Source organism: Vicia villosa, unplaced genomic scaffold (genome assembly GCF_029867415.1).
Source record: "Vicia villosa cultivar HV-30 ecotype Madison, WI unplaced genomic scaffold, Vvil1.0 ctg.002157F_1_1, whole genome shotgun sequence".
NCBI classification, from domain to species: domain Eukaryota; kingdom Viridiplantae; phylum Streptophyta; class Magnoliopsida; order Fabales; family Fabaceae; genus Vicia; species Vicia villosa.
This window is the reverse complement of record NW_026705855.1, coordinates 98,364-170,452: the sequence shown is the minus strand read 5'-3', so window position 1 is coordinate 170,452 and position 72,089 is coordinate 98,364. Positions and strand designations below refer to the sequence as shown.

The 72,089-nt window shown below is 34.7% G+C and overlaps 4 protein-coding genes and 1 long non-coding RNA gene across 8 annotated transcripts in view; 2 read left to right on the top strand and 3 right to left on the bottom strand.

Annotated features, from left to right (window-relative positions):
• LOC131638058 (uncharacterized) overlaps window positions 1-275 on the bottom strand; it is a 440-nt gene extending 165 nt beyond the window's left edge. Inside the window, exons 1-2 of the mRNA XM_058908621.1 lie at window positions 177-275; window positions 1-90 (exon numbers count right to left, since the gene is read on the bottom strand). The exon at window positions 1-90 is cut by the window's left edge and continues 165 nt beyond it. Of these exons, the coding sequence (XP_058764604.1) occupies window positions 1-90; window positions 177-275 (189 nt within the window). The remainder of the gene's footprint in view (window positions 91-176) is intronic.
• Window positions 276-12,475: 12,200 nt separating this feature from the next.
• LOC131638061 (uncharacterized) lies at window positions 12,476-13,951 on the bottom strand. The gene is made up of 3 exons (XR_009294580.1): window positions 13,706-13,951; window positions 13,172-13,229; window positions 12,476-12,558 (listed from the first exon to the last, which is right to left on the bottom strand). It is a non-coding gene; the product is annotated as an uncharacterized LOC131638061 (long non-coding RNA).
• An 11,546-nt stretch (window positions 13,952-25,497) lies between these two features.
• Window positions 25,498-30,421, bottom strand: LOC131638053 (protein SLOW GREEN 1, chloroplastic-like). 3 transcript variants are annotated; one of them, XR_009294578.1, is made up of 3 exons: window positions 29,210-30,421; window positions 27,970-28,104; window positions 26,186-26,837 (listed from the first exon to the last, which is right to left on the bottom strand). XR_009294578.1 is itself a non-coding variant. In XM_058908615.1 (2 exons), the coding sequence occupies exon 1, from the start codon at window positions 30,364-30,366 to the stop codon at window positions 29,242-29,244; it is 1,125 nt and encodes a 374-aa protein (XP_058764598.1). In that variant the 5' UTR covers window positions 30,367-30,421; the 3' UTR covers window positions 25,498-28,104; window positions 29,210-29,241. The 3 variants fall into 3 exon arrangements, 2 of the variants coding, with proteins under 2 accessions (XP_058764598.1, XP_058764599.1); XM_058908615.1 differs by having other exon boundaries at window positions 25,498-28,104; XM_058908616.1 differs by lacking the exons at window positions 26,186-26,837; window positions 27,970-28,104 and adding an exon at window positions 28,147-28,417.
• A 16,156-nt stretch (window positions 30,422-46,577) lies between these two features.
• On the top strand, window positions 46,578-53,437 carry LOC131638063 (kinesin-like protein KIN-5B). 2 transcript variants are annotated; one of them, XM_058908624.1, is made up of 24 exons: window positions 46,578-46,833; window positions 46,974-47,162; window positions 47,376-47,505; window positions 47,632-47,787; window positions 47,895-48,235; window positions 48,314-48,452; window positions 48,907-49,004; window positions 49,097-49,253; window positions 49,349-49,418; window positions 49,506-49,582; window positions 49,857-49,910; window positions 49,996-50,076; window positions 50,149-50,260; window positions 50,343-50,429; window positions 50,645-50,820; window positions 50,913-51,074; window positions 51,222-51,329; window positions 51,436-51,594; window positions 51,681-51,764; window positions 51,875-52,080; window positions 52,262-52,363; window positions 52,446-52,555; window positions 52,664-52,815; window positions 52,924-53,437. In XM_058908624.1, the coding sequence occupies exons 2-24, from the start codon at window positions 46,984-46,986 to the stop codon at window positions 53,110-53,112; spliced, it is 3,129 nt and encodes a 1,042-aa protein (XP_058764607.1). In that variant the 5' UTR covers window positions 46,578-46,833; window positions 46,974-46,983; the 3' UTR covers window positions 53,113-53,437. The 2 variants fall into 2 exon arrangements, with proteins under 2 accessions (XP_058764607.1, XP_058764608.1); XM_058908625.1 differs by having other exon boundaries at window positions 46,946-47,162.
• A 2,397-nt stretch (window positions 53,438-55,834) lies between these two features.
• LOC131638054 (zinc finger protein ZAT18-like) lies at window positions 55,835-56,582 on the top strand. The gene has a single exon (XM_058908617.1). The coding sequence runs from the start codon at window positions 55,958-55,960 to the stop codon at window positions 56,483-56,485; it is 528 nt and encodes a 175-aa protein (XP_058764600.1). The 5' UTR covers window positions 55,835-55,957; the 3' UTR covers window positions 56,486-56,582.
• Window positions 56,583-72,089: the final 15,507 nt, after the last annotated feature.

Below are 72,089 nucleotides of genomic sequence, written 5' to 3'. Positions count from 1 at the left end.
CATTGTTGCACCGTCTTCAACGGCCTCTTTCACTTGTCTAGCAGTCATAGCCAGATCGTCGGCATTAATAGCCTCAGGAAACAACACCGTCTTTGAAAAATAGTTGATATGAATGCGGTTGAATTCCAACCATTCATTCCCAGGATTACATCATGTTGTTTCAACAGAAGACATACTAAGTCCATTCTGAATTCCCTTCCAAAAATATTGACCGAAAAATTCAAGCAAGCAGACAAAGTAGTTACTGAATCTGACGCAGGAGTGTCAATAACCATACTTCCATTTATGTCAGATATTTCTAAATTCAATCTCTTAGCACAATCCAAAGAAATAAAAGAGTGAGTCTCTCCAGTATCTATAGTTGCAACTAAAGGTGTGCCATGAATGAAACACATACCTTTAATCAAACGATCTTCAGGAGTGGTTTCCGACCCAGTCAAGGTAAAAACCTTTCCTCCAGATTGGTTCTTCTTTTGCTTAGTACACTATGGGCTAATGTGACCTTCTTCACCACAGTTGTAGCAAGTTACAACTTTCTTCTTACAATCAGCATAATATGACCCACTTTATTACACTTGAAGCATTTCTTTTGATCAAGCTTGCATTCATTCTTACGGTGTCCAATCTCGCCATAGTTGTAGCATCTGACAAAAGCATTGGAGTCTCCCCCACTAGGCTTCTTCCAATCAACAACTTTACCTCTACCATATAGGTTACCTCTATCCATATGCTTCTTATCTTTTCTGTCAACCAACTTGCGAGAGTGAGATGACTTCATCTTGATATTATCTTCCTCAAATATCCTACTACAATCAACCAAATCAGCAAACCGTCGAATCTTCTGATATTTGATACCTTGCTAGATTTCATCATGTAGGCCATTCTCGAATTTGATGCATTTCGAAAATTCACTAGCCTCATCATTGTTGAAATGAGTGTAATACTTTGCCAATTTTACATACTTGGCAGCGTACTCTGGAACTGTCATAGTGCCTTGCTTCAGCTCCATAAACTCAATCTCCTTCCTTCCCCGAACATCCTCAGAAAAGTATTTCCTCAAAAATTCCCTCTTAAACACGTCCCAAGTGATTTCTATTCCATCAGTCTCTAGCTTTATCTTGGTAGCAATCCACCAGTCGTCAGCTTCTTCAGATAACATGTGAGTACCATACCTCACCTTCAAGTTCTCAGCACAATCAATCACTCTAAAAATCCTCTCGATTTCCTTCAGCCAATTCTGAGCACCTTAAGGTTCGTGAGTGCCTTTGAACAACGGAGCGTTGTTCCTTTAAAATTCTGCCAACTGTCGATTCGTACCAATCCCAGCACCATTGGCATTTCCTCCCATGACGCCAGCAATCATCCCCAAAGCCTCAACAATTGCATCATCGTTTCTTCCATTTCTTCCAGCCATTGCTCTTCTTAAATCATAAACAATTTCGCCAGAACAAAAGTATCAACAGGGTTAACTCGCACTAGTTGCATACACAGGGGAGACCGACACTAAGACTCTGTTCATAACAACCGACTATCCTCTAATACCACTATTGTAACACACTTCTAAACCCTACGGCAATTAAATAAATAATTCAGAGTAACATGAAACAAGGGTGCCACAATTCAATTTAAAAACAAAATAACGCACGTCATTGTCATGCATTCACTAAGGAACAATTCATCATAAATCATAAAATAATCTCATGTCAATACAGCGGAAATTCATCATTCGGATGAGTATAACATCTTTGATACTACATCCCACAATAAACCAAAACGATAAAAATATATTTATTAAGACATGAACTCTAGGCTAGTGTTCCCCAATGTTACAATTATCAGAGCATGACACTGACGCTACACTAAACAACGTGGCATATGAGTTATCCTCACCAAAGCCAGAAGCAGCTGCTCCTCAATCTGAAAATATCAATAATAAGGGTGAGTCTCATTCAAATTAACAAATGTTATTGGATTATAAACAACAACACATCATAGCGGCATTACTCACTCAATTTCATCATATTCCGATTATCAGAAAAACATCCATCAATTACACAAACACCAACAAAATACATCGTTCAAACAACGCATCATACTCATCAATCAAGTCACAACAAATCATGCATATGTAATGAACTGACACTATGCATATGGTACCAATCATCATCAATGGGATTAACCCACCGACCGATCCAACATCGTCAAGATACGGCCCTGCCAACACAAGTTCCATACAATGGGAACTATGCCCTTCACTGATCCAAACATCATCCGGATACAGCCCTAAACAAATGACTATGAATGAATGCAACACATAACATACTTAAAAACCTCTTTGATCTGATGCACAACATCGATTCATTTCTTACCATCGTCATCATCATCAAGCATGTTTATGTATTTCAGCATCATTCATCAACACAAATTGTCATATAAACAACACAACACGTCTCACAACTAAGTTTCTCAAACATAGCATGTATTGGCAATCTCATCATATATAAGCACAACACATCATTCGTCAAAAACCAAGTCATGGTAAAAAATAATTTCGAGCTATACTCATTTCATCATTTCTATCATAAAGAATATATCACGGGCTTTATCCTGTTCAAAACGGTACTCAAAACGGACCAACAGTCCAAAAGTTATGTATTCTTTAATTTTCCCAAAATTCTCATCAGCACGCGGCGCCAACCTACCTTTGCGACGCGTCCTTGAAAAACGACGCCTTCGCGGCGCCAAATGATGTTCTCAAGGAGAACTAAAAAAGTTTTGTCGCCTTCACGGTGCAAACGGGAAAACACAGAATACCCCCACTGCAGAAATAACATACGAGTTTTTGACCCTAACCCCCCAACATTGACCAACTCGATTTCAATTGACAAGATTTCATATACAGCAACACAACACATATTATAATACACATATAGCATATAATATGCATCAACTAACATCATAACAATACCAAAATCCTATAATTCATCAAAATGGGCAATTATCATTAAGACATCCCAAAATCCCAAATCTATCGTATGACTCAATTGATACAAATCATACACCGATTTAAGTACTATCATTCTATAACCCGGTAATAGATGTTAATCCGATAAGTCCCCCTTACCTTAGCCAAAAACTCTGGGATGGTCTATTCCTCTTTGTTCTTTTTCACGTATCAGCTTCCCAGTCTATCTTCTCCTTTGCTCTTCTTTTCACGTTCTTTTTCCTTTCTCCCAATTTCATTATTTTTGTTAAAATAGATTCCAATTAGTAAAAAGGGCCTTACTAACATAACACCCCCTTCCCTACTAATGCCACACATGGTCCAATGGCCTACACCAACTCTTTTCAAATAATTTTCAAAAAGCCAAATAATTCTAATTATTAATTTAAATACCAAATAAATTAAATATTAAATTTATAGGGTGTTACATCAACCGCACAACGCACGGGGCAACATTCTAGTTTAATAAAATTGAAATAAAATGAATATCCTATTCCTTTACATTTTTGTTGAGTATGATGTAGACATTCAGTTTTCTGTGAGTCAGATGCATTTGTAGCCAGCACAGGAACTCCATTAGTAACCACTTCTAGGGTTTCATGAAAGCCAAACATAAATTGCATCTGTTTTCTCCATCGAATCCAATTTTTACCGTCAAGCATTGGAAGAGAATTTGGAATGTCATTAGTATCATTCATCTTTGCAGCGATTGATTCACTTTTCCTGAAAACACGATGTCTGACATGAAGTTCTCAAGAACAATAACCAGAAGCTCTGGATATCAATTTGTTAGTGCATGAGGCACTTTTAGTGAGGAGAGAAAAGAGAGAAAGTAAGGAAATAAGGATTATATTAATGAATTGAATTGTACAGAGAAACATAAACATAATATACAACCTGGATTGGACTTGGACATAAACATAAACATAAACATAAACATAATGATACTGACTATGACTATTTATATACAACTTGGATTGGACTTGGACTTACACAACTTAACTAATATTCTATATTATTAAATTTGATTTGATATTATATTAATAATATCAATCTGAATAATATCCTAACATAAACATTCTCATATACATATTGTGATTTATTTTATATTAACATTTAAAATACAAAATAAAAAAGTTTACAAGCTTAATTTTACATTTTTATGTATTCATGACACTGAATAAGAGGAAGGAGTCAGGTACATGCTCTCTGCCCCACCTAAGCCTATCCTTATCTTAGTTCTAACATAGTATTTTATTTTGCTAAAAACATTTATAAAGCCGTAATTTTAATTTGCACCTTCCAGATTAAATTATAATTTCAGCTAATGAGACAATGGAAGTGCCTTTTAAAATAAAGGCTTTTGGTTGGAGGTTATTTCACAATAGACTTCCTTTGAAGGATCTTTTGGTGGTTAGAGGTATGTCTTTTCCCTCGGTAGAATTAAAGTGCACTTTTTGTGGTAATAGTCCGGAAACTCGGAATCATTTATTTTTTGCACTACAACGAGGAAGGGCTTTTAAAGCGCTTTTTTTGGCCTTTAACAGCGCTTTAAAGCGCTGCCAAAGCCAGTGCTGGCATAGGCTACGAAAGCGCTTTTAAAAGCGCTCTGGTAGGCCCCCCTATAAGAGCGCTTTTCTGGAAAAAGCGCTCTTGTAGGCCCCCCTTTAAGAGCGCTTTTCAGTAAAAAACGCTCTGGTAGGCCCCCCTTTAAGTGCGCTTTTTCCAGAAAAGCGCTGTGATAGCCCCCCCTGTGAGAGTAAAAAATAAAAAAAAAACGCAACATACTAAAGCGCTTTTGTAAAAGCGCTCTTATAGGGTGGGCTTTAAGAGCGCTTTTTCCAGAAAAAGCGCTCTGATAGCCCCCCTATAAGAGCGCTTTTACAAAAGCGCTTTAGTATGTTGCTTTTTTTTTTTTTTTGCTTTTTTATTAATCTTTGGCAGCGCTTTTAAAAAGAAGCGCTTTAGTATGTGGGCCTTTAAGAGCGCTTTTTAGAAAGCGCTTTAGTAGCTAAATGAGGTATTTTAATGTGCAGCCTGTAATTTAATCCTCCCAGTCGACCTGTAATATTTTCGACCTGTAATATGTTTTCAGCCTGTAATATTTTCGACCTGTAATTTATTTTCGACGATATTATTTCAGCCATCAGTAAGACAATATATATATACTAATATAATACCATTATAATATCCAAAATTATATATATACATCATTACAACATCAATAATATTATAGTACTTCAATTCGACACAAATCCTACATGAAAAAGCGCTTAATATAAAAATGACACAAATCCTCTTTTATTTCTTCCAACTTAAGTTTCGGGTATCCAGCGGCACGGAATTCGTCAAGGTACTACAAAACAAAAACAAAATATGAATGATACATTTAGTTAAATGTGATAAATTATATGAAATTATCTTAAGTTATAAATTCATACCGTGAGCGGAATCTCTAATTGATTTGCCTGAAGGATTTCTTTCATAAACCTCAATACAAAGTATCCGCAATCGTAACTGTTTTTCTGTTGCGGACACTACATAGAAAAACAAATAAGATTCTATAGTTGTGCATTGTTTTATCAAGTAGCATAAATATATTATAAGCAACATTGTGAAAAATAATGTACCTGCACTTGGATCCAAGTAATGTTGCTAGATTTAGTTCGGGATACCTGTGCGTCCCGTTGACTTCGGAACACTTGTATTGATCTAATTAACAAATATATAAAAGCATATGTTTAGATCAATCCCACAAATAAGTAAATATATATAAATATACACGAATATATATTTAGAACGATCCCACTTACAAATCAACGATGTCCTTCATGGCCGGATAATTGGTCCATTCACCATTTACCGAATTCAGATAATACACGACTTCCCTTATAGGGTTGATAGCAAGCAGCAACCAGTGTGCTCTATAAATAAAAACAATAGGTTATATGAAAATTTTGCTATACACAAAAGAAACAGAGATTAGATGAACAAAGAATGAGAAACTAACCCTACTGGTCGGGTATTATACGCCCAAAGATGCAGACATTCTGTATTGCCGGTGGACATGAATCTATCGACTAATCGCTGTCTAACTGATTCCCGTTCCGAAGCAATTGCCATTCCGCTGCAGTGGGCGGAAGACACGAAACGGAATCTGTTAGACAACGGAGTCCCGCGCAACACTCTGTCATACAACAACCTTAAATAAAAACATAATAAACATTAGATTATTTTCATTGAAATGTGTAAATAAATTATATTGTGGGACTAATTAAATAATATATCGGATGAGGGAATATTACCGGATGTATGAGTGCATGTTATTGACGCCTAGTTGATCATGCTTAAAAATCTCCTCCAAGTCATCAAGTGTAATAAGTGACTTGAATTCAATACCGAAGACACTCTCATCCATAACGATTTCACGTAAAGCACCATCCTTCAAATCGGACATATCAACCATTGTTGCGAGCGTCGACCGGTACCGAGGCACAAAAGCACCGCCTTTTTTTCCCGCTGGCTTCGGAGGACCAGTGGGTGGTACGGTACGAACTTGCTGCGTCACTTGTTGTGACTCTCGAGCGGATGCCTAAAAATCATATAAGTTAGGTAAAATATAAAATCATGCAGATTTAGATTCAGATTAATTATTAACACTTTAAATGTACCTCTTTTAGTGATGCAACGGACTCCTCCTCCTGTAAAATCCCTTTACCCTTAACTGTGGGTTTTATAGGAGCAGTCTAAAATTAAAATGTAAAAAATAATTAATAAACGGTTTAGAATTGACATTCGAAAACTAAATGATTCATAATCGTTTTCAATATACCTCATCACTAATGGTAATGAGCTCCGAGGGCCATGCAACAAATGATCCTATTGCATCTCGCAGCAATGTCGTCTCTGAGACCATGTCAGGTACCGGTAGCATCGCATCATGATCTACTACAACATCCACCGATACTTTCAGGTGTCCATCCGGGAGCAGTCTATGGTGAAGTAAATCTCCCAAAGTGTTGTGCACTTTTCCCTTGCCAACTAGTCGATAACTCGGTTCCGATAAGTATAGTTGGCAAGATGAAATGCCCTAAACCAATAGTAAATATAAAGTCATTATCATTAATAAAATAGAACAATTTAAAAGGAAAAAAAATTATAATTACCTCGGGAAATTTCCTTTGATAGTTGATACTAGCCTTATCACTAGTTTCTTTCACCGATGAAGTGTTGCACTTTTCTCTCATATACGCCTCTTTATCTCTTTGCAATTCAGAGACTTGTGCTTGCAATTCCGCCAACTTTTGCAACACTTCTTCATTTGAAGGATTTCTTCTCCTAGGACTCTTGTAAAAAGAGGTTGGAGTCACACCATGACCCTTACCCCTCACCCGACCGGGATACTCAGGAGCATCTAGTGCTCTACTAAGTACGCTCCCCTCACCGGTGGATGCCGATTGCGACAAGGTCTCATGTAATTCATTTACATTAAAAAATCATTTATATATTAAAAAACATTTGATTTAATTAAAGACACAGTATTATACTTACACATTCAGTAAAAACTCTCTGAACTTCGGGATCGACAGCATGATCCTTGCCCACACGAGCTTCCCTCCACAACACATGTTCAGGAAGTGAGGTTTCCTCACTTTTAGTCTCCTCTAACTATGCATTGACACAAATGATAAAATCGTCAAATAAAACACATTTAGACATTTAATTAAAACACATTTCTATTTACTTACAATTTTATCCTCCAAGCGTGCATATCCCAAACGCCCTTTTTTGTATGGATATGCGGGTTTGGATGCTCTCGCACTATTCTTGGCACTCCTTTTCCGAAAATCTTCATCTCTTTGCTCTACAAACTTAGCCCAATCTTCTTCACCAATGAAGATCTCATACTTTTTTGGCCGTCCCGGTGCCTCTTCAAGAAAGTTTCCATCTTTATCCTTAAGATAAGTGTTTGTCAAAAAAGCTTTCCACCCTCTATATCTTTTGTCGGCCAAACCAAGTATGTAGCGTCTACGATCATCTGGTATCTCAAAAGTCCTCTGCAAAAAAACATACTCATAGTGTGTTAGTATAAGTAATTTAAACAATTTATCGTCAAGATAATAACAACAATTAACCATATATGATATATACCTGAAGCTCGTCCCAAATCGCTTTTTTTTTTCGCATCCAAGTCTTCGCTTTTCAGATTCCATTTAGCTACGGAGACCGGAATATGCATACGAACAAGTGTACCAATATAACTTGTCAACTTTGCAGAATTAGGACCAATTGCTTGTTTATCAGAATTCCATTCCAATCGGTATACTAATCCTTGGTCTCTATGTCGAACGATTCCCTTCATGATAGTGATGCCTCGTGCAACTTCTTTTGCTTCAGTATCAGGTGGAGCATTTGTATCCGTGGCATCTCTTTCTTGAGCATCTCTTTCTTGTGAGTTTTCAGGTGGAGCATCTCTATCCGGAGCCATTTAACCTGTATCAAACAAACTAAAGCACATTAGTACACTATTAATAAGCTAACAATCTATACAAGTAAAATGGAAGTCAAACCATGCATGCACAAGTAAATCGGAAACGAAATCGGTACAAATCAAAATAAGCGTCAAAAAATAAAGTTGTCGGAATTGAACGAAATTTACATGGCTATGGTAAAACGTCCCCACGGACTCAAAAATAAAGTCGGTTTTCCGAAATTCAGACCCTAAGCCCGACTTTTGATTACGGGCAGAAGCAAAACCGATAAAAAAACAGTCCCGAAATGAACATATAAGTGCATGAGCAGCTCCGGAATCGTCAAAATAGTATAGTTACATGTAAAGAAGTCGACAAACGGATACATGGTTCAAAAGTTATGTACAAAACGAGAATATGCACCAAAATTGAATAAGTACTATACTATTGATTAAAACAATCGGTACAAATTGAATAAAACAAATTAGTCGGAATATGTATACTATTACCTTTATCACTAACGTCTCTTTCTTTTCTTGGTAGGATTGTGTTCTACGCGTCTCTTAACAACGCGGACGGTTGGATTGATCCAAATACCCTCATTATGATCATTTCTAGTACAAGATTCATTCTCATTTTGATCGTTTCTTGTACAAGATTCAATGCCAACACCAATATCACCTTGATCTTCAATGTTTTCATCTACTATTTTGTTAGATAAAAGCACTATAGACCATTTCGTACTTGTTGGATCATTGACATAGAACACTTGTTTAGCTTGAGAGGCTAAAATGAAAGGCTCATCTTTGTACCCTACCCTATTGAGATCCACTTGCAAAAATCCTGACTTATCCATTCGTATGCCACTATTATTTTCAACCCACTTGCAACCAAATACAGGAATCTGAAACTTCGCGTAATCAAACACCAAAATGCGCTCGATAACCCCAAAATATGACAAATTTGCAAATTTCGGATTTAAGTCATTCGCACTTGATATGTGCATTGCTTCAGCTACCAAGGTAACACCACTATTTTGCATAGTACTTTTATCATCCTGTTCTTTGGTATAAAATGTGTATCCATTAATAGCGTATGCGCTATAAGAAAGCACAATTACAGTTGGACCATAGGCTAAACATCTCAACCTTTCTGTTACTGAAGCAGGATCTGAACGATACTTTGAATAAATATGATCCCTAAACCACGGTATGAAACTTCGATTGTGCTCTCGTACTATCCAGTTCTCATTTCTATTTGGATTTAAATCTCGGAGAACAACCTTGTGCATTTCAACATACGGCTCAACCTCAATCTCATTGTGCAGAACATACAAGTGCGCTTGATCCCGTTCGACCATTGATACTGTCACAACTTTATTTCCAATTAGCCTTTTTCCTTCTTTTTTTTCGACAATATGAGATTTGGGGAGTCCAATTGATTGAACATTTGACAGATATTCAGTACAAAACTCAACCGCTTCTTCAACAACGTATCGTTCGGCAATACAACCCTCCGGTCGACTTCTGTTTTTCACGTACCCTTTTAATATTTTCATATAACGTTCAGCAGGGTACATCCATCTCATATAAGCTGGTCCGCACAATTGTGTCTCTTTCACAAGATGAACGACTAGATGAACCATTATGTCAAAAAACGAGGGAGGAAAATACATTTCAAGATCACATAAAGTAACAACTATCTCTTTTTGCAATGTTGGTAAGATCGCGGGATCGACCACCTTACTGCAAATTGACCTGAAGAAGAAACACAGCTTAGTTATTGCGCTTCTTACTTTTTCTGGCAGAATAGAACGTATACCTATTGGTAAAAAATGTTCCATTATAACATGACAATCATGCGTCTTCAAACTCTTTAACTTGAGGTCTTTCATGGACACAAGTCTTCTAATATCTGAAGAGTAGCCTTCTGGAACTTTAACTTCACTGAGGAACTTACACAATGTTTTCTTCTCCTTTCTAGATAGAGTGTAAACAGCAGGTGGCAGATATGTTCGTCTTCCTTTTGTCACGGGTCTCAATTCAGTTCTCATCCCCATGTTTGCCATGTCATTCCTTATGTTAACGCCATCCTTAGACTTTCCTGGTATATTGAGTAACGTACCTATAACGCTGTCAAATACATTTTTTTCAATATGCATAACATCCAGGAAATGTCTTACGTACAACGACTTCCAATATGGAAGTTCAAAAAAAATGGACTTCTTCTTCCACCCACCCTTGACAAGTGAATGTGCAAAAGGCTTGCCAAACTGAGTGCTCACATCTTTCATCTTTTCAAAAATTTGATCACCTGACAAAAAAGGCGGGGCTGTACCATGTTCGGCCTTTCCGTTGAATGCTTTTCTCCACCCACGGTAGTGATGATTAGAATTTAAGAATCTACGATGACCGAGAAAGACATTCTTCTGACAAAGATCCAATCGTGTCATATCGGTTTCATCTTCACAAACGGGACACGCCTTTTGACCTTTATTGCTGTACCCGGATAGATTTCCGTATGCTGGAAAATCATTAATTGTTCCAAACAACATCGCCCTCAAGTTGAAACTTTCCTTCCTATACCCATCGTAAACCTCCACACCGTTGTCCCACAAAAACTTTAAATCTTCGATTAACGGTGCCAAGTATACGTCTATGTCATTCCCTGGTTGTTTAGGCCCAGAAATTAGCATTGATAACATCATGTACTTACGCTTCATACATAGCCACGGAGGTAGGTTATAGATCATAAGAATCACAGGCCATGTGCTATGCGAGATACTTTGAATACCATGCGGGTTCATTCCATCAGTAGACAATGACAACCGAAGGTTTCTTGCTTCTTTTGCAAATTCAGGATAATCAGTATCAACTTTCATCCATTGTGGTGAGTCTGCCGGATGTCGCAACTTTCCATCAATAATTCTTTCATCTGCATGCCAAGTCAAGTGTCTTGAATCGGTCTCACTACGATACATGCGTCTAAATCTCGGAATTATAGGAAAATACCATAAGACTTTAGCAGGAGACAACTTTTTCTTATATCGAGGGGCACCACATTTAGGACACTCATTCAACGCTGCATACTCGTTTCGAAACAAAACGCAATCGTTTGGACATGCATGTATCTTATCATAGCTCATGCCAATAGAGGACAACATCTTTTTGGCTTCATACGTTCGATTGGGAAGAACATTATCCTCTGGTAGCATATCTTTCATAAGGGCTAATAACTCTGTGAAACTTTTATCCGACCATCCATTGTCCGCCTTTAAGTTGTACAACTTTAACACCGCAGACAATCTTGTGAATTTTGAACAACCATCATACAACGGTTTCTCTGCATCGCTTACCAACCTCTCAAACATTTTGGGACAATCCGCAAGATCTTCTTCAAGCGCTTCTGCAATCTCCTCGACTCGATCGCAATCGTATGTGTCTGTGCAATCGTCGTTTGAAGCATACTTCCTATTACAACTCGACCCAGCATTCCCGTTACTTTTCTCACCATGCATTGTCCAACATGTATAACTTCTATCAATTCCAAACCGTAGTAAATGGGATCCCAACTGTTTCCCGTCAACCTTATCCCCATAACAGCAACCCAAGCAAGGACACGGCATTCGAGGCGGGTCTTCGGAGTGCTTAACCACAAACTCAACGAATTCCCATACCCCTTTCTCGTACTCTTTCGACAATCGGTTTGATCTCATCCATGTCTTATCCATGACTTAATTAAGCTAAACAAATGCTTCTTCGTTTCTATAAGGAATTCTGTCAAGATAATAAATAGCTATCATCATAATAGAATACCTAATTAGAATACCTAATCAGAATACCCGATTTCTTAAAGAAGACATTACCTTATTTCAAGGTAATATAAGTCCACAAACCAAAAAACTGGTTGAGAGACACTAAATTGATATTAAATAGAACCATAAACAATAAACTATAAGCAGAATATAACAAACTATAAGCAAGAAGAAAGGGATAGTAACCTGAGTTATAGACTTGATGTGGGAGATGGGTAGGTTTGAATCGGCGTTGTACAAGTAGAAACCAGAGACTTCAAAGTACGTAACTGTGAAATTAAACACACACACACACGATGCAGTTAAATACAAATATCATAAAAGTGAAGGAAGTAGATTCTTGTAACTAACTATTCATTGAATCAAAGAAATAGAAAATGAAGAGTTCAAACTTAGCATAGCTTTCTAACAGTTACTAACCTAAATTATCTTTATAGGCCTATTCTAATCTTTTGCCATTTTCTATTAAGAGCTCGCAGACTAATACATACTGAAGATTTGAAAATATTTTTCAAGTTAAAACGAAACAAATATATAAACCTTGGTACGAGCCCCACAAAATGACACAATTAATGGTTGAAATGAAACATCAGGATCTGTTTACTTAGAGGAAAAAGTGATTTGTTTTTATTTCACGTTTTCATTTTTAATTATAAAACGGATGCTAATTTCCAACGATTTGTACAAGAAACACTTGATAAACTTCTTTTTTGTTTTCAAAATTTCCTGTACAAATCTTGGAAAACAGAAACAGAATGAAAACAATGTGGCAGTCTTATATTAAAAAGAGAAAATAGGAAAAGAAAACAAAAGATACTTTTTCAAAGAAAAGGGCCCCAATATTTCAGAGAACAAATCGATGACTTTGCAAAAAGACAGTACCTTCAAGAACAGATTCTTTCAATGCAATTTTTTGTCTGAGTTCTGCTACTTCTTTGGCCTGAAACGCATAATAATTTAATACGCTTTCCCAGATATGAAGATGGCACGAAGATTTGGTTAACTCAATTCTAATATAAAAGTCTCATTCTAATACATTAATAAGCTACACTTGTGATACTATTGTTTGATGAAATGCCAAAATTTTGTGATACTCATGGTGCAAGTTTAGCCGTACTATGTTACTATTGTTTGATGAAATGCCAAAATTTTGTGATAAACAGTGGCAAGTCTATTTTGTATTCAGTAACTTCAGAATTTTATCAACACTACAGCCAAAAAACCATGGATTTTTGAATCATGAAAAGCGGAAGTAAATCAACTTAGAATTTAAAAATACCTACTAAGGATTGTGGCATTTCATCAATTATCAACTCAAATCATTTCTTTCAGGCATTTCATCAAACAAGTTGCAGGCAGAAGTTCAATCTTTGATACCAAATAAAATTTTCACTGAAAATTAAACCTAAAACTCACCGGCGGTGGATAAAACGAGTGACGGAGGAGAAGCCGACGGAGGGACGCCGACGGTGGTTGCCGATGGTGGTGGACGGAAGGGTTTCGCGTGCAGTGAGGGTTTGTGGATGAAGAACAGTGGTGGACGGAAGGGTTCTGCAGAAAACGAAAGAGAGAAATGAGAAACAGTAACGCGTGTTTTGGTTTTTAATTTTTAGTAATAAAGGCTACTAAAGCGCTTCTGAAAAGCGCTCTCATAGCCTGGTCTATACCAGCGCTTTTGACTAAAAAGCGCTCTCATTAAACCCCCCCTACAGCAGCGCTTTGAAAAGCGCTCTCATACCCCCCCCCCCCTTACCAAAGCGCTTTTGAAAAGCGCTGTCATACCCCCCCCCCCCTTACCAAAGCGCTTTTTAAAAGCGCTCTCATACACCCCCCCTACCAGAGCGCTTTTCAGAAGCGCTCTCATACCCCCCCTACCAGAGCGCTTTTTTCATCATTTTCCCTTTGTTTATTAATTTTTTTTTATGCGAAACCTACGAGAGCGCTTTTATGTAAAAGCGCTTTAGTAGTTGCGCTTTAGTATCTTAATTTTGGCGTAGTGTTGGTTGTTGGGTGATAAAAAATATTTGGAGTGAGATAGCTTTTTGGGTGGGTAAAGGGGTTATTTTTGAAGATGAGTGTTTATCAAATTTTATGGAATGGCACTCTTTCTTCCATAGTAAATTGGTGAAGGATAGAAAGTTGGACATAGTTTGGTTCGCCACAACATGGTGCTTATGGTTGGTTAGAAATGGTGTTTGCTTTCGTAAAGAGACTTGGAGTGTTAACAACACCGTTTGGAATATTAAGATGTTGGCTTGGCGTTGGTCTTTTTGTGGAAAAATTACTCATCTCAATTATTCTTTTTACGAGTTTTGTAGGGAACCTTTGTACTATCTCTCGTAATGTAATTGGTTAGTAATTTTTCCTTGGCGGGGTTTTCCCGTTTTCTCTTTTGTAATCGGGTTGGAGAACCCTTAGTTCTCCCTTTAATGATATCTTGATTTCTAAAAAAAAAAGCTAATGACACAATGCAACTCTTGCATCATTGGATTTCATCAAAAGATTAAAACTTTTCTCTTGATCAGCCTGAAGAGTGAAGACTATATGTCACATCTTGAATCAATTAATTGGGAAGATTAGGACGAAAACCACTTAGTAGTTTAGTTAACCATCATAATCACATCCATAATAATTAAATTAATAGGACCAGCACAATTAGAGTTGCCTAAAACACTTCGAAACATATGCATATATGCCAAATTCATGTGATAAATGCAACTTAAATTGTTGAGTGTTTTAGGTTTGAGTCTTCTATCATTGGCAACTTTCTCTTCTTACTAAAACATAACTTTGCTACTTCTCCAAAATCACCAGCTGTTTGTATCTGCCACAAACTTTTATAAAGCAACTTTTAATACTGTTATATATTTTTCTTTCAATCTAATCTTTTAACAAGAATAAGTGACGTATGGGTTTAATGGAAAAATATATACGGTGTGAAACAGTTTTTACTAACAATAAAATTATAAACGTTAATTTTTCTAGTAGTTTTACTATTTTTTTAAATCACATATAAAATATTTTATTTTAAGAGTTATGATATACAGTGCATTCATTACCTTTGAGCTCAATTTTAAATCTCGTTCTACAATTGTCATGCTAAATTATCTATTAAACTAGTTTAATGAATTATTTATACTAAATTTAAATAAAAAATATTAACAAATACACTAAAGATTATATATATATATATATATATATATATATATATATATATATATATATATATATAATGGATCATTTGACACCGGTGTCAAAGTATTAATTTTGACACCAAATCCTATCCGTTTATTATTATTAATATAAAGGTTAAGATACATTCACTTATAACTAACACATGAGTTTTTTAAGGAAATATATCTTAACCTTTGAATTGTTAAGAATAAAAGGGTAGGATTTGGTGTCAAAATTAATATTTTGACACCGGTGTCAAATGACCCCGTCCCATATATATATATATATATATATATATATATATATATATATATATATATATATATATATATGGGGACGACTCAAGTGATATGAGAACAATGAATCACGACCATTAAATTTTGATTTTGTTGATTTCAATGGACTGGATTGGTTTCAAGTGTTGAACACTTACTCCAAATCTTAACCATGGTATATCATTAATCCAACGGCTTTAATTAAAGTTTTATATAGAAAAATATTTCCAAAAATAATTAGATTAAATATTCAATTAAAACTGTTAGATTAATGAAATTCAATGGTTAAGATTTGGAGTAAGTGTTCAACAGTTATATATATATATATATATATATATATATATATATATATATATATATATATATATATATATATATATATATATATATATATATATATATATATATATATATATATGAGGAGGGATATACTTACTCCAGGAGTAAGTTATCAAGACTTACTCCTCATCATGACCATTTATTCTTCTCAATCTAATGGTTAAAATTAATGAGTACTCCCTCCGTCTCATAATAAGTGTCTCATTTGCACTTTTTTTATGTCTCAAAATAAATGGCTTTTTAGAATACCAATGCAACATTTATTTTTTTCCCACTACTATACCCCTATATATTAACTTCCACGTTTTTCAACTATTCCACTACCTATAAGAAATAAGGGTATTTTAGTAAATGATACTAATTTTTTCATTAAAATCAACACATCTAATCATTTTCTTAAGAACCGCGCAAAACTCAAAGAAGACACTTATTATGAGACGGAGGGAGTATTATTTTTCTCTCTCCATATTTAATAACTTATTAATTTTAACTATTAGATTAAAAAGCATCCATGGTCATGATGAGGAGTAAGTCTTGATAACTTACTCCTGGAGTAAGAATATCCCTTATATATATATATATATATATATATATATATATATATATATATATATATATATATATATATATATATATATATATATATATATATATATATATATATATATATATATATATATATATATATAGAGAGAGAGAGAGAGGATGGTTATATTTACTCCAAGAGTAAGTTATTATAACTTACTCCACATCTTGACCATTAATTCTTTTTCAATAGATGAATTTTTAATTAAAATCTTAAAAAAGTATTTTTAGAATAATCGCTAACAACTTTGTTCACCATATTCATACACAAACTATACACCAAATACTTATATTAAAGATTGTTCACTATATTTATACGCGTTGAACAGTATTTTTTAAAATTAAAATATATACTTATAAATAGTAATGTGAACAGTACCGTGAACACTAAAAAAATTGTTTAGGTTGATGGAATTTAATGGAGCATAGCGGAATGAGATGGAATATAATTATATTTTATTTTTTGGATAATTTAAAACGGATGGAGCAGAATGGAGTGTTATGGATTCCATTTCATTCCATCACTTACCACCATATATCTTTCCTTCCGATTTGGGCCGAATAAAAAATTTGTCTTGTTCCATCATACAATTTCCAAACAATGGAATTGTATTTTCATTCTGCTCCACTCAATCCGCCTCCATCTCACACTGCTTTGCCCTATTCCGCTCCGTTTATTTCATTTTATCCAAACATTTAATGGTGATGAAGTTGGGTAATCAACTTCCAGATATTAAAATTAATTTAGTAAAAAAACAAATTTGAGATTAGTGAATAGTAAAATAAGTTTATTAATAAAGTAATGAAGTTGATTAAAAATCATTCAATTACGAAATTGGTTAATAATATTTAAATGTTGGTTAATAAAATTATAAAGTTAATTAAACATATTTTTTTATTTATACCCCTTGATTTAAATAAATAATATAAAAAAAATTAATATCTATATTTTTTATAAAATAATTTATTATTATAATATTTCACTGTTTATCGTATTAATGAACAGGAAGATACAATATAGATATATGATTTTAGTGTAGGAATAACACTTCTCCAAACAAAATCTAAGTTGGAACCCTCTGTAAGATGGGAAATCATCAATTGAATCTCTAGAGAAAAGCACCTACAATTAGTTTAAAACAATTCCTCAATCAGTTATTTTTGGTAAAAAAATATTTTAATTTCTTTTTACCTAATATTTTCTCTTGCTATTTAAACGGATTTTTTTTGTTATATGCCATTTTGGATTAATTCTGCTTTTATTATACACATGATTTAATTTGTACATGTAAAAATATATTACAAGAATAAAATTGCATAAATTAAAATTAAAAGTAACTTTAACCTTTTAAATAGAGAGGTAAATAAATTTGTAGCACAAAATGTCAAGCTCTACATTTTAGAGTTAAAAATTTGATAAATTTGAAATGTTTTAACGCGGTTTAAATATGACACTTGATATTGAGAAAAGGACAAAAGTTTCTATTGTGAAGACCTTTTGCTATCTAACTAGGGGACAAAAGTGTTAATATTTGATTGGTGAAAAGAATAAAAAAACAAAATATTACAATTTGTAATCGACATGTTTGATTTCTATAGTAAGCTACACCTACTCACCCCCTTTCAATTTACTGTATTTGATATGATGTATCATATAGATGAAATGAAATCATGAGACTATTCAAATATTTGTTTAATTCATATTAGGAAACTCATAATTTTTTGCTCCAATCATATCCTATATTAACACATTAAATTGTTAAATATATTGTAAATTTTGATTAGTTTATGTAGTTTTTTTTTTGTCATAGTGATGGTATTTAGAATATTTTGGGAAGAAATGTTCGAATAATATTTATTAAATATTTAATTTCTTAAATAATTTTTTAATATATTTTAATATTTATTTTGATAAATATTCAAATTAAACTTAAAATTACAAATCAATTTAAAATTTTAAAATTTTAAAATTTCTTTGTCTTTAAGAGTTATGATATTATTCAACCTAAAAGTTTAAAATTAACATTAAAAGTTTTTCATTACAAGTTTTAAAATTAATCAAAATTTTAATATGAGATTTCTCGGAGTTTAGTAAAGGTTCATTAAAATTTTAATCAATCAATTTAAAGTCGATTGATTGAAAGATGAAACCTGTACAAACAAAATTTTAATATGGTTCATTAAATTTTAATATGTTAAGTTTATGTTCACTTAATAATGGTTTCATTTCATTTATTTTTTTGTTTGTAATGAATGCATTAGTTAAATAGGTTGTTTATGGTTCATTAAGTTGTATTCAAAAGTATAATGGATTGATTTTTTATCCATGCATTGAGATTTTTTAATTTAGAGCATAGGTGATTTATATGTTTGTGTTTTGCGTTTTTTTAGTTTTTTCCTAGTGCGAAAGTTAACTTCTGAATTTTGGTTGTTCTGCATTGTTTGTTTGTGTTTGCCTGTTCTTTTTCCCTGAGTTTAAATTATTTAATTATGATATCATTTTATCGATTTAATTACAGTAAAAAATGGCTAACAACCAAGAGAGATTAAGACATGAAAGATTGGCTCAACATGCTTTTGTTCAAAGGGGAAAAGCTAAACTCTCTCGTTCAGACATTGATGCCACTTCATTTGATGCAGGATCATCGTCTTTCGAAGTTCACATGTGTCTGCTTTCGTCCTCGCGGAGACATGAGTACCCTGTTGCTTCCTTAGAAGTCTATAAGTCTAACATACTAATGTCGTTCTTGACGTTTATCTAGGAGACCCCTCAGACACCTCACTACTTTATATGTATGCAAACCATGCTGCTAGGCACGCGTGGGATAGAGAGGTAAAATAAATTTAAATGTAATATTTTAAACATATGTGTTATAAGATTTGAACTTTATGACATTAATGTATTTTTTTAACAGCACTGTAAGTCGTTAAAATGTACCAATATTAGGAATATAGTGAAGCTGCTGAAGTCTGATGAGGCATGGTTTCAGGATGTCGTGCATCTATCTGGACTGCAAGATTTATGCAAAATTAAGTACTTGTATGGGTTAATAGGTATTTTTCTCCTTGCCATATAAGAAGTTTTGAAAAACTTCCATGTAATTTTTTTTTGGATTTCGTCCTTAAAATTTGAAGATTTTATTCTTTTAGTCCCTCATGAGACCTACCCATCAAGATATTTGACGTGTTTTTTTTAATGATATGGATTTTTTAATTTTTCATTATTATAAATGCATGTGGCTTTTAGTTGTTTTAAATTTGAAACTTAAAAAAAATAAAAGTATCAAAATTTTGCATCCAAAAGCGATTGAACACATAAAAAAAAATTACCTTTTAAACTTTCAAAAAAAAAAAAAACAAAAAGTCGCATGAATTTAAAATAATAAAAAATTAAACAAAAGTTCAACTAAGCAAACCATATCATTAAAAAAAAGTTAGTCACGTAAAAGATTATGATGACTGGGTCTCATGAGAGATAAAAAAAAGTAATATTTAAATGTTAAGGACGGAATTCAAAAAAAAAATTACATAGGAGTTTTTCAAAATATGCTAATAAGGCAGGGAATGTTATTAACCATAGATTGTTGTATGCTTTAGTCGAGAGATATCACTCAGAGACTTCTTCATTCTATCTTTTGATTGGTGAGATATCCATCACATTTCATGATGTCTCATCCATTTTACATCTTCCGATCCAGAAATATTATTCAACTACTCTAGACTCAATAGACCATATGTACTGAAGATGATGGTTCAACATTTGGGACTTGACCCAGGTGATGCTCAGTGTAACACCCCAAATCTACCCCACAACTAATATGGAAATCAGAGTGCACAAATCACAAAAACAACAACATATTTGAGGCGCACATTTATTAACTTAAAACCCATGAAACATAAAAGCTCATTAATAAAGATATATAGCACATATCCACGGAATCAATCACAATCAATTAGTCATTCAATTCAAACAACTTTAAAACATCGCAGCGGAATTCATAAGCTCTTACACTTCAAAACATAACAACGACTAAACAAAATCTCTCCACAAGACAACAACAAAATCCAACTAAACATAACAACATAAGTCAAAGAAAACGACAATCCCCTCGAGTGCTATGTATCAGAGCAATGGACACGACTCGAGCTACTAACGACTACTCCTTATCGTTACCTGCATGTTACCAACAAAGGGTAACATTCAAACAGAAGGGGTGAGATATCAAACAATATAAAGGAACGTATGATAATACTTATAGCAAATATAAGATCATACTTAATTCACCACTTCTAAACTTAAGCACTTGCATCACCACAACATAGTTACTTATCAAATATAACGACATAATCACATCACAATTATCTCATCAACACATAATAATGATATTCATCTCATAATCAAAACAATTCAAAATGAAACTCAAAAGCGACTCAACTCATGCGTATGCATGTGGTACCATTGGATTAAAACTACTGTCTTAAACAATTGTCATTGGGTCGTCTCAAACATTTTCCATTAAGGTCGACTCAAACATTTGCCATTAAGGCCATCTCAAAACAATGTAATGGATACGACTCAAATGATACGCATCGCCAAATACAACATAAACAACACGTCGCAACATCATCTAAACAACATTAACTTAATGCCAAGGTTCTATGGCAATAACCATATCATTACTATGATAGTAATTTATTACGTCTTAATCACATCTTTACGGTATACAAATATACACAAATATCCAACTTCACAAAACATCATCAAATCAGAAGAAATACAATTCAAGAAAGTTTTCAAAAGTCATTCCAATCATTCTCATTAAATATACATTGATTTTAGCTTTGCGGAGGTTCAAACGGTGCGTCAAACGCACACCCGAGTCAAAAGTTATGAATTTGCTAAGTTTGGAAATCTGTCAGCTTCATCAATGTAACTGATTACATCCCCTGAATTTGCCTCTGTTACGCAAGTTTTAACTATGTAACCGGTTACCTCAAATCATGTAACCGGTTACATCACTGCTAGTAACTCAAAAACCCCATTTTTATGGGATGTAACCGGTTACCTTAAACACATAATTGGTTACATCACTAAACTAGAGCCAAAATCTGATTTTTTTTCTGCTACGAGTTTTATTCCCAAAACCCCAAAAACTCAACTCTTACATATTCAAAACATCATTTTAAGTTATGATTTTCCAGGTCTATCATTGGTATCAAATAGCTATTCATAAACAAACATCAATTGCATCAATTGTTCAACAATACATTCATCAACATCATCAAAAATTGCAATTTCTACACTGCCATGGATATTAAAGCGTAGAGTCAAATCTCCACTATAACCTATCATCATACAAACCCTTATAATGAAAGAATCCCACCCTTACCTTGGTTTGGATTGAAGATAACTCTAGATTCAATGGGGTTTTGCCCTAGCTCTATTCCTCTCCTCTTCTTTCTCTTCTTTTAGCAAATGATCTTCTAATTTATATTTTTCTAAAAAATCCCTTGTTTTGGTTATACCCTTACTAACTTGTTATATTGCGAATGGACATTAATTAGCACCTCTCAATTACTAATTCTATCCTAGGCCCAATAACTAATGAACTTACTAACTCATATTATTTATTAATAATTCCCAGTAAAATAACACAAAACCAATTAATTGCATAATTAACGCATAAATAGCACAATCATCAATTAATTCACATAACACACAGTGGCATAAAATACCTAAAAGAAAAACGGTCGTTACACTCAGCGGGAGATAAATGACACGAGAGGATGTCATGCCAGATTTTAATTTCTAGAGAGGTTGTACAGATACCACCTGGATGCGACAGTTGAGGTTGATGGTGATGATGCATTTGTATCACATCATAGAGTAGGTGCATTGAGGTCATACCTCTTTTATCTGGTTGACACATCCATATTTGTGGACAAAAGTTCATATTATGTCAATGTCGTCTATCTGAGTTAATTCATTGACTTAGAGAGGATTCATGAGTACAACCAGGGCACCTCTTATTTGGTTTACTTCTACTCCAAGTTAGATTAAACTTATTTATGGAACACTAGACATATGACAACAAGCAACACCCTGTTTATGGTAATATATTTACACCTTTACTATTACTAATATTTCATAACACTTGTGTTACGTTGTTACTTACTAATATTTCATCTGAACCATTTTTAAGCATGGATCATCCAACACTTTCCACGTCTCTTCAGTTCAGTATATATGGATGACTATCATGAGTTTTTGCCACGTGTTTGCTCTTTCATCCTACTCAAAGGAAATCAAGCGACTGAGTCGTTTCGAGTTTATCTTGATCGCATCGCGGTAGATGATAAAACTTCACATTGTACGACGATCACCATGAAACATGACCCTTCGATAAGATATTTTTTTACTCATGATGGATGGCTTATGGGTCACGGCTGATGTATCCACATCTACCTGAGCAAGTCATTTTCTAGTTCTGGTATTTGTATGGTATTCCTAGAGCCCTCGTCATTGTTATATTTACGGAGTACCATGATTATATTGTCCTAGAGGATGTACGTGGTGTTCAGCTCATCAGACATTGAGTACTGCATGCGGTTACATCCAATATTATTTTAGAGTGTCACATCCATACATGACACTGAATGTAGAGGGAGAGCCACTTATGCCAGCTCATCAGGAGATATTAGAGGAGGATGAAGATAGAGAAAATCATATCATTGATGTATTATCGACCTTTTTGTGTATTGTAGCTATTAGGAGAGCGGGCATAGAGATATGAGGGTTTCAGAAAGACACTCTTGAGAGGTCCACTATAGAGGCCAAGATAGCTGTGGCATGAAATGGGTTGTAGTACAGGAGGTAGAGGACGGATTAGGGAGTCAGATATATCTAGTAATTGACTTATTTTTTGTATTTTGATGATTAGTATTTTAGTTTGTATTTTGTGAACAATGTATAGTTTTTATTTTGACTTAATATATGATATTTTGATTGAATTACATAAGTGCATGATTTAATTATATAACAATTATATATACTTTGTATACATGACTTACAATACATTCAAAAGGGTATACCTTGTATAAATGGTATTTTGACTTAATATAATTGTATTTTGATCGAAACTTTCTATCCTAGGGTTAATATGGAACTTAACTTTCGTAATATCCACTTAGTTGTAAAATAAATACTCTAGCATATAGAGGTTAGTTCGAAATTTAACCTACGAATTCACCCTTCCATAATGTGGAGGTTAACTTTCATACTATTTGTTTTACCAAAATAATAGTGACTCACTTACGAAATATTTTGGTATGTATGAGAAGTAGGGGTGGCAAAACGAGTCGCCCACCTCGCCCCACCTTAAACTCGTCAAAAAATTAGCAGGCCGAGCAAGCCTGCCAAGTAGAAATGGGCATAAAAATTTATCCCACCCTACAAGGGTGGCGGGCAATAAGTTTACCCGCCTATTTATTTTTTAATAGATTAATAGTTTTTTTTACCTTTCAATTAAAATTTTCACTTATTGTTTAGAACAATTTTTTATAAAACATCTTTTTAACAAATTTTACTTAAAATATATATTGCATATATTCACAAATAAATGTATAAAATAAAACCTTCAAAAATTGAAATTACTAAAATTAACTAAAAAAAACGGACTTAAGGCGAGACAGACTGAACAATAGGCGGGGCGAATTTTGGCGAGCAGCAGATTTTGACGGGACGAGCTTTAGAGAGTGGCAAGCTTTGGTGAACGGCGGACCCTAAATCGTAATCCAACCCGTCTTTTATGCGGGTGCGCGGCCGGTCCGACGAGCCACAATCCGTTTTACTCCCCTAATGGAAGGTGGCCAGAGATTAACTTCTATAATATTCCAATGACATTTTTTGGATTTTAATATGGACAAAACTTATGTACAATTCTTTAGGTGTGGTTCTTACTATTTTCCAATAAAAATATGACAAATATACGTAAATATGATTTAGTGAGTGAAAATAGAAGAAATTTTGCATGTGTGAAAGAAAATTATACACTTGTCATATTTTCATTGGAAAATAGTAAGAACCACACCTAAAGAATTGTACATAAGTTTTGTTCTTTTAATATTCCAATCACATTTTTTGGATTTTTTAAGGATGGTTCTTGGCCACTATGACTGGGAAGAGCAATTTCCTTGATTTTAAATAGTTTGGGCCACTGACCGGGCCATTTTATTAGAGCTCATTTAACATACTTGACAATTTTAACTTAAGAATGACTTTGTTTATGCTCACTTAACATATTTTAAAATTTAACTAAAAAGTAGAGATTGTTTAGGTAAAAAAATAAAGTTAAACATTTAGACCTTATTTTTATTTCATACCTAAGCTTTACAATACGATTTAAAACAGTACAATATTATCTTCTTTCATAAACTTGATAATATTAACTTTTTAATCACTTCTTTCTTTTTCACACTACTTAGACTTGACAATAAGTTTTTAACCAATTCATTATTTAGAGGAGTCAAATTTCTTTTTAACATATTTGTATGACCTTTATACAAAGTATACATAATGGTAATGGCACTAAACAATGGTAATGACACAAGCTAGCATTATGACTTTCTTTAGGTCTAAGTTCAAGCAATCATGCATCTTCTACTTCATGACTTTTCAGAACTTGCCTACAATTTTTTTTCTTTTTACTTTCATACTGATTTGGAATCATTACTGAAAGTTGATTTGTAAACTTAATCACTAAGCAGCCACATTTACATGAAAGCAATATAGCACTAAATTATTGTGATTCTCAAATTTTTGTTTCTTTGCAGTAAAATGGTGTTATCTTCAAAATCCTTTTTATAAGGATTGGAACAGGTTTTCTATACTCCTCAAACGGCTTTTCAGCTTCATCATACTTTTAAAGCAGGGCATAAACAACACCCCGACACAAATAAGCTTTTTATTCTATAAAAGCTTATATATAAGTTGATTCAACCACAAAAGTTGTTATTATAAGTTATCTTAGAGAGCTTATGACAATAAGCTAAAACCAACTTATTTAGATATCATAAACCATAGGGAATTGCTTCTCCCACCTTAAGTGAGTGATGGAGAAACACACTATAGAAATCTGAAAATGTTCCTCTGAATCAAAAAATTGTATTTTCAAAAGCGTCTCAAATACACTAAATTCATGCTTAACTGAATCACACCCCATCTTGTAAAAAAAAAGTTCGGAAATATACTTTCAAAAATAAATCGGAAAAAGTGAGATTCACACACATTAGCCATGTATCAGACCTTGAAGTTGAACCAGCTGGTTAAGTGACCCAAACTTGTACTACTTGTGCCATACATGAATTAGCATAATCGAATGCCAAATGGAATTCTAATAAAATTTCTCTAGCAACACATGACTAGAGAAAATGTTGCAAAAGAAATTCTATTTTCAATGTCAATCCAGCCACTCTCCATGAATTTTCCAGTATGTCACTCTTCTACAAGACTACCAGAAGTGTACCAAAATATACTGAATATAGAATTCAATTTTCATAGGATTAACAATTTTTACACTCTACATTCTTAGTAAAAGTAAATTTTCCCGTGAAGAACATTATGGTTATCCTATATCAATATCACTATTGATGCCGATGCAATGTATTCACACTTGAATACTTCTCAGAAGATAGGAAGAAGATCCATCATATAGAAGGAAATGTATCTGGCATTACATGATGCCCTGAAATTACGCTAATGAACCAATTCTATGTTACAACATAAAAACTCTGTTCTAAAAACATCACTTTCCATATATGCACCAAAAAACCATGTAATTTAAAACTCTCACCATAAGCAAGATAATCAGCTAAATAGTACTGCCATTCGCCTGAATTACAACCCAGATCATTAGAAAAAAGTAAAGCAATGCATAGTAACATAACTTTAACAAGAAAACAAAACAAGATGAGTATCAAAACCTCTCTAAAGAAACAGAACTTGATTGAGATTATCAAGTTTTTGCTTCTATCCCTCCCTTCTCAAGCTTGTTCGACAAAATCTTAGTGTTATGCTCAAAATACTCTTTATAAGGATGATTCTCTGGAACAAGTTTTCTATACTCCTCAAAGTGTTTCTCTGCTTCATCATTCTTTCTAAGAGTATAAACAACACCCTGACACAAATAAGGTCTAAAATCACTCAGTTCTTCCCGTTCAATTAAACAGTCCACAACGCAGATTGCTTCGCTAAGTTTTTGTGCTCTCACTTTTTCCTTTGAGAGTGACCTAAGTGTGTCTGCGTTGGAAGTTTCGATCAGGATTTCATCATTGGAATATCGTTTTCTTTAGTGGATAAAGTGACTGCCGTTGTGGAGGTGGTGGTGGCCTATGAAGCACATACACCTCTAGGATTAGGCGTGTCCGACACACGTCAGTGTCTGACACTTGTATGACACCCGTATGACACGTGTCAAAAAAGTCAAACAAGTGTCAGAAAAGTCAGACAAGTGTCCCCTAAAAATTAATTTTTTTTCTTTGCTTCGACACTTTTTTAATTAGTGACCGACATTCGTATGACACTCATACCACATATGTCAAACAACTCAGACAAGTATTTCAAGCGAAAATTTGTTTTTTCTTTACTAACACACATTTATATTTTTTTGGACAAATCTCACGCACATAAAAAAGGGTTAAACATGTATTAAAATAATCTTATAAGTAAAAAATTAAAGACATTAATTTTGATTAGAATATTTTTAACAATTTTAATAATATATGAATAAATGAAGCTCAAATGTTATCTTATATTTAGGAGTGTCGGTGTCCTATATATTTAACATTATCAGTGTCGGAGTGTCCGTGTCATAGTTTGTACTTCATAGGTGGTGGCAGTGGAAGTTTCCGCTGGAAGAGGTGGAAGTGTTGATGTGGCGGTGGCAGGATTTTGTTGAATGCGAAACAAGAAGAATGCGATAACTGCTACTGCGACATATGCAGTTTGAAGAGAGGTGAAAAAAGGGTTTTGTGGTTTATGGAAATGATCGTGTTATTTTTTTATGAGGGGGAGGATGAGGATAATGAATAATGAGGCGTTGATGGATGAAAATAATAAGGGGGAAGAGGAGAAGTGGTGAGTATCTCATAAAAAAAGCCCAAACAAGATCTTCCAAACACACCCTAAATTGAATAAGAAGGTGGACAGCCTTCAATGAAATTTTAACAACCATAAAATAGTTTAACACTTAGCCAGAAAAATAAAATAGCATGAGATATGCCATCATCATTCAAGTACTTGAACATTACCTTCCTGATTGCCTCCTCTGTTTAAACTTTTGTTTTTGATCAAATCCTTAGTTTGTAATTTGGTTGACCAGAAATTAAACCCTATGGAGTTCCATAGAAGATCGAAACAGGAATTTTGCACTTCAATGGACACTCCTATGCAAATTTACAGAACATGATGAGAAAAATCAAAACAAATCATCTAATGTGCTCATGCTTATAGGACATGAACATATCTGACATCAATACAATCGACAATATGCAGCATTCTGTAGGTTAGATAATACGTAACACAATCTACAAGATAGATAAATTAATATCCATCATTCAAAGTTGAGACAGAAAATGCATTATTATTCGAGTACCAAATCGTCTTTTAAGTAGTAGCTAGCAGCTAAAGAGTTATACCATAGAAGAATTTGATGCTATTAAGTACAAAATATTGTCAAAAGGCGGCTCTATAACACTCCTGTAAAGCAGAATTTGAATGAACGTTATTTTTTACAATCCACAACTAAAAATAATGCATCAAATATGAATTTAGCATAATTGGCTACCGTGGAAAATAGATTTCTAATAAAACTTCTCCAGCAACACAACGCCAAAGGTATAAATGCAAAGCAAATTCAAATTTCAATGTAAATCCTAGCAACACAACGCCAAAGGTATAAATGCAAAGCAAAATCAAATTTCAATGTAAATCCTAGTCACTTTCCATGGGGTTTCCTGTATATAACACTCCAGTGTGCCAAAATATACCGATCAAGAATGAGCTTAATTTTTAAAATCTACATATTTACTAGGAATTTTTTCTGGCATAGACCATTATGATTATCCTATATCAATATAGACCATTATGATTATCCTATATCAATATCACTGTTGTGGTCAATGAAATGTATTACTATTCACACTTGAATACTTCTCAAAGAATAGGAAGAAGAAGATCCATCATATAGATGGAAATATAACCGGCATTGCAATGAAAATGCTTACATGATGCCCTGAAATGAAATTAGACTAATACCAATTCTACTTTACAACATTGAAAGAAAAAAAACTGTTTCAAAACCTTCACTATCCTTATATCCACCAAAATCTCGGTCCACCTAATTTCGAACAATCACATGCAACAATATAATCATCTAAAACAGAACTATCATTCACCTGAACTACAGCCCAAAACATTAGAAAAAACTAAAGCATGGGCATGATAACGTAACTTTAGCAAGCAAAACAAAAACAAGATAAGTGACAAAACCTCTCTATAGAAACGGCAAATGATCGCCATTCTCAAATCTTTGCTTCTATTCCTCCCTTCTCAATCTTCTTCGACAAAATCTGAGTGTTATCCTCAAATAACTTTTTATAAGGATGATTCTCCGGAACAAGTTTCCTATACTCCTCAAACTGTTTCGCAGCTTCATCATTCTTCCTAAGCAGAGTATACACAACACCCTGACACAAATAAGGTCTAAAGTCACTAGGTTCTTCCTTCACAATTTCCTCATACACCTTCAACGCACCCGAATAATCCTCTTGCATTACCTTCACCTGTGCAATCAAAAGCTTAAAATCCCTCGCCTCCGCCTCCATCTTTTTCTCCTCGAAAAACTTCACTACTTCATCAACCCTATTCAAAAAACCCTCCAACGGCTCCTTCAATTCCATATTCGCCATCAGAAGACCGCGATAAGCCTCAGAATTAAACGGATCTCGATTCAAAGTAAGTTCAAACCCGTTCTTAGCCAGTTCATGTTCCCCATTGTAACAATGCAAATGTGCTTTCAGTAAATGTAAATCAAATTCCTCTGGTTCGAGTTCAATTATACGGTCCACAGCACGAATCGCTTCGCTTAGTTTTTTCGCCTTCACTTTCTCCTCCGCGAGTGAGCGGAGAGCGTTCACATCGCTGCAAGTTTCAATCAGGATGTCATCGATTAGATAATTATTTTCGGATGAATTCTCGTCAGTTGTGGTTGTGGTGGTGGCAGTGGAAGATTCTTCAGGAGGAGGTGGAAGTGGTGATGCGGCGGTGGTGGTGGAAGATTGGGCTGGAGGAGGTGGGAGTGGTGATGTTACGGTGGCAGGATTTTGTTGAAAGCGAAACAAGAAGAATGCGAGAAGTGCTACTGCGACGTAAGCGGGTTCGAAGAGAGGTGAGTAAAAGGGGTTTAGGAGTTTGAGTAATTGGGAAAAAGGGTTTTGGGGTTTTGGTGAGGGGGAGGATGAGGATGAGGAGGATGAGGCTTTGATGGATGATGATGATGATGATGATGATGATAAGAATGGGGGAGAGGAGAAGTGGCGAGGAGGTAGAGGGCGGATGGAGAAGGTTGAGGAAGGTAGAGGGAATGGAGAATGGCGGTGATTGAAGGAGGGGTGGTGGTAGTGGAGTGTTTTTGGGAGAGGAGTCATGGATAAGGTTGAAGAAAGCAAAATTTTTCTTCTAAAAGCTTAAAACCTGTTATGATATTTGTATATTCATATATTATCGTTGGTTTTGGCTAAACCCTTTTCGTTGGACTTGTATGTCGCTTGTAACGGTGTCGTTTTGATTTCTTTCCTATTTTAATTTAAAAAAGACTCAATTGATATCGGTGGCGTCGACTATAGGGCTCTCGTAAAATAAATCTGGGTCGCACCTTCTTTTATCACTATTATCCTTTTTGCTGTTACCATTTACTCCCAGCCACCTTCAGTTATGGTTAACATGAGAGATACATCTCCTACGCCTAAAAGTATTAGTGGTAGTGGTCATGTCAATGCTCTAGCGGAGATACGTGTGTCGTGGACGAATTACGCCACCATAACCAGACGTTTGAGGACAACGTCTACAACATCAGCAGCGCTAACAAGATTTCATTTCTCATGAGGAGATGGAATTGTTAGATCCCCAACGCCCCTGAGTGGTATATGTTGTGTTGTGTGTTTTACTTGATGTTTCTTACGTTCTATGGCTTTTTCTCTTTTTGGTGCCGACTCATTTGTGGTAGGAGTTGACTTCCAGTGACATCATTTTAAAAGAAAACTTTCTATCAACAAGGAGTCAATACATAGGGACATTGGAGTTGATACACAATACTAAGGAGACGACTCCCTCGAGCTGAGGGTCGAATCCCACTGAAAGATTTTGCATATTTAATCTCTGTCTAAAATGAGTCGACTCCCACAGAAAAGATTTTGCATTTTTAATCTTTGTCCAAAATGAGTCGACTCCCAGGCATTTGGAGTCGATATATAACACGAAGGAGTCGAATCGCACATGTTATGAGTCGACTCCTACAGAAGCATATTTCTAAAAAAAAAATCTATCCATTTGGAGTTGACTCCCAAGCAGTATAGGTCGACTCCCACTTCGAATGAGTCGACTCCCACTGTTCAAAATGATCAATTTCGTAATTTTGCAATCCTATATTTTCTGTTTGGTATTTTCACACACTCACACATATAGTCATTCATGCATTATTTCTCATCATTGAAACCAAAAATATACAATAATGTTCATCGTATTTATAAGGGGTGTTCACTGTGCGGTTTGAGCAGTTTTGACGAAAAAAATCATCCGAACCGCAAGAGAAAAAATAGTGCGCTTTGGTTTGGTTCGTTTGGCTTTTAAAAAAAACCGAACCAAACCAAACCAATGCGGTTTGGTTCGGTTTTTTACAAATATTTTATTGAGCCATACATACACATATAAATGACAACATAAATTTGTATTTTGACATTCATACACTATCAAGTAACAACAAAACTCGTCATATTTTGATAACAACTTTCCATTTAATACTTAAAAATTAAATTAGACAAAAGTGAAATAATAAACATAAAATAATAGCATAAAACAATATAAAAATTATTATAATGAAAAAAAATAGAAGAGACGAGAGATTGGTGAAGATGAAAAAGAAAAAACAAAAGAGTTGAGAGATTAGAGAAGAAGATGTGCAATAAAAACGAAATTGAAATATGGAACATTTACAAAAAAATGAGAAGGTGAAAAAGAAATAATATAAGAGAGTAGAGATTAGATAAGATGAAGGAAGATGTATGTGGCAAAGAAGTCGCGATAATGCTATTAAAGATTTGAGAAGATCGGGATTGAAATCATATGTGTAAGGATGAGAAAATTGTTCGTAATCATAAGGCTAAGGTATAATAGGTTTAAGTTTGGGTTGGATGTGAGTTAAGTAAAAGTTAGGTTGTATCCTAATGTGGTTTGATTCGGTTTAAAAAATACAAATCGTAAACTGAACTAAAACGTGTTGTTTTGTTAAAAGATGACCCAAACAAATCCGAACTAAATGCGGTTTTTTGCGGGTTCGGTTCGGTTTGGTTTGGTTTGCGATTTTTTATTGGGTTGGTTTGGTTTTGAACACCACTAGACTATTTATCCACTCTCATTGCATACATGCAACAACTACACATAATAATTTTTATTGTGTGATCAAGAGATAGTTTGATAAAGTCCAATTAAGATTTAGTGTAATCAATTGGGTTGAAATATCTTTGGGGGTTTCAAGATAAATCCATTGTAGTTTCCTTCCAAGATCAAGGATTGATTTGGGAGTTTTTCATAAGATTGCATAATTTGGATTCAGCAGAGTGAAAACTTTGAAGAACGGGGGTTTTATCAAAGGAGTAATGGTAACTGGAGGATCACTTTTGTAATCATGGGTCACGATATGTTCCCAAATTGGATTCAGCTAAGTGAAAACTTTGAAGAAATGGGTCACGTCGAAGGAGTAACGGTAATAGGAGGATCAAATTGGAAGTATCAGGTTACTTGATCGAGCTCAAGATCAAGGGAAGAGAATAAGATAGGATCAACATTAACCATAGGTTTGGGAGGGTTAGGTTGCTATTTTTTCTCTTCTACACTATATTTGCAAGAGTTAATTTTTATTATCTCAATTCCTTCGAAATTGAGGACAAACGTACCCATAGCGAGTCCGATTGAAGAACGGCCTAAACAAATCTCTCTCTCTCTCTCTCTCTCTCTTACGTTTATATGCAAATTGTTAAACCGTTGATTGTGCGATTGAAACATGGAGATTATTTCGTTCTCTAATACTTCAATTTTGTTGATTTGATTATAACTACGTGATTGTAATTGGTTTCTCATATCAACAAAATTCAAAGAAAAATCTGGTTTAACTCAATTGCACACAAAGTGTTTGACAAATTACTTAAGCCGATTTTTGTGTATTATTTCATTGAAAATTAGTTATTATTGTGTGATTTATATTCAAATGCAAATTGCTGAAAATATATTGGTTGTCTTTCTCATCTTACGTATTCGTTCTATTAGTTTACGCATATCTGGTATTTTGGATAACAGTTCGGGATACACGATTATCGAATCCGACATTGTTTCTTCGCACCATAGTTAAATATTTTTCAAAACAATATTTATTAAGAAAAATTCATTTGTGATCTATTTACCCCCTCTAGACCGTAACATATCGTCTAACAGAGAGCTCTTCAGACATCATGTAAGCTGAGTTACTCAATATAATTCGACTCACTAAGAATATTCTCATTTACCATGGAGGTGTCCTCAAGGGGTTCAACGACCCTACCACTAAGCCTCCGGGCTTTGTGGAACTATAGGCCACCTTTCGAAAGAAGATGATGAAAAGGAATGTCAAAGCTATATTTTGGTAAGCGGTTGCAAATATGTGTTCAAGTGCATAATTGGGTTTCCCATGTTAGCGAAGTTAATTATAATGTCATCAACAATTTGATGGTGAGAAAAACACAACAAAGAGGGGATTGGAAATGTGTTACCCGTTTTAATTTTTTTTTTAGTCTGTTTCAAATGAAACTCAAGTCAATTATAAGTGATGAACAACAAATAGGTAATTGAAGAGATATTAAATAAACATAATGTATCATGGTTCAAGCCCTTAAGCCAAAACTATGTACACTCCCCCCACACACATAATTTTCACTATAATCAAATATATTACAATATCACTAAGACATTTTTCAGTCCAACTGATCCATGTCTAGATTTTTAAACTCAAAGAACTGATCATTGTTAGATATTTTTGTCATCTCAAAGAATATGACTAACACTTATCCGTTTGAGAAATACAATCTAGTAAATGAATAAAGGGTTAAATATACAATACCCTCTGTAATATAGACGAAATTTGCTTTATCCCCCTGTAATTTTTTTTATCACCAGATTGAAATGTTAAAATTTATGTCTTTTGCCCTCTAATTTAGTGCACAAGTTACCCCCATGTAATATCTATATATATTTTTTATTTAAACCACCAGATTCAATGTTTAATTTGTACGCTTAGCGGGTAATTAAAAAAAATAGGCAAAATACTCTTTTTGGTCCCTTATGTTAACCTCGGGGTTCATTTTGGTCCCTTAACTTCAAAAAGTGTCATATTGGTCCCTTAACTCTTCAAAAGGAGTCATTTTAGTCCTTTTTGTCACATTAGCGACGGAAAAACTCAAAAATCGGTTGCTAATATGACAAAAGGACTAAAATGACACCTTTTGAAGAGTTAAGGGACCAATATCACACTTTTTGAAGTTAAGGGACCAAAATGAACCCCGAGGTTAACGTAAGGGACCTAAAAGGGTATTTTGCCAAAAAAATATTACGGGGAGGGGTAATCCAAAAAAAATTATTGTAGGGGGATTAAAGCAAAAATTGCCTACATTACAAGAGAGTAAAACGGTATTAACCCATCAATAAATGATGAGGTGTTTATAAATATGACTCAAAAGGGAAAGTAAACAATTCTAAGTATAAATGCAAATATTTGAATCTCTCAACAGATAATGAATACAATAAAATTACTTGCTTTATTTTTTCCTTTTGGTAGAGCTTCTTCTATAGTTATTCTTTCTATAAAAGTTCTTTTCTCTTCCTTTCTTTTCTCAAGTTGATTCTCAAGAGTTTATTCACAATTTTTTTTTAATGTTGTGTAATGTGATTTTATGCGATGAATAAAATAGTGAGAAGTTGAGTATTTAATCTCTTCCTTATTATTGGTCATTGGAATCTTGTTCTTTTGATAAAAGATCTGATGAGATATGTGTATTATTACTGTTGTGAAAAACGATACCGTAAACAAAGTATAAACAGTTTCTTCTCGACGACAAGAAACTCACAAGGGTTAGAAAAGATGGTAAAATAAGAAGAACACAATAATTAGTTATAACTGTTATTCTTTCCTTTCTCTTCAAAACAAGATTACAAGAATAACAAATAACCCTATCACCCTAAATTAGAATTTGCAGTAAACAATGGTGAGAGACTAGTATGCTATTTATATTAAAACCTAACATACTAACTAATGGGCTTTTCCCACAAGGCCCATTACACAAGATAACTTAATAAACAATCTAACTTAACATATTAGGGCTTAAACACTAGAACCTACTTTAACATGCTAACAACTCTCGCATCTTTGACACCTGCATGCTAGACTTATCTTCGACTACATCATGCATATTTTGACACCAGATACCCTTCGACCATACTAGAGTTTGATCCAATATCTCACAAATCTCCACCTTTGACCTAACTCTATAACATCAAGGGAACAAACTAGCTTTCTTCATGCAGCTTTATCAACTGCATACAGTGGAAAAACTTGCAACTTGGCAATATCTTGGTGATCATATCAACAGCATTGTCCTCATTCGAAACCTTCAGCACTTGGACTTCTCCATGCTTGATTACTTCTCTAACAAACTACAGCCGCAAATCAATGTGCTTAGTTCGCTCATGATAGGCTGAATTCTTCAACATGTGTATTGCACTTTGACTATCCCATTTAATAGTGATACCTTCACCTTGAAGTTTCATCTCCTTAGCAAAACCTTCAAGCCACAATGCTTCTTTCACAACTTTAATAATAGCAATATACTCTGCCTCAGTTGTTGATAAAGCAACAACCTTCTGAAGTGTTTCTTTCCAACTAATTGTTGTGCCAAACATAGTGAAAACATATCCAGAGATAGATTTTCTGGAATCCATACAACCTGCATAGTCAGAGTCGACATATCCTTCGATTACTGATTTACTATCTTCACCCAAGGCTCCGCCATAAACTAGAACTCTGTTTAGAGATCCATTTATGTAACTTAAAATCCACTTCAATGCTTTCCAGTGAGCCTTTCCAGGATATTCCATGTACCTGCTTACAAGACTTACAAAATATGTTATGTCGGGTCTAGTACAGACCATATCATACATTAAAGAACCAACTATATTAGCATATGGGATGCTATTTATAAAAGCTCTTTTGACATAAATACTGGGACACTGATTAATACTCAGCTTGAATTGAAGGTTTGTTGGAGTCACAACAGACTTTGAATTCGACATACCAAATTTGTCGAGAATCTTCTGTAGGTATGCCTCTTGAGATAAGCATAACTTTGTCTGCTTTCTATATCTTCGAATGTCAATCCCAAGAATCCTGGAAGCAGCTCCTAGATCCTTCACATTGAACTCCTTATTGAGTCCAGCCTTCACCCTCATTACATCTTTGACATTTTTGCTTGCTATGAGAATACCATCCACATAAAGCAAAAAAATAACAAATGAATTACCAGGTTGAAATCGAAAGTAAACACAATGGTCGAACTGGCTTCTAACAAAACTTATGTGTGACATGAACTTGTCTAATCTCCTATTCCACTATCGAGGAGATTATTACAGTCCATACAATGATCTATTCAACTTACACACATAATCTTCCTTCCATTTTTCGATATACCCTTCCAGTTGCCTCATCAAAATCGTTTCATCTAGATCACCATATGAGAATGTAGTCTTCACATCCATCTGTTCCAGTTCAAGATCGAATTCTGCCACCATGGAAAGCAACATTCGAATGGAACTATGCTTCACAACAAGAGAAAACATATCATTGAAGTCGACACCTTCTTTATGAGTGAAACCCCTTGCGACCAACCTTGCCTTGTATCTTTTCAACACCACTCCTTTGATTCCATCCTTAACTTTGAAAATCCATTTACAGCTGACTAACCTTGCCCCAATAGGTTTCTTGATTAGTTCCCAAGTGTGGTTATCATGAAGAGATTTCATCTCATCATCCATGGCTTTAAGCCATTCAGTCTTATTTTGACTCCTCATAACTTCCTTATAGTCACTAGGTTCTTCGTCTAGAACCTCACTTGCAGAGATTAAGGCATAAGCTATAAGATCTGCATACCTAAGTCTCTAAGGGTCTTGATGACTCTTCTCGACCTATCCCTTGACAATAGGTACTCATCGACAATTTCCTTAGTTTCCTCAACATCTTTTGCTTCTTCTTCGACTTCATCTGGGATATGCAATTCAGCATTAACATGCTCCACCTTAATAGGAGTCTCTTCTTGTTCTAGCTCTTATGCACTTCGACCATCATCATCATTAGTTTTCTTGAAATCTATTTCAGATTCATTGAAAACTACATCTCGATTGGTGATACACCTCCTGTGACATGGCTTTAGGCACCATAGCCTATAAGATTTGACTCCTTTAGGGTATCCCATGAACATTCATTTAAGAGCTCTAGTTTCGACCTTGTCTTGCCTAATGTGAGCATAAGCTATGCAGCCAAATACTCCCAGTTTGTCAAGATCTGGTGGATGTCCCGACCAAACTTCTTCACGTGTCTTCATATCTAACATTGTTGAAGGACATTTGTTTATCAAATATGTTGCTGTCGAAACAGCCTCATCCCAAAACACCTTTTTTAATCTATCACTGGTCAGCATGCATCTGAATCTCTCCAAAATAGTTCGATTAAACCTTTCAACCAAACAATTTTGTTGTGGAGTATCTACAATAGTTATGTGCCTTGTAATACTAGAGGCAACACAAAAACTGTTGAATGCCTCATTGAAAAATTCAAGGCCATTATCAGTTCTCAACCTCTTGACCTTTCTATAAGTTTGATTTTCAACCAGAGTCTTCCAACTTTTGAAATTTTCAAAAGTTTCATCCTTAGTCTTCTAGATGAATACCCATAACTTCCTAGAATAGTCATCAACTATGGATAGAAAACACCTTGCTCCTGAATGTGATAGACACCTTGCAAGCCCCCAAATATCAGCATGGATATAATCAAGGGATCCATGTGTTCTTTGTTTGCCTTTGTTGAACTTCACTCTGCAAGATTTTCCAAGTACACAGGGTTCACAAAACTTTAGCTTTTCGATTTTGTCTCCACCAAGCAGATTTTGTTTCCCTAATTCGACCAGACCCCTTTCACTGACATGGCCCAAGGGTATGCAACTTTAGTCGAACCACTTATAACTTCAGCCTCAAGGGTATACAAACCTTGTTTCTTCACGCCTCTCAAGACTTCCTTCGACCCCTTCACGACTCTTAGGTTAGTTTTCTCTCCTTGGAAAACATATCCTTTCTTGTCGAATTCACCAAGAGAAATCAAATTTCTCTTCAAATCAGGAACATACCTGAATTCAGTCAACAACCTTATTGACTCATCATGGAGCTTGAATCTCACAGATCCAACACCTGCAGTCTTGCAAGCTTTGTTTTTTCCCAGCAATACAGATCCACCATCTTGATCACATAATTTCTCGAACAAGTATTTGTTTGGAGTCATGTGCCAAGTGCAGCCTGAATCCATAATCCACTCCTTATTAGAGTCACCACTTGAAACCACAAGAACTACCAAGTTGTATTCCCTTTTGAGTTTGATTTCCATGTCTCTATCACATTGATATGTGGTATTTATATCATTTTTATGCGTTGTTACTTTAGCCTTTTCACCACTTTTTAGTCATTTTTCCCTTCATTTCCATGTTTTATGCTTCAATTTGTTGTTTTTGTTCATTTCAGGTTTAAATAATTTTTTCGGACGATAAAAGGCGAGATTTGAAAGAAATACAAAGAAACGCGTGAAGACAAATTTTCTCCAGTAGTAAAACCAGAGCTATATTATCGGTGCCCGTAATATGCATTACGACCTGTAATGCACCCCAGACTTGGTTTCCCCATTTAATGTCTTCTCCATACAAAATCCAGAGCTCTGTTACGGGTGCCCGTAACGCACATTACGCCCGCAATAGAGGTGCGTTGAAAGTTTCAATTTCTTTCCTTATTCGTCAGGAGACAACTATTTTGGGACTTTGAGGCATTTCAGGATTGTCCTTGATTGCTTTTTAAGTATGAGATTTTTATGTTTTGGGATATTCCTCAATTTAATAAGGATTTTAGTGTAAGAACAATCATCCAGTTTTAAACGTATTTCTTTGCATCGCTCTGTATAAAGTCTCTGTTTGGAGCACTAGATCAAGTGAATTCTATTTATCAATTCGGCTTTTGTTTTATGTTATTGTTCTTATTTTAATTTCTTTATTATTATTTACGGTTATGATGAACTTTATTTTTTTCTGTGTTATTCCTCACCATGAGTGAGTAGCTCTTTAAGGGCTAAGGGCCACGAGACCAAATTCATGGCTATTTGTATGATCGGTTTAAATATGATACGAGAATTAACACGCGTTTATTCTTAAAACTTGAGTTTTATTTATTCCACCCCTGTTACGAAAGTAAAAGAGTTCTTAGGTATTGATCGCGATCCGGAAGAACTTGTATTAATACCCGATAACAAGTTTTTAGACGACAGAGTTTGCTGATGCAAAAGTGCTCAAACGAAGTGGAGAAATGTTCCATCTTAATAGTAGTACAAAATTAATGATCACTGACTAACGCTTTTGCACAATCGAAAGCTGACAAGCGTTCCGTTCGTCAGAGATATGACAATGCGCTGGCGAAAGCAGGCTTTGTCCGTAATAAACTATTTTTCTATAATTCGGGTAGGAATTCTCGTGTTAAAACCAAACTGATCACATGGAGATGCTTGAGTAAGGAATGGACCCTAAGTCATGTTTGTCTCATTATAATTTTAATTAAGTTATTTTCTAAAAAGTATTTTTTAAATAATCTGTTTTAAATTAAGTGATTTTTCACTCAAGTTGTCCCTAAAATACCAAAATTTGATCTCTAGATATGCAACGAAGGAACAGAGTTCGGTACTCAACCATTGGTCCTTGTGGTTTAATAATCTTGTACTACTCTGACATTTATTCTACACTTGCGTCGTGTCACACACGCTACCGTATTAATTAGGCATAAGTTAGGTGAGACCTTATTTGTTTACTCATTTATATTGGTGGATGTTCTAGGAGTCGTATTGATGCAAGAAGATGAAGAATCCCAAAGGTCTATCTACTTTGTTGACAAGGTGTTATATGGACTAGAAACAAGATACCAAAATTTAGAGAAAGTCGCACTTGCACTAGTAATAACTTCCCATAAATTGAGGTGATATTTCATGGTGCACCACATTATATTTAGAATATATTACCTAATTCTATAGGCGTTGTTTATGCAGGACCTAGCCGAAATAATGATAAAATATGTTGCTTAACTTTATGAATTTGACGTTATTTATGAACCTAAAAAAGCTCTAAAGCTTAAGTTTTGGCAGATTTCATAGCATAAACAACATTGAAGACCTTGAATACACCATCTAATTGGAAGGTGTTTGTGTGTGTGTGTGTGTGTGTATATATATATATATATATATATATATATATATATATATATATATATATATATATATATATATATATATATATATATAAATCAAATCTTAGGGAAGTATGGATTGGATATTTTAGATAGTGGAAAAGGGCTGGCCATCGAAGTTTCATTGAGGTCTTGTTTCACTATATCAAGCAATCAATCAGAGTATGTGATAGGAAGCTATCCTACTAAAACTATGAAATTAGGGTTTTCTACTATAAAAGGGGAAGAATACTAAAAACTAAGATAATTAAAAATAAAAGATAAAAATAAACTTCATTGATTTCTTTGATACCCTAATGTCTCAATGAGACTACAATATATAATGTTACAAGTGGATAACAAATTAAAAAGCCGAGATATTAATAAAGGCACAAATAAATAATAATACAAATAAAACTAATACTTATACAAATTCTTAATAAACTTCAATATTTTACTCTCTATCATTGTTGCGGGGTCTACTTAAACCTTGTCCTCAAGGTTCTAAAATAACACTAGGTAGTGCTTCATTAAGGAGAAAACCCTAAAATAACCTAGAATCATGGACGTCGTATCAAATCATGGATGACACCATTGCTTAACTTATATTTTTGTCTTTTAGCACAATAATAAATGACGGATGAAAATAGATAGGAGGTGAGTAGAAATATACATCAAGCATTTTGATGCCAAGTGTTGGCGTGTGATTGGAAGGTACAACTTCACATGGATTGTGCTTTTTATGCATAGTTGAGATTTCACATGACATGATCCAATGGTTGGTAAGAGTTTCTCTATTGCTCTTGAAGAAACACAATACGAAACAACCTCCAATATTCCCTTTTCCAATTTTTTTTCTCTCTGACAAAGCATTTCTTAATAAACTCAACAATGAAGTAGAGCTTTAATCTTACTATATTTCCTCTCGAATCCATGAAAGCCATAGAAATGAAAATGGAGCTGACAAACAAGGTGAGGTGGAGGATTGAGTAGAAACTGTTATTTTGTTATAGTTATAAAAATAACGTTATCAGTAAAATTCCATTTTGGAGAGGGTGGCATATGCGGATTTAAGGGGATGTGCATTGTGGAGCAAGAGATAACGACCAAATTTCTACCGGGATCAAAGACGAAGATGGAAAACACGTGCTCAGTGGTTGTTGGTTGAAAATCATTTACACGAAATAACAACAATAGATATGAAACTTTGTAGGGCAGCGGAAGTATCAGTGTCAAACACAAATATGTTGATTTGAAGGGGTTTGAGTTTGTTGTTGGGTGAATGGTTGGTTTTGTTTTATTATGCGGGGTGGGTGTGATACTGAAATTGGAGTGGCTAGTTGTTGATATGGATGGTATGAGTTGGATAATGGAGGAGTTTGGATGTGTGTGTGTGGTGGTGTTGTGGTGGTATACAATGGTTGTTGGTGTTGAAAGGTAAGGGTGGAGTTAAGATATGTGTATGATGTTGCTGTAGTGGTATATGAATGATATGAATGATGCGTTGTTGTATAAGTGGGATATGAGTTAGATGTATGTGGTGAATACCCATGATTTAAATACAAATTTGGCGAAGATGATGCAACATGAGTGTTGGAATAGTAAGGTGTAAATATTTCCCATAGAAAAGATGGAAATGAGGGTGTGGTAGGATGAATGCTCCATGGATGATATGAAGGTGGATGATAAGGAGAATCCATAGGAAGATTTGAGTACATGGATGAAAGCACTAATTGATAGGAAGCTATCCTACCAACTATGGAATTAGGGTTTTCTACCATAAAAGGGGAAGAACACTAAAAACTAAGAGAATTAAAAATAAAAGATAAAAATAAACTTCATTGATTTCTTTGATACCCTAATGTCTCAATGAGACTACATTATATAATGTTACTAATGGATAACAAATTAAAAAGCCCAAATATTAATAAAGGTCCAAATAAATAATAATAAAAATAAAACTACTAATATAAATTCTTAATAAACTTAAATATTCTACTCTTTATCAGTATGATACCTCCTTGGTCAGACTTTCTATTGCCTTAGAGATAAGGGTTAAGGTTGTTTTGTTAAAGCGAAACTTCTAACTGGTAATGTCCTATATCATAGGGGAATATTAGAAAACTAAATTTTTTTGGCCAACAATGAACTAAGAAGCAAACGAGCATGTGAAGAGATGTGAAAAATGCTAGACATACAAAGACATACATTTGGCACCACTTGCAACGATGAACGCACTACCTTCCCTTTGGTTGTTTTCTTGGCGAGGAATGGATATTATGGGCTATTTCCTAATGGCTCTAAGCCAAATGATCTAGGCTGAATTATTGGCTAAGATAACCCACAAAAATATTATTTTCTTCTTAAAAGAAATATACTAATGAGATTTGTCATATCTAATGGGTCAGAATTCACTCACAAAAATATTCATAACTTATAGAAAGAACTCCGCATCATACAAGACTTCACTTCAGTAGAACACCCATAAATCAATGCTCAAACAAAATCCACAAATAAAGTTCTACTATGGGGATTTAGGATGAGACTTATTAAATGAAAATTAGGGATGACAACGGGTCAGATCGGGTGCGGGTTTCGTACTACCCAAACCCGCATCCAAAATCGGCACCCGAACTCGAACCCAAACCCAAACAGTGTTCGGGAGCCAAAATAATACCCACGCCCACACCCGTTAGGTTCGGGTTTTTTCACCCAAACCCGAACCCGCAACAAAATACATTTTTTCTACAACTTTCCACAATATATATATATATATATAAGCGGGTGTGATTTCGGGTTTCAGGTGCGGGTTTCACACTACCCAAACTCGCACCCGAAATATCGGGTGGCACCCGAACCCAAACCCAAACCCAGTCAACTGGGGTTTTCACCAGTTGACTCGGGTTCGGGTGCGGGTTGGCCCCACGGGTTTAGGTCTCCTTGCCATCCCTAATGGAAATGGAACTATGCCAAGAAGATCCCTCATGTTCTATGGGCTTATTAGACCACCACTACTACAAAAAACGCATACAACTACGCCAAAGTCACCATGGTTCTTCTCAAAAGCGTGGTGACACTTCTAAATTCACACGCTAACATTTTTTTTATATTTTATAATTAAAAATTTTAAGGGTATAATTACGGTCACTTCCATAACTGTGGTGATACAATCAAGCTTTTCTAGGTTCGAACTTTAACTCTCTCAAATAGTTTATTTCTTTTACCTTAATGCGCACCTTTTCATTTTTATTTATATTTTAATAAAAATGAATAGGCACGTCTCTACGGTTCTTTTGTAAAACCGTTATTACAAATTGTCGCTTCTTTATGTATATATACATATACATATATATATATTAAACACTAAGTATCCATTTTTCCACTAATAAAATAAACAAACTTAACACCAAAGATGTAGTCATCGTAGGGAAGAAGACAACAACATCTACATATTGTTCTACTTTGAGGTACGTCAAATATTTTCGATATTGTTGTTGTTCAGTTTCGTTTCAATATCGCATTTGAAGACAAACTCATCCAAATGTGTTTCTATGTATTATTCTGCTGTAAAATATTGATCTATAAATTTCTATGGTTGTGATTGTCGTATGGTTTTGTACCAATGCAAGAAGGGACAAAACAAAGGAAGACTATTTTAGAGATGTCCATTTTGGAAGAGTGATGAAACATGTAATTTGTTCATATGGGATGACGATATGGTAGAAAAGTAGGGAAATGAAGATGAGAGCATTATGAAGTCAGAGTTGAAAACTTTGGGCTATTTGAAGGTTATGTATGAAGATTCAAAAAAGAAAAACAAGAATTTGAAGAACAAACTGAAATCAGAGAGATTTTTTTGGAAATTTCAAGATGTTATGTTTTGCCATCTTCTTTATTTTAATATTTACTTTGTCATGAAATTTAATAATTGAATATGTTATGTTTAGGGTTGGATTTCAATTAGAATTATCGTTCAAGCTGTTTAGGGTTATAGTTTAATATTTACTTTGTTAGTATATTTTATAGTTTAAGCTGATAGTTTATGTTGTTAGTTAAGTTGATATCTTAAGAGAGTGATAAAGCTCTAAATTTAAGAAGAAAGATTAAAATTACATTACATAAACTTTCATTACAGAAGACCTAAATAATCGAATCTAAATCCTCTGGATGAGAGAAAGTTTGACCAATCATAGGCTTCCTCATCCTAATCATCAAAGTCGAAGAAAATCATCCGCCTTCTCAACATTCTTCTTCTTCTTCTACTAGGTTTACTTGTCCTCCAAGAGTCATTCGTGACTTTGTGACCAAGTGCATAACGACTACCTTGACTGGACCGGTTCCACTCTTCCAATAAGTTTTCGCCCACGATTTGGTCCACTAAGTTGGATAACGGTTACCTTCTGATTCTTCATCTTCTTCTCTTGGAAGTTTAAAAACCAACAGATGCATGCATAGTTTACTCATTATTAGTTCTTTAATTCTATACACTTTCTTTTCTCTTGGAAGTTGGAAAGATCATTTGCCTACCTCGAGCTGTTCAAATTTATTCTTCCATTCTTAGATATTCATTCTACATATATTTTGATGTACTTAATGAAATTGTGTACTTAATACAACTAATTTTAATATTAATTAAAAAATGGAGTATTGTTGATTCTGGTATGATACAATTGACATTTACTCATAAATAATATCACAACGATTATTAGGCTTAATTGTTGTTATATGGGGTGCACTTTCCAGTTTACTACAACGGTAACATGATCGTGATTGAAAGTACCACATAAACAACAACACGCTACATAACAACGTCTGGACCTGCGTGATTATATACGTATTCTAACCGTTGTCAAATGCCTTTTTGTAGTAGTGCGCCCTCACTCATTAACTAATAAAACTCCATTCTAGGTCACTTATGGATAAGAGGCAGTGATCCATTCGAGATATATGAGCTAAGTAGGAGAACCATGCATCATAATCAAGATATTGGTCCTTTGTTTTGAATTCTTTTGTAACACCTTGGGAAATTGGTCTAGAATAATACTCGCGTACTATACCTGACATTGCATATGGCGTGAGATTGTTCTGCAGTTTATTAGTATACTGAGTAATGAGCATGCACAAGCTATTAAAAGAGTCATGTGATACTTGAAAAGGACCATGAATCTCAAATTATATTATTACAAATTTATGTTGTTGTATTTGAAGGATAACATGATCTAGATGAAACACCTTATCAGATTAGTCAAAAGCAACTAATGGCTATATATTAAATATAGTTGGAGGAGATTATTTTGGAATTCAAATAAACAAAATATATTGGCTTAGTCCACAATGGAGTCCGAAATAATAAAATTAGTGACTTCCAGTAAAGAAGCAAGTTTGTTAAGATGCTTGCTAGCTGAGATCCCTTTATGTGAAAAAACTATACTAGTTATGTTGATCTACTACGACAGTACCACGATTATTGTAAAAATTGAGAACCATTAATATAATGGTAATATATGTCAAATAAGAAGAAAACACATCACTATTAAAAGATTTATCTCTAATAAAGTTATAAGAGTGAATCATGTAGTTCAATATGTGTAATTCTTGTAATTCACGAGCTTGGTTGCTCAAACGACTAAAACCATTGGGTCAAATGCCTCAAACCCTTCATGAGGACAATTTTTTTAAGAGTTAATTTAAAATAATTTATGTTTAGGTAAATGTAAAGTAATTTGACCTATACTTAAATTAAGAGTCGGATTAATTTAGAATAAAAATTATTAATTTTGACTTTAAATAAAATCAATTCTAATATACATAATTAAATTTTTAATGAATAAATATGTCATAATCAATTTTAAGCTTCTAGATAATATTCTTATCTCTTCTAAAATAGAAATCAAACCTACATTAATTATAATTCTATTTTTATTCTTATAAACACCGCTGATGTAGATATAACTTTTTGTTGAATACATAGCATTTGTTTTCATTTATAGTTGTTTATCATTATTTAAAATTCAAATTTAGTTTCCCAAAAAAAGAAAATTCAAATTTCATCTCCAAAATTACTAAATAAAAAAATATACCAAAGTTTGAATATTGGATTCAAGAGCTGAAGAGCGTAGCTAAATAGTACTATAAAAAATAAGTCTCAACGAGTAGCCGTTTCATAAAGCAACGCAACCCTTCACCCATATTCTTCCTCTTTTCAAATTTAAATTCCCCTCTCAAACAAAAAAAAAAATCAAACAAAAAAATCGAACTCTTTTCCACCATCTTTTATCAGATTCTCCGATCAGAATCAAGTAAGCTTTAATCTTAATTATCTGTTTCCTCTTCATTTTCGCTGTTTCTTACACCACTAGAGTACGAGACTGATGATTGTTTTTGTTTTTGTTTTTGTTTTTGTTTTTACAGTTTCAAGCTAATTAGGGTTTTTCTGCAGGTAGAAAATCATGTCAATGACGCCAGATCAGTCTAAGAAAGTTGGATTGGGGATGATGGCAGCATCTCCGACTCCATTTCTGACACCGAGACCGGAACGACGGCGACCAGATTCAAAAGGCTCTGATCGGAACTCTCACCGTCAGGATAAGGATAGAGAGACTAATGTGCAAGTTTTGCTTCGATGCAGGTCCATTTTCTACTTCAATTTCACTCCATGCATTTTGTTTTTACATTTCCATAACTATCAAACTTGGTTTGAGCTACTGTAATTGTGTAACTTGGATCGAGCTACTGTAATTGTGTAACTTGGATCGAGCTACTGTAGTTGTGTAACTTGATTTGAGCTATTTTAGTTGTGTAACTTGGTTTGAGTTTTTTTTTGTTTTTTTTTGGTTTTTAGGCCATTGAGTGATGAAGAACAAAAGGGTAATGTTCCTAAGGTTGTGTCATGTAATGAAAACAAAAGGGAAGTGATTGTAATGCAGAATATAGCTAACAAGCAGGTAGATCGAGTTTTTAATTTCGACAAGGTATGCTTGCTTAAACCTCTGTTTTCGATTTTCTTTTTTAAAGCTATGATTGATTTACCTACTATTTATTTACCGTATAATTTAATATTTGATTAATGAATACTTTCTTTTAATTTGATTGGTAAGGTTTTTGGACCTAAAGCACAACAGAGGTCGATATACGACCAAGCCATTTCCCCAATTGTCAATGAAGTTCTTGATGGTTTCAACTGCACCGTCTTTGCTTATGGACAGACAGGTACTGGTAAAACTTATACAATGGAGGGTGGGATGAGAAATAAGGTATTCATTTTGTCACTCAACCTATATTCCCTTCAAAAGTTTGTATCATGTTATATCACTGATTTTTTTCCGATCTTTATAATGTCTATGTCGTGATTTATATACAGAGTGGTGATTTAACTGCTGAGGCTGGTGTTATTCCGAGAGCAGTTCGTCAAATTTTTGATATTTTAGAAGCCCAGAATGCTGACTACAGCATGAAAGTCACATTCCTTGAGCTTTATAATGAAGAAATAACCGATCTATTGTCCTCAGAAGACAATTCTTCTAGGCCTATAGAAGAAAGAATCAAGAAACCTGTAGCCCTTATGGAAGATGGAAAAGGTTGCGTGATGTTAAGAGGCCTTGAAGAAGAGTCGGTATATAGTGTAAATGAAATTTATACTCTGTTGGAGCGAGGAGCATCAAAGAGGCGCACTGCAGAGACATTGCTTAACAAGAGAAGCAGGTAGCTTAGTTGCGTTTTAATTTTGTTGTTGGAATTTATGTTAGTTGAAGCTATTTACATGAATGTATTTTGGTGCAGCCGTTCCCATTCAGTGTTCACCATTACTGTCTATGTCAAAGAAACTGTAATTGGAGATGAGGAGTTGATTAAGTGTGGCAAGCTTAATCTTGTTGATTTGGCTGGATCGGAAAATATATTGCGTTCTGGAGCACGCGAGGTAAAAGAAAAATTTCTAATATACTCTACTTATGATAAAGTCTATGCTTATAGATATATGTTTATTAAGTTACAGTGTTGCACGAGAAAGTTAAGTTTTGGAACTAGTATTAACATGTGCTAGAAATTATTGTCTAAAAAATTCAGTTTTTGCAAGACTTTCTAATATTTTCTTTCCTCTCATTTATAAGAAATTGTATGCCTGATGTTTATTCAGGGCAAAGTTGTGAATAGGAATTAGTTTAAATGTATTTATTTAGTGTAATTACCGATATAGCCCTGTAACCTTTATATATACGAGAAATAATAATGAGAAAAGTGACATGAAATGTTTGTTATAGTTTCCAGACATAACATGGTTTTCTTCTGATTTTGGTTCTTTGTTTGTCTCGACTATTATGTGAATTAAATTGTTCCGTTCATCTTACATTAAGTTTGTAACAATATGATTACAGGGCCGTGCTAGAGAAGCAGGGGAGATAAACAAGAGCTTACTCACCCTGGGGCGTGTGATAAATGCCCTTGTAGAACATTCTGCCCATGTACCTTACAGGTTTATATTAACACAGTTTTCAAATGTTATTATTAGTTATTACTAAAACATTTACCGTAATATGCATGCCACTTGGTTGCTCGTTATTTCAGAGACAGTAAGCTTACAAGGATTTTGCGAGACTCATTAGGAGGGAAAACTAAAACATGCATAATTGCTACTATTAGCCCATCTGCTTATTGCTTGGAAGAAACACTAAGTACCCTAGATTATGCTAGTAGAGCAAAAAGCATAAAGAATAAGCCTGAGGTCAGTTACTACCTACTACTGCTATAACCCCTTAGATAATGTTATAAAAGAAGTATTTTCTTTATGCTGAGATAAAGCTGATGTTTTTCTGATAGGCAAACCAAAAAGTTTCAAAGGCTGTTTTATTGAAGGACTTGTACATTGAGATCGAGAGAATGAAAGAAGGTACAGTACACTTACCATTATTTGATGTTTAGGGGTGAAGGGAAGATCGTTGTAGCATATATTTGTTCATGTGAATATTGATTGCAGATGTTCGAGCAGCAAGGGAAAAGAATGGTGTATATATTTCCCATGAAAGATTTGCCACGGAAGAAGCTGAAAAGAAGGTCCTTTATTTTTTATTTAGTAATATCTGCATATCTACATACCATAATAATAATACTATTAGGAATAATTTCAAGGATCGTTGCAAATCCGGGGATAGCAAAACCTCTACTTAAATACTTTTCAAATAATTCTCAACATGCAATTTTTTTTTGATGGGCATGTTTATAATGTAGTTTCTTACGAAAGATCCATATGTAGATGCATGTTCTATCTTTCTTGGTACTTATTTCAATTTCCCTAGCTTAATTTGCTTTATATCAATCCTTCGTGCAGGAAAGGAACGAGAAGATAGAGCAATTAGAGAATGACCTCAACCTTAGTCAGAAAGTATTCCCCAAATCTTTGGTTGTGATTTCTTCCTATTGTTTATAGGAACTTCATTGATAAATGATTTCTTCCCATTAATTTGCAGCAAGTGGACAAATTCCGGGAGCTCTATTTGACAGAGCAAGAACAGAAACTGGATTTAGAAAATGAGCTTAAGGATTGCAAGGTGCGTAGAATTGTTATTTTCCTCCATCATTTTGTTTATAAACGTATCTTATCAAATAAAATTACTCTTTAGGTGAATTTGGAAGAAACCAGCAAGAACCTGCATGATCTTCAAGAGAATTACAAGCTAGTTGTTTCAAAGTTGAAGGAGAAGGAGTGCACCATTTCCAAGCTACTGAAATCAGGTAAATCAGTTGATGATCAAAGATTTATTCTGTTTTTATTCAATTCACTATATTTTATTTGCTTTATCTTGCTTGTGAACAGAAAATTCCTTGATTGAACGTGCAAAGGAAATGTCTATGGATCTTCAAAACGCATTAGATGATATTAATTTACTGTCTTCAAAGTTGGGTATGATTATTAACTCTTGATTTTGCTACCATAATTTTTTTGTTCCTAATTTGCCGCCCTTTCTTAAGAAAGTATGTTTCATGGGATTTGAAAATTGAGCTTTGAGCATATCTTAACATGGTGTTATTTGTTACATGTTTGTGAAAAGAACTACTATGCAAGATATTGTTGCATTATTTCGACCAGGATATCTTAAAAGCAGTTTCTTCTTGCAGATCACAAAGAAAGGATGGAGGCAGAAAACCAAAAAATAATCTTGAATTTTACATCTCTCTTAAATGGGAGCTTAAAAGATTTGCATGCGACCATTATAGGATCTATTTCTGAACAACAAAAACAACTTAAATGCATGGAAGATCATGTTTCCTCTCATCTTGCTAGTAAAAGTGATGTAAGAAAACTAAACAGAATCTCACTTCAGTACTCTATTTTCCATGTCATGACCATTCATCATTTGATTTTTGAATGATATTCCTTTTTCAGGCAGCACAAGCCCTGGAATCAAGGATCAAGAAAATGACCGAAATTTATAGTTCAGGAGTAGGGACCCTGAAGGAGCTAGCAAATACATTGCATACAAAAGCTTCTTCTGATATGGAACAGATACAAAATAAAGTTTCATCACAGACATTGGCTGTTGAGAATGTAATTCAGTTACTGAAGAATATTAATTTCTTTTCCTGTTTTAGTTTCAAGCTTGATTGCAGGCATTGGTTTTTCAAAGAGTACTAAAAATATTTGGTAAATAACTGTTACTGTTTCCATGCTCACCTATCTAGTCCCTCTTTACAGTTTCTTGCCACCGCGGTTCTTGAAGCCAATGATGTGATCGACAACATCCATAATTCTCTTGATGAACAAAAACAGCTAGTAACATTCTCCGTTAAACAGCAAGAGGAAGTATGTTCCATTTGTTACCTTTACTTGAGTTTGTTCTGCATTTATACAAAAATACTAGAGCAATAGTTTAATAAAATGCAACAATTAATTTAATTGATCATTGTAGGGATTACAACAAAGTACAATTCTGGCGCATGCGGTTTCAGAGGCAACTGTAAAATTCTTTGATGACATTAATATGCATTCTTCGAAAGTAATGAAAATTGTCGAAGAAACTGAAAATGAGAGGTCCCACCAATTGACTAATTTTGAGATGAAGTTCAAGGTAAGAAAACAATGTTAACTTATACTTGATCCTAAAAGGTTAAACTCGTGTTTGATGCTTGATTTTCTTCCTTCAATCTGAAACAGGAAGAGGCTGCGAGAGATGAGGAGGAGGCCTTAGAGAAAATTTCAACAATTTTGGCAAACTTGACTTCTAAGAGAACTGCTATGGTCTGTAGACTACATCATCCTTTTGTTTCATTTCCTTGTAGCTGTTTTGCGCTATTCATATTGTATAGTAAGTAGTATAGTATTACTGACTCCCGCCAAATATGATTTAGGTCTCAGAGGCATCAAAAAATATACAGGACGCAAATGTGCAACAGTCTAAGAGACTGCAATTAGAGATGTTGAACATGCAGCAAGTTTCTAAAGATGCTACAAAGGAAGTTAATGAGTATGTAGAGAATGAACAAAGCCAATTTGTGAAACAAATATTCTCAGTAAACAGCTTTAAAGCTGCAATGGAGGATTGTCTCCTGGATTGGTGAGTTTTTTCGTTTTGATTTTTGTGTTGTAATAGTAAAGAGACAGAAAAATATTGTCATTTTTTCATTTTAACAATGACAACAAAATACAAATATTCCTATTTATAAAATTATTGAATTTTTGATTCGACTCTGCTTATCTCAAAGAAAAGCTTCAATTATTTTGTATATGGTATGCAGTTCAAATACAGTGGACTGTTCCAGGAGGCAATGGGAAAGAGCTCACTTGTCATTCAACAATTTTCACAAGAATAATCTTGCAGAGATAGAATCTACAGTGAAGTAAGTTTCTGCTAGTTAGTGTTTTAGATTTTTCTTATTGCGATAGAATCTAGAGTGAAACATGTTTTAATATTATTAACAGGAAAAATATCTCGACAAACCATGTTCTGGATCAAAAGTTTTTGGCTGCGTCATTATCTATGGATTCAGATTATGATGCAGGAACACGTAACCTACTAGAAGACGTGAATGGTAATTTGAATTTCTTGCATTTTTAGTTCATCTCCATCTTATTACACCTTTGTTTTTCTCTCCCTTTCACATATATGACTGAGTTGAACAAATATGTAATAATTCTAGGTGCATTCATGTTGGACCATGAGAATAAGAAGGAAATTGATTCTATGACTACTCAGTGGTTGAAACAGCTTAATTCATTACAAGATAGTCATGGTGGAGATATATCAGATATCCATGGCCAAGCCGAAAAATCCCTTGTTAAAGATTACCTGGTATACATATCTTACTTTTGTTGACATTTTGCAGATTCGTTGTAATTGTTAGTTATTATGTTGTGAATTATCCACAAATTTAAAGTATGTTTTGTGGTTTATGAACAGGTTGACATGAACACAAGTTCAACATCTCACAAAAAAATTGTGTTAGTCCCTAGCCTTGCATCCATTGAGGAGATGAGGACACAAATAACTGAAGACGATTCAGCAGAGAACCGGTTAAAATGGGCCCATTTCGAGAGCAAAATTCCGCATCCAGCTGAAAATCGAACTCCTTTTGCAGAGGTGAATTGACTAGTTAGACAAATAGACAGGATGTAGTTGGAGGGTTGTTGGATGAATATCATAGCTAGTTCTATGAAGAGGATGGGAAGCTCATCATCTGATGAGCACCACTAATTTGTGTGATGTAAGAACAAATATTTTTCCTATCATGTAACTTGTATTTTCCTTTTTGTCTGTGTAGAGAGAATAAATTGTAGCTACCTCAAATATTGGAACTAGGGTGGGAAATCTAGTTGAAATTTCCACGGGTTACGTTATTTCTAAGATCTCAAAAAGTAACACAATTTCTATCTAAGTTCTTATTATCACGACACTTGTATGACACATGTTAGAAAAGTCAAAGAAGTGTCAGAAAAGTCAGACAAGTGTCATTTAAAAAATAGTTTTTTTTTAGTTCGACACTCTTTTAATCAATGTCTATGACCAGTGACGGACCCACGTTTGGGTCAGGGGATGCACCTGCACCCCTCAAATCTGAAATTTTAATTCATTTTTTTTTTATAATAATAACCACTTTGCACCCCCTAAAATTTCACAATTTGCACCGAGTATTTTGCTATGCTATCTCTCTCTACGACAGTGTACCCTTCTCTCACATGTTAGTGTTTATATTATATAATAATAATGCTCTCTCAATGTTACTTATTGATATAATAAATACTTTCTTTCTCTCTCGTTAACCATAATCTCCCTCTCATACATTACTTTTTTTCAATTTTCAATAATTACTTATTATAACATATTAACAAAACTCTATAAAATTTAAAAATAAGAAAAATAAAATCTATAACATTTTAAATTTAAAAGGGTAAACATAACTAATATAATATACATTATGTAATTATGTAATTAAAAAAAGGATAAAATAAAAAAATGGCTATACTGTCATTCAATAGAAATATATCATTATGTCATGTCATATAAGTTATTTTAAATTTGTAGTATAATTTGACAAAAAATATGGTTGGTTGACAGTGTAAAATTATTTTACACAGTCAACGCATATATTTTTTTCCTATTATAATTTATTTTCTTTATTTATATAAATAGAGTATATTTCCAAATAAGAGACTTAAAATATTTTAAATTGTTAATTTACTCCGACTAAAGAATAATATAAATAATTATTGTCAAAAAATATTCTTGCAGCACCCCTGCCCTGGAGTCTTGGCTCCGCCACTGCGTATGACACTCATACCACATATGTCCGACAACTTAGACAAATGTTTCAAACAAAAATTTGTTTTTTTTTTGTTTTTACACACATTTATATATTTTTTGGATAAATCTCATACACATCTAAAAGGGTTAATTATGTATTGAAACCAAGTTATTAATAAGGAATTAAAAACATTAATTTTGATCAATATATGGATAAATGAAACTCAAATATTAAGTTATATGCAACAGTGTCCTATGTTTTCAATATTATCGGTGTCAAAGTGTCTGTGTCGTGCCGTGTCACGGTCTCCCTGTCAGAGTATGTGGTTCATAGAAGAAAATATGGGAGCTATTTCTTTTGAAAATTTCTCATCGCACCTTTAAACCTTCTTCCAATCCCCTGACAAAATGTCAAAAATACCCTATATTTTTGAGATACACTTCTGAATGCACAATTTCATCATTTTTGCCAAAATTTAATTCTGACATATGTATTTCTGAATTTTTTTCTGAGGTGAATGCAAAAATACTGATACATAATAATAACTAATACACAAGGCATTAACATTGAATCATGTATTTTGTTCGCATTGTAAATTATTGCCAGTCTATAAAGTGGAATTTATGAAATCAAAATACAAAGTTTAAGAATATCAGCAGAATATGAATTCCTCTAGCTTATTGTCTTTTCACATAACTAAGCTGAGGATGTTCAACTAAAACTTTTTATGCCTTCAAAGTTGTTCAATTCTCCGACTAACATGAATAAATCTCGTAAATACTTGCTATGTATCTGTTTAAATCAATTGGCACAACTTTTTTTTCATGAAGAAAACACCTTGACCGAACGAATAAAATGCTAGTTCATGTTACTAGTTCCGATAATTTTCTTTGAAATTTCGGTTCACAATTATTCACTTCAGGTGTATTTTAAGAGATACATCGCCGAATTAATTTCAGAAAAAATTGAAGATGCATTTCCAAACTAAATTTTGACAATAAATAAAATTTGATGTGTTCGAAGATATATCTCTGAAAAAATCCAAATTTTTAAAAGATTTTTAGAGGTGCACCCTACTAAATAAGGGTGTAATAGAAATTTTCTGATTCTATTTTCTAATATCCGTTTTTTAATAGTACTTTTCAACTTCTGAAACTACAATGTAACACGTTAGGTTTTTTCCATTTCCAACATCTTCTAGAAAACAAAGAAACAAAGAAAAACATCTATTTGCCACCCACATGCACATGAATGTACTAACTATTAATCAGAAGTTGCTATGCCCTTTCAACATAAATATTTTATTTGTTTATTATACTAGTAGAAATTGTACAAGAATATTCTTACATTAAATTGTGGAAGTTTCATGGAGCATTGTTCTTGTTCAACTAGTAGCTTACTGCTCAAGGCTCAATCATGGAGGCTGTTTATGTTCAGCAATTACGCAAGCATTGAGGGTATTCACGTCATTTACCATAAGTGAAAAAGTCTAACTTATTAAATGTTATTACTATATTAATTCATGTACACGGTTGAACTAAAAAGACCAAGCTAAGTTTCTAAGTTGAACAATAAAACCCATTGTCCACGTTTTCCTTTTTTGACTTTAATCACAAGTCTATATAAAGATGTGTTTTATTTCAAGTGTTCCACATTAACATCAAACCATTTCATACATTATTAAACATTCACATGATGAAGAGACAGAGAGAAAATGAAGTAAATAAAGAGAGCATGGATTTAGCAACAAGTCTAATGCTACTCTCTTCTTATCGTACCCATCAACACCAAAAGAACAAAACATATTTACAAGATCAGTTTGAGTGCAAAACATGCAACCGCAAATTCTCATCTTTTCAAGCACTCGGTGGTCATAGGGCAAGTCACAAGAAACTCAAACTTGTAGGAGATGAAACACACAAGGGGTATGATCATACAAATAAGCAACCGAAAATGCATAAGTGTTCAATTTGTGGACAAGAATTCAAAATGGGTCAAGCTTTGGGTGGACATATGAGAAGGCATAGAATTAATAATGAACAATTTTCTTCCTCTTCTTTGAATCATCAAGTGATAACAAAATCTTCTCCTGGTTTGAAAAGATCAAATAGTATAAGGGTTATGTTTTTGGAACTTGACTTGAATTTGACACCTTTAGAAAATGATTTGAAGATGTTGTTTGGAAATAAAGCACCACAAGTAAATATCTCTTTGTTTTGATTTTAGTATCTCACCAAATTTTTGGACATATTTTCACTACATTTGTATTCTATCTATTTTTGTATGTAAAAACATTTATGGATTAATTTATTGAGTATTTGGCTTCTGTTTTTCCTCCCAACTAGTAGGATAGCCGTGCTATCGCACGGGTATCGTCTGAATTCATATTATACGTCGTGCAGTCTCATTTGTCAAATTTGAATTTACTTTTTAGTTGATTAATGTTCACATAGACTAATAATATACATCGACTTTTAAATTTAAAAATAAAAAGAACTCTTAGATTAAAATATATTTGACCAAAATAGTATTAAGTCTTTAATGTTAATCAGAAAAAGAATTATATACTGAATTATTATAAAATAGTAGCAAAAGAAATATTTAAAAGATGAATATTAAAATGAATGGTTTATCGTTGGTATCTATAGATACGTTCACATCTACCCGTGGATCTATGCCTGTAATTTTCAGTTGATTAACATTGACATATTTCCAAATATAGACTAATAATATACATCACTTTTAAATTTAAAAATAAAAAGAACTCTTAGATTAAAATATATTTGACCAAAAAAGTATTAAGTCTTTAATGTTAATCAAATTTTGTTTAAAATATTCTACAATTTAGTCAAAAATGAATTATATACTGAATTATTATAAAAAAGTAGCAAAAGAAATATTTAAAAGATGAACAATAAAATGAACGGTTTACCGTTAGTATCTATAGATGCGTTCACGTCTACCCATAGATCTATACCTACAAAGTCTTTCATTACGATGAATAATCTACATCTGTTAAATTGAGAAACAAAAATGAGAAATAAAAATAACTCATATACTTGAACAATCTACATATGTTAAATTAAGAAATAAAATGAGAAATAAAAACAACTTTCAAATTAATATATTTAACCAAGAGAGTATTAAGTTTTTATAAATATTGAATAAAAAACATTTACCAGAAGGAAATTATGGAGAGGAAAAATGTAATTTAAGTGTCATAATTTAGAATTATTAAAAAACATTAACTATATATAAGGAAAGATAGAATAATTTGAAATAGTATATTATAAAAATAGCAATGAAAAGTCTTTAAAAGGGACATTTAAAAAACCGATGCATTAGAAACCAATATGAAATTTGTAATAGTAAGAAATTCGTGCTATCGTACAGTTCCAGTATGAATTTATATTATACGTCTCTCACTCTCATTTGCCAAATTTGTAATTTGTTCCGATTTATAATAATAATTGAATAATAAGTTAGAATTTTTTCCGTTTATAAAAATATTTGTAACTTATTCCCGTTTAAAAAAATTATTGTAACTTATTTTCGTATATAAAAATAGTTATATCAATATGTATCATAGTAGGGATTACAAGAAAGTACAATTCTGGCGCATGCGGTTTCAGAGGCAATTGTAAAATTCTTCGATGACATTAATATGCAGACTTCGAGAGTAATGAAAATTGTAGAAGAAACTCAAAATGAGAGGTCCCACCAATTGCTAATTTTGAGATGAGGTTCAAGGTAAGAAAACACTGTTACTTATACTTGATTCTAAAAGGTCAAACTCGTGTTTGATGCTTGATTTTCTTCCTTCAACCTGAAACAGGAGGACGCTGCGAGAGATGAGGAGGAGGCCTTAGAGAAAATTTCAACAATTTTGGCAAACTTGACATCTAAGAGAACTGCTATGGTTTATAGACTACATCATCCTTTTGTTTCATTTCCTTGTAGCTGTTTTGTGTTATTCATATTGTACAGTAAGTAGTATAGTATTATTGACTTCCGGCAAAATATGATTTAGGTCTCAGAGGCGTCAAGAAATATACAGCACGCAAATGTGCAACAGTCTAAGAGATTGCAGTTAGAGATGTTGAACATGCAGCAAGTTTCTAAAGAAGCTACCAAGGAAGTTAATGAATATGTAGATAATGAAGAAAGCCAATTTGTGAAACAAATATTGTAATACCCCAATTTGCCGACACTAGTAATTATCATTTAATTGGATAATTGGAAATTAGAACGCACGTCTGGTCCTATTCCGTATCAATGTAAGAATTTGCTTATAAGAAGAGCTAGTGGATTTAGTTAGAAAGGAACCATGTGGCATATTGGTAAATATGGCTTAGTTAAAGGGGCGAATTGGTCCAAAGAAAAAGTATATCATTTTAAGGGTTTGTTTGGCTGAAAGGATCAGAATTGGAAAAGGAAATGAGAAGCTTAGAAGCATGGGAGAGAAGAGGAAGACTCATGTTCATCATCTTCATCCTCCATTTTCGCAACTATGGTACAGCCTTCACTAATCAGGTAATAACTCTCCGCTCGTAACTCCGTTTGAGCTGATTCTGGTCCCATTAGAAAGCTTACGAATTTCTCTACAATTTGCATATATGGATCGCCTCCTGCATGTTCTTGATCATGGAGAAAAACATGTTTGAACATGGAGCATTATTGCTGGAAGAGGATAAGGGTGTGTTACGGATTTGGTGATGATGGAAGAGGAGCTATGGCTATGATGGGAGCTCTGATGCAGCAAGCTTGCCTTTCTAATCTCCATTTAAGTCAGGTGAGTTCCATTAGATAGAACTTGGGTAGGAATGGGGATTAATTACATGTTGAATGGGTTAGTGAGATCATGCCTGAATGTGTCAGTGTTTGGATGATTGTTGTTGCATGCTTGATCAATTAGTAGAAAATGTGTTCTTTAGACGTTCTTGCATGTCCTGGTATGTTGGTACATGTTAGGGTTTGATTTGGGATGGATTGGGATGCAAAGAATGGATGTTAGAACTCAAAATTCGTGTTCTGCACTGTCAGGTTCGCTACAGCGAACTCTGTGTTCGCTGCAGCGAATGTCTGCAGACTGCACTTTGGTGTTTCACTTAAACGGCCATATCTTGAGTTCTACAACTCGAAACGGAGCGCCGTCAGAAGCGTTGGAAAGGTCTTCCAGTTTTCTATATGGAATTTCCTAGATAACATGCTTTTGATGCAGATATAAATTATGACATAGGATTAGGTGTTGCATAATATTGGAATAAGCACTTTTAGCCTTAAGTTTATGTCAATAAGATGCGATCCTTGGGTTGAACTTAGACTAGGATGTTACCCTAACTATTAGGTTGTTTAATGTTATCCTAAATGAGTGTATGCATGTTTACTATGGCTTATTATTCGATCATCAATGGCTGCATGTAGGAATTTGGGGCTTGGGGACCCCAAATGCGTTTCTGCATTTTGCTGATTTTGCAGAGTTCGCTGCAGCGAACTTTCATTCGCTGTAGCGAATGGTTCGCTGTAGCGAATGGTGTAGCGAATAAACCTGGGAGTTGAATTGATTTATTCGCTGTAGCGAACTTTCCTTCGCTGTAGCGAATCGGGGCTTCGCTGGGAGTTCGCTGTAGCGAACTGACCTGGATTTGAAGAAGTTTAGCTTCTGTTTGAGTTCGCTGTAGCGAACAGAAGTTCGCTGTAGCGAACTAGTCTGATACAGAATTAATAATTCTCCCATATGAGTGCAGTTTTGCTTCGTATCGGAATCGAAGGCCTCTTATGACTTGTATAACATTCCGATAAGTGTTTTATTTGTATAAGACCATGATATGACCGTAATCCCTTGAATATGCTTGTATGTTGTGAAATACAAATTGTGTGGATTATATTGTGGCATGATTATTGATGTTTCCACTTGTTCCGGTTGAACACTTGGATGTGATTGCCTGTGTGATGGCTGATACTGTGTGTGTGCTTGAATCGGAGTAAGCCTAAGCTACTAGGTGGTAAGTCCTGTTCATGGACTTAGTCCATCATTTACCGTTGCGGTGTGAAGGTGAGGGTCTTGAATGGCGTTTCCCACCTTGATGTGACACACATGCGTGCTCGGTATGTATATGCACCTGAGCTACCATTGCAATATGAAGGTGAGGGTCTGGAAAGGCGTTTCCCACCTTGATGTAACATATTGGCGTGCTTGGTATGGTGGGGTCGTGATGCCACGTAGGCTACATCACTTCGGACTCACCTCTAGTGATGTCACGTAGATAATCACTAGGCTTTCGCCCGGTGGGCTTGTACTGTCGTGAAGGCGTTTTCGCATTTGGATAACCACCTGCGTATATACATGATTGATGGGGTAGTGACACCACTTAGGAAGTCACTGCGGTAACTCATCACAGATGAGATTGTGTAGCCAAGTAGGTGTAATTCACATGGGATTCATCTGACTCATAGTGCGGTGGTCTTGTGCGAGTCTCTTGACGCGATGTACAGGAGTAACTCACCGAGGGTGTGGTTTGGCAGCCTAGGTAGACGGGCAGATTCTACTCCTTGATTCCTCGTACATGGGTACGAGTCTGCATACTTGTTTGTGATGGCATTGAGCCTGTTTGTTGTTATTTGCCTCATTGGATAGTTATGGGACTTCCAATGGTGGTGTATCCTTGTTTGTGTTTGTACCAGACCGTGAGGAAAACCCCGGATCCATGGTGGATCTGTTTGCTTGTATGCACCTTGTAGAACTGAGCGAACCCGTAAGATAGGGGAACTCACTGAGATTTAGTAATCTCACCCCAATCATCTTAATATTTTTCAGGATGCAGGTTTGAAGTAGACGGATTGTTTGATGGATTGCTTTGAAGACTGTGGACAAGCTAATGGCAGGAAGACCTCGTTAGACGTTATCTTTCCGCTGTGTATTGTTGAAGACAAGTCGATCGTATATATCTTAGTTGGAAGCTTGAATTGTATATGATTTTTTTTTTCTTGTCTTTACCGCTTATGTATGTTTCTTGTACCATTTATAGCATCACTACATATTATTCTAGACATATATGTATAGGGTGTTACAAATATTCGTAGTAAACAACTTTAAAGCTACAATGGAGGATTGTCTCCTGGAATGGTGAGTTTTTTGTTTTGATTTTTGTGTTGTGATAGTAAAGAGACAGAAAAATATTGTTGTAATACCCGGTATTATAATTGTCCTGTTACTAAAATTAATTTAACAAGTAAAGTATAAGTATAATACACATTGTTAATAAAGGGCTTAAAATGATAATTAAGCTATTTAGTTTCAATGGGGGCATTATAGTCTTTCCACTCCTTAAATAGAACTAGAGTATGTTTGGTTGTTCATTCCACTCCTTCTAAAAATCAGAATTTGTGCAAATAGAAGGAAAGAGAGAAAGGAAGCGTGGAAGGAGAAAGAAGAAAGGGGGGGGGGGGAGTTCAACCAAGCCAACCATTGCATGCACCTTGATCAAGCTCTATCCACCATCAATCTCTGATTTTTGTAGCCTTTCTTCAACCTAAGGTGAGTCCATTAGATAGAAAATGGGGTTTTGATCCAATTGGGGGTTTTTGGGGTTTAAGTGTTTTGAGAAAGAATTTCTGAATCCTTGCTAGTAACATGTTTTAATGTCTTTTACTGCTAGATTATACTATATATTGGTTGGATATGTCCTTATTCCGTGCATGTAGGTGAATTTAAGGGGTTAAGGTACCCCATGGCAGAACTGGTGAGCTATGCGTTTTTCCTGCATCTGTGATGGTTCGCTAAGCGGGCTAAGGCCGCTTAGCGGATGCTATTTGTGATTCCAGAAAATTGCGAGCCCGCTAAGCGGACATAAGTCGCTAAGCGGAAGAACATTTGAGCTTCGCCACTGGAAAGCCCACTAGCAGTCCGCTAAGCGGACGATGCTGAGCAGAATTTTATCTCTCTTTCCCCTGGGTGCAGTTTTGGTTTCTAATCATAACCGAACTCCTCCTTGACTATTAGTACACATCTGTATGTTTAAAGTGTGGTGTTTTATGACACGCATTATCGTTAATTTCGTTCGATTACTTAGGATGTATGTTATGCGTAATGTTAAGCTTGCTAACTCAATAATTCTTGTCTTTTCTCTTATGATTGATTATAAGTATTATGATGAGACAAGGTATGGAAATGCGTTGGCATCCAATGTTCGGCTAAACATTCAGATTGGTTTGTTTTATATGGCTTTACGCTTGATATGTGTGTGTATGCTTGAATCGAAACGGGCCGGGGGCTAGGTTGGTTCATGACTCGGGCTTTGTGATCAACGAGTCGTCCCGGGCTTTGTGATCAATGGGATAGCCCCGATCGTGTGATCTTGGGCTCACACCTAAGCTACAGTTGCAGTGTGCTTGTGAGGGTCGCGTGGCATTTTACTCACTTGGTGTTTACACACTTGCGTGCTCGGTATGGTGGGGTTATGTGGCTAAGTAGGCCAATACATAATCTGTAACCCACCTCTAGTGAAGTCAAGTAGACTAAGCACTAGGCTTTCGCCCGATGGGCTTATGCGTCAAGACGGCGGTTTGGTACTTGGTGTGAACACACGTGCGTAAAGGTGGTTATCGGGACAATGACACCATTTCGGCTAATGTCATCTCGCGGCCAAATAGGCTTGTGCAAACCCGCTTAACTACTCTTGCAGTGTGCTTATACGAGTCTCTTGGCAATAGGCATGGGTGTAACTCATCGAGGATGTGTATTTTATAACCTAGTCGAGGCATTAACGCGTTTCTGGATTCCCCGTACACGGGTATGGGTTTGCATACTTATTTGTTATATATTTGTGTATTTGTAACGTGATGAGTCCAATGGTGGACAAATCCCTTGTTTGCTCCGTATTTGTACCGGATGTGAGGATAACCCCGAACCAATGGTAGATTAGTTTATTATGCATGTACCCTTTAGATCCGAGTGAACTAATAAGATAGGTGGACTCACTGAGATTTAGTAATATCATCCCATTCCAATTCTATCTTTTTCAGGTGGTTTGAGGCAAGATCGTGGCAAAGGCAAGGCGGACTAGTCCTTTGACATTATTGCTAGATGTTATCTTTTGTTCATCTTTCGTGCTTTTATAGTACCCTTGTTGGATATTGTACTATTTTGGATGTATTATCATTTTGGCCACGACACATTCGGCTTTTTGTACCTTGTACTTATGATGTACTATTATCTTTCCGCTGCGACGTTATATATTTGTTGTCTTTATGAAACCATAATTAATACTTTATGCATATTATTCTAGACATATATGTGTAGGGTGTTACAGTTGGTATCAGAGCTGGTCGATTCTCGGCTTTGCTAAAGACACATCATAATGCAGTGCAATTCTGCCTCGTATGTGTATAGCCGGCATGATTCCTTATGTCTTATGTATGGCATTGAGCCTGATCAACTCGATTCCATGTGTAGGGCAAATAGGGAGATGGATGAGCATCACAGAGGTCCCGGAAGGCCCAGAACTAGGAATGTGGAGCCTGGGCAAGAAGCTGGAAATGCAGGCGTACCTTGGCAACAGATAGTGCAGCAAATGCAACAGCAGAATCAAATGATGATGTAGATGATGCAAGGTATGATCGGCAACAACCTCCTGCTCCATTTCCTATTGCACAAGCTGCAACTGGACCAGATTTTCGTGCTTTCTTTAGAATGGATCCTCCAGAGTTTGCAGGTGGTCTTGACCCGGTATTAGCTCATGATTGGTTTGCTAGTATGGAGAGGATATTCCAGGCGATCTAGTGTAATGAAGAAGAGAAAGTGATCTTTGCTACACAGAAGATGAAAGGACCGACTCTTAGGCGGTGGAATACCGCATCTACCTATTTCACTACCCAGGAGATTCCTAAGGATTGACATCACTTCAAGGCGGCATTTCTGGAGAAGTATTTCCCCAACAGTGTTCGGACCCAAAGAGAAAGAGAGTTTCAGGACTTCAAGCAAGGCAACTTGTCTGTTTCCGAGTATGCTGAGAAGTTTGAAGACATGGCTGACTACTCACGACAGGCTGTTTATGCTCCTGATGAGTTATGGAAGATCGATCAGTTCTTGATAGGTCTAAGGGCTGACGTTGCTCATAGTGTGTCTCAGAGAGAGTTCACCACCTATGCTGAGTGTTTGAGGCAATGGTATGTTGCTGAGAACAATTTGAATAGGGTTCAAGAAGAGAGGAATCAGAACATGACTAATTTCAGAGAACGAGGGAGATCGGGCCAGTATCTAAAGCCCCGCAATTCTCCATCAAAGAAGAAACAAGGCCCTGGTGACCAATCCTCTCGACCTCCTTTTTGTGACAAGTGTAAGAGGAAGTATACCGGAGATTGCAGATTCGCATTGTCCTAGAAAGAAGGCTCCTAAGAGGACTTCAGGTCGTGTGTACACTCTAGATGCAAGGAAGGCCAAGGGGAACAACAATCTCATTGTGGGTACGTGTTATGTTAACAACCAACCTTTATGTGTTTTAGTTGATTGTGGAGCCACTCATTCTTTTATTTCCACAGAGTGTGTTTACCGACTTGGTATGGGAGTTACTCCATTACCCGACCCTATGGTTATTTCTTCGGCAACATATGATATGGTGGAAGCTCGACTGATTTGTAAATATTGTTCAGTATCTTTTAGTGCTCGTGACTTTCCGATCAACCTAATCTGTTTACCTCTTAAGAGACTCGATGTCATTCTTGGAATGGATTGGTTGTCCATTAATTCGGTGTATATTGGTTGCAAGGGGAACGTGTTAGCTGGAGATTTCAAATGATTTGTATATTCTTCGAAGAGTTAAGTTTCGGAGAAAGAATGGCTTTGAATGGCTATTTTTGAGAATGTTACATACGAGGAAGATTCCTAAATCGAAGCTGAATCGAGATAGGCAGTCTTTGAAGCCTTGAGTAGTCTTCGAAATACAAAGATTGTTGAAACTTAAGGTATTTTGATACATTCTCACGAAAGACACGTTGTCGCAAATCAAATAAGGTTCGAGCGGGAAGGTTTGAATTTCGAAAAGTTCCGTTTGAATCAAGGAGGACAGATGTAAACCCCAAGGATTCGAAGCACATGCATACAAGCAACGTGGAGTTTCGTTAGTATAGGACCGTTAAGGTCGAATTAGAATAAATAAGGGTCTTAGTAGTAGGATCCAGGGTTTTCATTTTGTATAAATTACTCACAAATCACTCAAGTATCAAGCGTTAGAGAAAGAGTTTTCGCTGAGAAATGTACGTGTAACACCAACACCTTATATATGTTTGTCTTTCTATTTAAGATCGAAGTGTCTTTAACTTCCTTTACATTCTCGTCAAGTCTTTTCATATTCGCAATTTAATTTCCTTTACATTCTCGTCAAGTCTTTTCATAATCGCAATTTATTTTCCTTTACATTCTTGTCGAAGTTTATTTATAATTGTCTAACCAGTTTATGTTTCGTTGCATCTTCATTTAGTTTCATTTCGCAAATTGTTTATAGAAATATACCATCATATTATAAAAGAACTAAAAACCAAGAGAGTATGAACCAAGTCATCATAAAAGACAACTTTTCGACACATGTCCTAGGATCAATCTAGTCGATCCTGCAAGTAACCAAAGTATATTCATAATTTGGAGGACTAGCGATTGTTTACCGAAAATCACCTTAAACAAATTGGCGCTCCCAGTGGGACGGTGTCAAAAAATTGTCATTTAAATTTTTGTTTCTTTTAACTTATAGGGCTAGAACATATTAGAACCTTGTATGAACTTTAGGAATGGTAAATCAACCAACGATTCACAGCCAATTCCTAAACGTAAATACAAAAAGAAAATGGTCAATTTAACAAGTGAAAGGGGAACGCAAGATCCCCCACAAGGGTCAGGTACAGTTGCTGCAAGTACAATAAATGTTTCGACCTCCATGCCAGAAACTCAAGCGATACCTACATCGATAGGGTCCGCTGCTGTGACTAGTTCCCAGGCCATGCCCGAACTTACATCGATGTCAACAGGGACGATACCAGTACTTAGTTCGACTATGGTACCACCCCTTACAAACACAACAGAAATTCCACATTTTTCGATAAAGTTTTCAAGTTAGGGACCACCATTTAACCCGAGACCAACAAGATTTGAAGGTTATAGGCCTTGGAACCCACAACCTTATGGAATGCCAGCATCCTATATGACAGGAATGCAGGGTGGTGGACCTACATACACCCAGCCTGTTACGACAACCTTTTCGTCAAATGTAGGTTCAGTCGGTCGAAGTGTACAAAATCCAGGCCCGTCGGACCAAATGCCTACATTAACCACGAATAATAAAGCAGCATTTAGGCAAGAGATGGATGCAAGCAACCATGAAATTGTGTGTGTACTTTCTCGAGAAATGGGTTCAATCTTTTCTCCCTTAATAACAAACATTACTAGGACTAACCAACGAATATCCACGCAAATGGGGCGTATAGCAGATTTCTTAGGGGTCCCTCAAACGTCTACCCGACGAAGAAACAACCAGGTTGTCGTTCAGGCGGACGAACCAGTGTTAGAACCTATCCTAGACCCAGTTCGACCACCTAGGCAAAGGCCTAATGAATGAAATCAGGAGGTAGAGTTGGAACGACAGACCCAGAGAACCAATGCTATTCGACAGGAAATTCCTGAGGAATAGCCTAGAGTAGTTATGGTCAATAGGGAGCAAAATGCAGATGAAGTAATACATAGGGTTAGAAGAGATAACATGGCAACAGAGGATAACTTAACAACCCTGATCGAAAGGATTATAGCTAACAATGGCCTCAATACTGGAATTCGACGTCCCAACCATACTTCCCCTGTAGCAGATTATATTTTGCAAACTGAACTACCAAGAGGTACCAAAGTGCCCAAATTTACAAAATTTTCAGGAGATACTAGTGAATCGACTGTGGAACATGTAGCCCGATATTTGACAGATGCAGGTGATTTAGCGAATAGTGAGAACTTGAGAATCAAATATTTCCCTAGTTCATTAACAAAAAATGCTTTTATATGGTTTACCACCTTACCTCCAAACTCCATAGATACTTGGGCTCATCTGGAGAGAATGTTCCATTAACAATTCTACATAGGGCAAACCAAGATTAGTTTGAAAGAATTGGATAACATTAAGAGGAAATTCACAGAGCCTATAGATGATTATTTGAATAGGTTCCGTTTATTGAAATCAAGATGTTTCATAGTTGTTCCAGAACATGAATTGGTCAAAATGGCCGCAGACGGATTGGACTATTCGATTCGAAAGAAGTTAGATACTCAATATTTGAGAGATATGGCCAAGTTGGCAGATAGAGTTCAACAAGTCCTACGATTGAAATCTAAAAAGTCCAGAGCAAATAAAAAAATACAAGAAGGAGAGAGTGGCCTATGTTGAGGCTGAAGATGTCGAAGTTGAAACCTTTGATGATTCATATGGCTTTGATGAAGTTGAAATAGATTTGGCTGAATTAAAAGAGGCACCTCCATATTCTTGTAAATTGCTCACCCCTTCTAATGGGAAAAACCCTGTCGAAACTGACAAAAATGACAAATTCCCAAAGAAAACATATACTTTCGACGTCACCAAGTGTGACAAAATTTTTCGATTTATTAGTAAAAGATGGCCAAATGATAGTACCTCCGAATTCTAAAATTCCTCCGTTAGAACAACGGAAGAAACGAGGTTTTTGTAAATATCATGGGTTTTTGGGCCATTAAACCTCACAATGTTTTCTTTTCAGGGATCTGATTCAAAATGCTATCAAGGATGGTCGTTTAAAGTTTGCTGACAAAGGAAAAAACAACATGAAGGTTAATGCTAATCCCCTCAATGTCGCTGACACCAACTATGATGAAAATGTTGACATTAACATGGTGAACGTGACTGAGACTGATATCACGGAGTGGGAGATGGTTTCGGCAGGAAAGCAGGCTACTGAAAGCCTAAGTAACAATGTAATCTTCAATACTGAAGTTGAAGGTTCGTTCGAGTCAAAGACCACTGAAGGTCTTGTGGGGAAAACAAGTGAGGCTACTGAAGACCTTAGGCTGAAGCTCCAGAAAATAAGAATTCTGAAGTTCCTCCAGCAGGAGTCAACATGATGAATGTTGGACAACCCTTGTTTGAGATTGAAGAAATGGAAAGATGTCTGGTAAGGGAGAAAGAAAAAAGGGACTATAAAAATCCAAGGGCAAATGAAAGTCTGAAGGATTATCTCTAGAGGTGCCATGAGAAGAATGCTGGACGAATGATAATGTGTCCAAGATGCTCAATCATGCAGAGTCGAAGGGTCCAAGCGAACTATGAAAGGGCCCAACGGAGCAGGATGCAAGGAAACTGGAGGCAAGAAAACCAGTTGCTAAAGGTTTACCCAAGGCCTGGTGAAAGCCTTGTGAGTTTTCTGGTTCGCTGTCACAAGGCGAAAACTGAAATCATTATGTGCCCTAGGTGTGGGGCGGTTTATGATAGCCAGATGGCGGAAACATTCAAAAGGGTGTCTGTCATACCCCAAAATTTGCCCACTATATTTCAAGCTCTGATTCATAAGATGCCCTTTCAACTGCTCAATAAACGATTGTTTTGAACTAAAAGCCAACTATGGTTAAAGTACAGTCAAAACTCCTGATTTTTGGTCAACATCAATATTTTGAAGTCACATTCATCATTTGATCAAGAGTTGATCATGATTCATCAAGGAAAGCTCAGAAATCACCAAAAATCCAAGTTGCTAATTTAGGGCTTCTAAGAGAAAGTCTACTGAACTTTGGCTAATCATATCTCTCACATGGTTCATCTGAAATTCCCCAAACAAAGCTCATTCTCAAGGAAATTCAATTCTCTACAACTTTGATGTTGGGACCAAGGTCAAGAAATGCACCATTTGAGAGATATGAGCCAAAACATTACAGGTCCTTCTAGAAACTCGCAAAAAAGCTGTTTTTTGTCAGGAGCTATATCTTTAAGATAAAATCCTCAAATCCAAACTATGTTCCAAAGTGGCTTGTAGAGGACATCTTGAGCTTTCTAAAAAGTCCTAGATCATATCCATATGATAAATATTGAACAAGTTATGGCTTGCACAAGTTGGTCGATTTTTGAGAATTGCATGAAGCCCTAAGTGATGAAATTTATACTTTTGCGTATTGGGCCCATGATTTTGTATTATCCACGTGATTCCAAGCTCAATAAAGGCCCATTGGTCATATAAAGTTTATTTCATGATTTTATTTTATTTACATTTGATTTTATTCTTTTAAATTCAAATTTAATCAAATTAAATCATATTTTAACAAAATAAATTTTAATATTCATGTTCCAAATATTTAATCAATCAAAATCCCATCCAATGGCCAAGAATGCATGAGAAATATGCATGAAGTAGCATGGATCTTAAATTAGAAAGATTTGATTAAAAATCATATCAAATTTTCCCTTGATGAATGATTGATTCTTTTCCAATTCTTTTCATTTCCTATCTCATAATCTCTTTTCCTTTTCTTCTTCATCTTCTAGAAATAATACCTCTATATGCTAAATGTAGAAACTTTCTCATCATACACATAATTAGATTTGTTGTATCACACAAATGTAATACAGTGAAATAATATACATAATATAATTATTTCATGTGTTCAACATTCTGTTCTTTAAATGTTAAAATTTTAATACATAACTAAAATTTTATTTTTATTTAACAGGAGTTTAAGACCAAGAATGACATTCTCAATTTTCTGGAAGATATTCTTTCTCAGTTGGCTAGGGTAAGTTTAATTACAAATAGAAGGTATAATATGCATTTGAATGTATCATTGAATGTTTTTCTTTACAATATGCATGTTTAGTGTTTATATAGGTAGCCAAGTTACTTGCAACTTAAGTAACTAAAATAACAATCTTCCTAGATTCTAGGAGAAGTAAAATAATTATAATAACTAACTCAAATAAGGAATATTGAATAGTCTCCCTCAAGCTGGAGCTAAAACTAGAGTGTAGTTGTTGAATATGCTCAGCTTGGATAAAATCAAGGAAAAAGGTTGAGGTTCAAAAGGCATCATGAGGATTTCCGCAAGCAAGTGAACGATACTTAGCATCTGAGGAAGAATAAGAGACTGTGATTTATTATTCATAATTCCATGAAAGGTGAAAAATCTTGTGATTGAACGACGAGTGTCAATGCATGAGGCCGAATATGAGTCGCTAAAGGCCTTGAGTTAGATAGTAGAAGTGGAGGAACTTGGTCATGGTGTTGAAGCTCAATGAAAGAAGGGAAAGGATATAGGCAGAAGATTAATCTTCCTAGTTATACCATAATAGAATTTATAATATGTATTTGAATGTATCATTGAAAGCTTTTTTTTATAATATGCATGGCTAAGGTTTATATAGGTAGCCAAGTTAGTTAGCTTAAATAACTAAAATAATAACCATGCTAGATTCTAGGAGAAGTAATAACTATAATAACTAACTTAAATAAGGAGTATTTAGTAATTACTTCCATATTATTAATTAATTCTATATTGTTTGTTGACTAATGAAACATTTTTTTTTTAAATTTGGTTTATAATTATTTTATAAACAGGCCCGTTATCGACCGAAATTTATTCATTTTGAGGATACATCATACGACCGCCACATATGCCGCTGCAATGTCTAATATCATTCTTGCGCTTACCTTTGTACTAGCTTTATTTGGTGTCAATGGAGGAAACAGCAACAATAATCACGATGGAGTATCACATGTTTTATTTGGATCCATATTCATTTTTGCAGAATGTCTGGGTTGTGCCATCTTTATGAATCTTCATAATTTTTTGTCGGCTATTTATGCGGTAAGTTTTTTTCAACCAAACTCTAAAAATTATAATAAAATTATTTTGTAGAAGATTATATTAATGGACTAAACAACTTATTTTCTTCTTTTTCTCATACCAAAGACATTTTTAGTAATTATTTTATAGGGTATATTTGGTTTTTAATTATATGCTAAATGATTATGATATTGTTTTATTTATTTAATTAATTTTTATAATAATTATATATAGGGGATAGTTTGCTCCGGCATTGGATATTTTTTTGAGGGAATAATTATGAAAGAAAAAGGACCAGTTTTTCTTACCACCTTCAATCCATTATGCATGGTAATAGCTGTTGTGGTGAGTTTCTTCTTATTTGGGGAGGAAATCCTACTTGGAAGGTAAACTATAAAAACTATAGTGTAAGAACTTTAAAATTAATTAAATTTTTAAATAATATTTTTGTTGCTCTTACCAATAACTCGTCACGTGCAAAAGATGAAATGAATTCTGAAGAGTTGAAAGAGGCACATTGTGAAAATTCAGGAGACGAGTTGAGAGAGACACACCGTGAAAATTCAGGAGACGGGTTGAGAGAGATACACCGTGAAAGTTCAGGAGACGAAATTACAGTTGAGTTGGTATAGGCTGAGGGACGGAGCTATTCACAACAAAGTATGGGCCTATGCCCCCACTACCTTTTAAACTTTTATATACATCATATAATTATATTATCATACTCACACCTCATATTATCACACTCACTCCCTTTTATGTCACTTGGTCTTTGCATACTCACTCTCTTTTATGCTAGTTGGTCTATGCATTAAATATACAAATGTTATTTAATTAGTTGTGGTCAATGTCATACTATACTAGTATATATCAAAGAAATTGTTTCACGCATGCACGCACGCACACACAAATATATATATTTATATATTTAGAATTAATATTAAAAATATATGTATATATTTGCCCCCACTAGTTAAAAGTTCTTGCTTCGTT

Bases quoted from the DNA above. Each gene is read 5' to 3' on its own strand.
- LOC131638063 (XM_058908624.1), top strand. From the start codon at position 46,984: ATGTCAATGACGCCAGATCAGTCTAAGAAAGTTGGATTGGGGATGATG. The intron at 47,506-47,631 runs GTATGCTTGCTT...TTGATTGGTAAG, and splicing joins GAGTTTTTAATTTCGACAAG to GTTTTTGGACCTAAAGCACA. The intron at 52,816-52,923 runs GTATACATATCT...GTTTATGAACAG, and splicing joins CCCTTGTTAAAGATTACCTG to GTTGACATGAACACAAGTTC.
- LOC131638053 (XM_058908615.1), bottom strand. From the start codon at position 30,366: ATGACTCCTCTCCCAAAAACACTCCACTACCACCACCCCTCCTTCAAT.
- LOC131638054 (XM_058908617.1), top strand. From the start codon at position 55,958: ATGATGAAGAGACAGAGAGAAAATGAAGTAAATAAAGAGAGCATGGAT.